This window comes from Phaseolus vulgaris, chromosome 8, assembly GCF_051622355.1.
Source record: "Phaseolus vulgaris cultivar YP4 chromosome 8, ASM5162235v1, whole genome shotgun sequence".
In the NCBI taxonomy this organism is placed as follows: domain Eukaryota; kingdom Viridiplantae; phylum Streptophyta; class Magnoliopsida; order Fabales; family Fabaceae; genus Phaseolus; species Phaseolus vulgaris.
In genome coordinates this window covers 56006318-56059517 of record NC_143505.1, presented here as the reverse complement: position 1 = coordinate 56059517, position 53200 = coordinate 56006318, and the positions used below count along the sequence as shown (strand labels likewise).

The window sequence follows — 53200 nt, the reverse complement described above, 5'->3', positions numbered from 1 at the left end:
ATTCTAACACAGCTCTAACATAATTTTAAACAAGATAAATACATTAATTTTTTAAAAACTCAAATTTATTGGATAAATTTTTATTATAATTATAAAAATAAAAAACAAATCTTTTTGAATTAACCATGAAAAATATTTTTCTAATTAAAAAAATATGAAACATACTTGTACACATAAATATTTATTGTGAATAATTCATAATTATATAATATATAGATGTGTGTCTGTTATCCTACGTTTTAAAGAATATACGTATCTTCATGTACATACGTTTTAAAGAATATACGTATGAGTCTCCATGTTGGATTAATTTTGGAGGAAATTTGAAAATACGAATTCAGTCTATTAAGATAAGATATGAATCATCAACTCCATCCCATTTCTATGATTCGGACCTAACCATAATAGATCAGAATTACACGTCATACCACTTAAATTGCACCATTTTTCTTCAGATATAATCATAGATAACACCAGCGACAAAATAATCATACATGGAAAATAAATTATTAAGAGTTTAATAATTGTTTATTGATTGCAGAAGAGAATCAAATATATTGTGCTATACAAATTACCAAAATTCTTTAAGGGGAAAAAGTGTTTGGCAACCTTCATAATCTCTTTTTTAAATAACGAGTTTTGTTTTTTTGGTGAATGATAAAAAAAGAGGGAAGAAAAGGGATAAAAGTGTCATGCTTGTGTCTCCACTCTTCTTCCAATCCACAACATTCATGATTTCCGAATGAAGATTCCATCTCACTCCAACATCACTGAAGGAGTCCAGCCTCTCCTGTCGCCGGAATGCGAGCACTCGGCGGAGGATCGGAGTGCGCCGAATGGGTCAATTAGCGGCGCGGTGTTCAACATATCGACGACCATGATCGGCGCCGGAATCATGTCGGTTCCGGCGACGATGAAGGTGCTTGGCATAGTTCCGGGGTTCGCGGTGATCGTGTTGGTGGCACTGATAACAGATGTGACCGTGGAGTTTATGCTGAGGTACACGAATTCCGGTAAATCCACTACTTACGCGGGCATGATGGGTGAATCGTTTGGGTCCATTGGATCCCTTGCCGTTAAGCTTTGCGTCCTCGTAACAAATTTCGGAATCCTTATCATCTATCTCATTATTCTAGGTAACTTCCTCTTCCTTCTTTTTGCAGTTCTTATCTATGCATATTTTTTTTATTTTTTTTACTGGACTATAAGAATTAAAATGAATATGTGTTAAAATTAGAGTAGATTTTTATAATTATTGGAACCAAATAATTGCTAAACCAGTAGAAAAAGATTAAAGATGAGGGAACTTGTGATTATTTTTAGTCTTTTCTTTTTACCTGCACTTTCAGTATTTTGGGTGAAATTATGGGAGTGGGTTAATAAAATTACAAGATACACAATAAATAATTATTAAAATTTCCATTACTATGATTACCATTTAAGTTTTTAACAATAATAGATATATTATTTTTTCGAAACAATTTTATTTAAATATTCTCATCTTTAATAAATATTTTACTTTTATTGAAACAGAATAATTAATTTAGGTATCAAAATTAATGTTTATTAAAAATATGACTTAGTTTGATTTTTTTAATAAGCTAAAACTATTGTTAGTGTGGGACGGATGAAATAGTTTTTAGTAAGATTAATGTGCATTTATATATTTTGTCAATCCGAGTGTTAACAATACACTTTTCAATACAATTTTTTTTCTTATATACATTTTACTATTGATTAAACTTTATTTAAGTGAATAAAATTATCAGAGAATTAAAAAAATATTTATAATATATTTTAGCTAACAATAAAACGTGTTTAGAAGAGGAACAGATATAATTAAGCTGTTCATACCATCACAACTAATCTCTACGTTATATGTATTGATGTTTTTAATATATGAAAAAAATAATACATGGATTACATATTATGTGAAAATTAAACCAAACTATGCGGTCCAGAATTTATTAATAACTTTTCATATTTTGTTCTTTAATAACTTGATTTCAAAAGTACATTTGGGTAGTTTAAAATTTTAATTTTGGTGAGAAAGCCTTGTTCATGACGCTCAAATTATTGAAGTCTCACCAACCATCTTCTTTAGTTTGCACAGCGTTGCTCCATTGTACTTCAGTAATTGGCTATGGTTGCAACTTTAATTACGTAACCATTAACTAGAAAGAATACTTGTCTTTCATTACTAACTACATCGTGGTTAGTGTCTTTCATAGTAAAAATTTGAACTATGATTCACCATTATTAGACCCACTCTTGTTTACTGTTTAGAATTTAGTATTTAGAAGAACATTATTTAAATTACAAACAATAGAATGAAAGAAAACAAAACTAGGAATAGGAATGGAAGTTCCTAGAAGTTATAAGTTGTGTTTTATTATAAGTTCTTCTTACCATTGGACTAAAAACAAAGTGAAATATGAATAGGACTTGATTACATTTCAAAACTGTTATATGTCTGCTATACATATAAATTTGACTATGTTCATTGGCTTGGTTTATGAAGGAGACGTGCTGTGTGGAAGTCAGTCCAACGGAACTACACACTTAGGTGTTCTACAAGAATGGTTTGGAATGAATTGGTGGACCTCTCGTGCTTTTACTCTTCTTATTGTTGCTCTGTTCATAATGCTTCCACTCGTTATGTTACGTCGTGTTGGTAAGTACTGTTACTACCCAAATGCACAAGCAATTAATTGCCGATGCCGCCCTTTATCTTAACAATTGGCTAATTAAGCATTGCCTGTGTCTTGTTTTCGATGTTTATTGTAAACAGATTCACTAAGGTATAGTTCTGCAATATCAATCCTACTAGCATTGGTCTTTATTGCAATATGCTCATCAATGGCGTTTAGTGCATTGTTGTCCGGCAAAACTCAATCACTGAGGATGGTGCCTGATTTCTCTCAAGTCACTGTTCTTGATCTTTTCACCACTGTCCCAATCTTTGTCACTGGTTTCGGATTCCATGTCAATGGTTAGTTTCATGATTTTTTAGTTTTCTACTGATTATATATCATCTTTTTCCTTTTAATTTTGAAGAAAAGGTTCTGTTTATTTATGTGTTAATATAAAGTCTTAAGAGTATTTTGAAGAAATTATAAATAAAATTTGTTGTGAATGAGATTGTTTACTTTTCTTTTATTCGATGTATTATAATAAACAAACAGATGAAGGATTATTTAAAATATCAATTAATTAACTTTCTAATAATTATTATTTTCCTCTCATAAAAACATTGTGGAAAAATTATTATTTATTCATTAATTTTTATTCTTTCTCAATCAATCTCTCTCTCTATATATATTAATCACTAAATTATATATAGTTGAGGTAAAATTAAAAATGATAGATCTTGCTAATTTTACTTAATTTACTTATATATTTCGTATCATTAACATAGCTTTTAACTGTGATTATGAATAGTTCACTTTAATCCAATTTTTTTAGTGAAATTTATTGTAAAATAATGTTTATAAGATAAGCTAAGAAAATGTGAAACTGTGAGAGTTCAAGAATAAAGTATCTGTTCTGGTTCAATGTTCAAATTGCCTTAAACCAAAGTATTCAAGTGTGTTGGTAGCATAAAAGTCGTTATGTATTTAGAGGGAGAATCTGTTAGGTGAACGCGTAAGTACTAGAAAACATATACCCAATTCTTCTTATATTCTGTCGAGTTCAAATGAACAAAAAGTGATCAGGATTCGAACAAACATGAGAATTAAACCGATTCCTCTACTAGTTTTCTGTCAATAACCACCTTGCAGGGATTCAAGGTCTAGGTATAGGGCCTAGTCCCTTCGAAACCATTCTGAAAGTATTAGCGATCTCGTCTTTTAGCGACTCTTCAATTGTTCTCCAGGTCTTTTCCTTCTCGATCCAGCTTAAGTTTAACTTCTCTGGCTCATTAGTTTTTCCTTTGAGGCGTTTCCTTCTCCTTCACCCATTCCTCTGTCTTCCGACGAAGGAGTTCTACTTCAGCAGCATCAGACTTAAGCTGGTCAACCTCTTGTTGGGTCTCAAGAAGTTGTTTAGACCTTTTTTCTTCAACCAATGCAGCTTCTTGAGTTCGGTTCCCTGCCAGGTAAGCTATAGCTGTTACTTTGTTAAGCAGCCCTTAGATACCTTCGAAGAGAGAAGCCAAGTTTTAGATAACTTCTGTTGGTATTCCGACCACTAACGAAGCTCGAATCTTCTCATGGTGCAAATCCTTACACGAACAACCCAACAAGACTAGGATTTTCCGATGCGATTCTGCAACTAGTCCTTCAAAACTTAACTTGAGAGAGCAGAACTGGGCTTATAGCTGCTTCCAACCGTGTTTAGCTGTGGATCCACGAAGAGTAGGGAATTGAATATGATGAGGCAAGCAGCAGCTACTATTGTGGATCATGAAGTGGACATCAATGGAGTTTAGGGAAGAGTCTGATGTAGTGGGTACCCAGCAGTTTAACGTTTACGGAGAATCTGATAAGGTGTACACTTCGAAAAATTATAGTTTGACACCCATAAGACAAAATACTCTCATTTTACAACATATTCTGACAATATAATAATATGAAACTTGGAACACCAATTTGGCTTATGGGTTGTCCATTTTTGATGCCATGCGAACAGAGAACCGTACATTGCTGCTGGCTGTGTCCTTTCTATCCTGAAGAGGACACGGATAAACTTGGGTCCAATCATAGATGAGGTCTGATCTGAGAAGGGTATCAGGCTTACAACAGTGAACGTACCGTCAGAAGCTGATGATTTCTTTGTGGACGTAAAGAATTGTAAGAAATGCAAGAGGACTGAGATAATGATATATCATGGTTACTTTTTCCTTCTACTCTTCAAGAATGTATCTAGCAACAACTACAATGCGTTCTTTTCCAGGCGCATAACAGCTATGATGAAGGCTTTAGCAGGTTACCCAGAGGACATGGAGATCTTGCCTGTCTTTAAGCTGAAAATGGTGAAGGCTGTGAAGACCCTCTTAGGTTCAAATATAGAACTGTGCAAGCAAATCATAGAGAGTCTCCAGGAGGAAAGAAAGGGGAAAAGAGAAAGGGAAATTGGCAAACTATATCCTAGACATTATTGCCTGGACTGACATGAGTGCATACAAATGGATCTATGAGTGTGTAATGCTCACATCATCCCCAGTATTCATGCATGAAGTTGTGCGTGCTGAAATTGGCCCCTTAGTTGAAACATTTGAGAAGATCATCAGATGCAAATACCCACAGCAGTTCTTTGACTATTACTGGAGCTTAGAGGAGGTTGGGAAGCTGAAAAGATCGAGATTTTCATTGTTGTTGTCAATTGCACGGATTGTGAAAGAGAAAACCAGCTCTCCTACTTCCTTTCAATTCATAATACCAGTGACTGGGGATCAACTAATGATTGCAACCGAGCTAGCTCAGTATCATATCAAGATAGTAAAGACAAGGCCTTTAGAAAGTGAGATGCCAGCTGTAGTCAAGCTAGTGACAGGTAAGTACCCTCCAGGCTATCTGCGGAGACAAACTTAGAGCGACACAGTGGATGAGGAGAACCACCTTGAACGTGATGCAAATGGAGGTGTTCAGCGGGACAAGATAATTAGAAAAGTAGGACCTTTGCAGGGTTTTCACGAGAGCCATTTTTGATCACTTCCTTGAATGCTCTGATTTGAGGTATTTTGAATTTTGAACCAGAACTCTATGCAATAATTTACAATAAAGATATGCAAACACACCTCAATTAATACTTTTTCTTATACAGAAACTACCTCAGTATTCTTATCAAGTCATCTGCATCTCTCTCCCTCTTATGAAATCCAACCCTCTGATAGTGTGAGTGGGCATTAGATTTTAGCAAATAGAAGTGTAAAGAGCACAATGCCAAAGTTTTTCTTATGATTAACTTAATTACACATGATTTAGTGCAGTTCATCCAATTAGAGCAGAGCTTGGAAAAGCTACACACATGCGAATGGCTGTGCGGATTTCCCTACTAATATGCATGGCTGTTTACTTTGCCATTGGCTTCTTTGCGTACCTATTATTTGGGGATTCCATCATGCCCGATGTGCTAGTAAACTTTGACCAAAACTCCAATACCCATGTTGGTCGATTGCTGAATGATATTGTTAGACTAAGCTATGCACTCCATCTTGCCCTGGTGTTCCCCATCATGAACTTTTCCTTGAGGGTCAACATAGATGAACTTATTTTCTCAAACAAAAATAAGCCTCCCTTGACTTCGGACACCCCAAGATTTGTGTCACTCACTTTGTCTTTGCTAGCTCTCACATACTTGGTGGCTGTGGCCATCCCAAACATTTGGTATTTCTTCCAGTTCTTGGGATCCACAACCGTTGTTTGCACCTCATTCATCTTTCCTGCTGCTATTGTTCTAAGGTATGCTACTATCAATTTTTCCCTCTCTTTATATATCTATAACTATGCTTAATTTATATATATAGATTGATGTTTTCTGTTTGTACCTAGAGATGGCAAAATAGAGCTGTTTGTACCTCATTCATCTCCTCTTTTGAGTGCAGGGACATGCATGGCATATCAAAGACAAAAGATCGAGTGATTGCAATATCGGTAATTGTTTTTGCTGTAGGGACAAGCGGAATTGCTATATGGACCAACTTGAATCCAGGGGATGGTTAATGATTAGAATTAACCATGTTCATATATGAAGGGTTGATGCATCTGATGATTCCAAAATAAATTAAAGTTCAAAATCTTGAGTCTCGTCAGGTTATCTAAATTAATTAGTTTAAAATTCCATTAAATCCAAATTGAACAAATGATGTTAAATATTGTGGATGATTTTATTATTTATTTGCAAGCTATTTTTTTATAGAATATCCTTTACATCATGTATTACTTTTGTAATTTTTCTATTATTTAGTTAGTAGTCTAAAACACTCTTAAATAATTATGTATTGCTTTTTTAGAGGGTTATGTGGTTTTCTTATTCTTTCAAAATATATCATTTGTGTAATTGAATAATAGGAAATTCATTCAATCTTATTTAAACTATTTTATTTTTTATTTAGTTGCTTTGATTCATCCTGTAAACAATCCTAGTTATTCTCTGCACAGTTTTTTTATTTCAGGGAAGCTTAATAATAAATTTAGGGTTTTTCAGGGAAATTTTTCTGTAAGTATTTTTGATAGAAAATTAAAATTAATTTTTTATATTTAATTTGTAAAATTTATTTTCATGTAATTTATATAAAATCTATTTTTTATTTTAGTTTATAAATAAATTTAGCTATTTATTTTTCTCTCCAAAAAAGAACAAGGTTTATGAAAATAATACTTCCAAAGATGTAACTTCATCAACCTATCCTTTGATGGTGTTTTAATTTGTCAAAACATTGAGTTATATTTCTTTTTACTTTTATTAGAAATAGTTAATTTTATTAGAAACGTAACTTTTTTAGTTAATCAACCATAAACAATTTTGTGTTTTGAGAAACTCATTTAGAGTTTGATTATATTTATCAAAATTACAACAAATTTATATTATAATTTTTAATTAAAAAATTATGTTATTTAACTTATAAATATGAGAGTTAAAAAAATATGAAAATGATTATATATAGGCACACTAATAATAGATTTTTTTTACAAAACTTTCATTACAAGACATTTAACAATTTTATAATGGAAAAACTCATAAAATTCAATTCAAGTCAAACCACTAAATTTAATTTAATTTAAGTTTATATTAAACAAAAAACAAATTAAATCAAACCACATATTTTTTATGTTTAATAAAATTTATAATAAAAAAACCACAACTGCTTCTAATAGTTAATATTGGATTATAACTACAAACTGAGAAAATAAATCCATTTAAAAAAAATTAAATAATTCTATGTTGAAATATATATTTTTGGTGCGTGAGTAAAAATATATCTATTCTAAATTTCAATATCTTAGTATAATTAACAATGTATCTTAAACTCAATATTTATTTCCTTTTCAATATAATTTACTATAGTTTTTTCATTAAAATATATTATGTAAAGTTAGAAGAAATTTCGAAAACCCATCTTGTAATCTTAACTCTATTTGACCTGTCTAGATTGTCACTAAAGAAATTATTGAGATATTTAAACATTGATAATTTATTATCTGCTATGTTTTATACAATTCACACATATGAATATTATTTTGGAACATTATTTATTTTTTCTCTTTTCTATTTGAAGGTAGGTTTTATTTATTTCTTTCTTTAAATGTAGATTTACATTGTCTCTACATTTTTTTTTACCATTATCTTGATTTTCAAGTATACATTTCTTCCAATCACTAGTGCAAAAAGGCAAAACAACAACAATTATTTTCAATTTAAAATGACGGCTATATAGTTGTATTTGAAGTACACATAGTCTTAAATCAAAGAGATAAAAAGACAATTATTTAGCTGCATTCTTAAATTTAATTTATAAATGCGGTTATTTACCATAATCGCATTTATAAATCGCATTTACGAATGACGTTTAAGTTTCTTTTCTTTTTCGCTATTGTTTGTGTTTCTAATCAAAGTTTTATGAAGAACATGTCATTATTTTAACATTTATTTTGATCTCTTGGTGCATCCATTCATGTTCACATTCTTTTATTTCATCCCAATTTGAATATGAATCTGACATGTTCTGAATAACTAAAAAAAAACAATACAAATAATGGATTGATATTGGAAGGCCTGATAAGAGGAACATAAATAAAAGTCTAGAAAACGAAAATAAAAATTTCCTAATGAAATGCAAATACATGACAGAGCAAGGCGACAACCGCGACCATGAAGGCACATTAGAAAGCAAATAAAAAACTTCTCAATGAAATAATGACCTTAACAATGACATAAGACAAAACATAAGACAAACAGAAAACATATAAAAATCAATGGTCAAGAAGAAGAGAGGAAGACAATGTTTACCAATGACATGAAGACAATGCAAAGAAGAAATGGAGAAAAGAGGAAGCACACTTAATGGAGGTAGCAAAGACAAACAAAGCGCAAGAGAGAGAAGAGTATGAAAACGTAAGTGACACGCTTTTGAGTTAAAAAAAAGTTTTAAGAAAACGAATTTGTAATATTTATTTTATTCTTTTATAAATTAATAAATATTTTTTTGTATATTTAATAAAATAATTAACTATGAAAAATCAAGATTAATTTAAGAACCTACCTTAATATTTGTTCTTACAACAAGGACCAAGAACACTTGAAACGGGTTAATCAAGACTAATCCTTCAATCTTGGGCTGAATATTGTCTTGGGCCGGGTACTTCTCTCCTTGATAGTGCTCTCGGCTTCTCCTCTCGGCTGGTGCTTTCGGCTGGCGCTCTCGGCTGGTGCTCTCGGCTTCTCCTCTCGGCTTCTCCTCACAACAGGTGGGGGGTACCTGCAAGTCGCTCCGATGCCAAAGTCAGAAAAGGTTTAACGTTCATCAGATAAAATCACTCTTACCTCTTTCTATCTCTGAACTCCTATTTATAGAGTTTCTTTAATGGGCTTTCCCTTTACTCTTGGGCTTTCTTTCTGCACCTTTTTTATTATTTGTGCACCCCTCTTGTAAGTTTTTATCTAATTGGGCTTTTACAACTTTTATATTTGTTTTATTCTTGTCTTTATTACTTTCGGTCAAAACCTCTCGGTTTTAACTTAATCATCTTAATTGTTATGCTATGTAGTTCTCGGCATGAACCTCTCGGTTTTACTACACTAGCCCCCCAAGACAGAAATATTTTAAGGTCTTGTAAAATATTCATGTCTTAATAAATTATAGTATATTTGACATTTGATTTGATTTGATATTGAATGCCTCGGTTTTTGGGCCTTGCTGAGTTAAGTTGATTTGACGTGAACTTGTTGCAACCGTTAGATTATACCTTTTTGAACGGTTTCAGATTGCTTGCAACGTTTCAAATTCTAGGGTGTAACTTTGGGTTATAAATAGGGTCTTCTTCCAAATTTTTACGAATGTGTTTCGTTGTGTATTGAGAAAAACAGCTTTCTTTCAATCTGTAACCAGTTCGTGCAAAGGTAATGTCTCTTTCAAGTTTTTCTGCTTCTGATGATTTTTCAAGCGCGGGTGGTGAATCAACTGGGCGAGTGGTGCGAGAAGAGGATCGCCAAGACTCGAAGTCTTCATCTGCTACCCCTTCTTGTATGAATGATTCAAATGGAGCACCGGCTGTTGATGCTCCTCAAGAATTCGGCATTGTATTGCCTCAGAGAAATCTTCGTCCAGGTTACCAATGGGTTAATCCTAAAGTCCGAGAGTATTTGTCCAAATATCGTTCTGCTATCGAACTTCGTAGTTTCCTTTCCCATTCCCAGATTTATTATTCTGACATTGAAAATGATATTATTTCTTTTCGGCGTGTTGGAGATGCCGACAATGTTTGTCATGGTCGAGAGGGTGACAGTCATGAGTTTTTTTATTTTTATGCTTGCTTTTTTAGAGATCTTCATATTCGGTTGCCTTTGAACAATTTTCAAATAGGTGTCCTTAAGTTCCTTAATGTCGCACCTACTCAGCTTCATCCGAATGGTTGGGCTGCGATGCAAGCATTTAGTATTTTGTGTAAATTATTATCGCTTTCTCCTAGTCCTGCTTCCTTCTTGTATTATTATAGCTCTCGGCCTGGGAAGCGGCCAGGGTGGTTATCCCTTATTAGTAAATCCAATGTTTGTTTTCTTAAACCTTTTACATCATCATATAAAGATTTTAAGGGCAGTTTTTTTAACATTCTAATAGAGCCTGTAGGAAGAGAGTATTTTTTTTATGGAGATTCTCCAAGGTTCCCCCTGTATTGGACGAAAGATCCTGTGAAGTTTAATTCTATTTCGTTTCATTCAATGGGTGTTGCCGATCGTCATGTTATTGAGGTTTTTTGTCGGCTCTCGTACCAGGTTCCCACTCGCGCCCTGCTACAACTGTATACTTCACCAAATCCTCGAGAAAATCTGATTGGTACGTGGTTATTCCACATTTTTGCTCTTTTTAGGATAAAACTTTTAACTTAGCTAAATGTTTTATTGATTTTCAGCTTTGATGGCGAGCACTAATCCGAAAGCTCACTCGTATTTTTCGAAATTGCTGAATAAGGTGGGTGATGTAACTCCCCGTCGTGAAAATGTGGTGAACCCTGTGGTGGAAGAAGTCGTGGAACCTATTGTGAATGTGGAAGCGGTTGATCCGGTAAGCCATGTTGAGGCTGCTGGTCCTTCAAAGAAATCAAAAAAGCGTGATAGGAATAGCAAGAGGTCGCATTCGTCTTCTTGGCGCCATCGTCAGAGTGAACATGTTTCTTCCGAACCTCTCTCGGAAATGATATTTAGTGCTACAACGAAGTATGCGAAGTTTGTTCAGACATCTTTTGGTGAATCGTCTTATAACATGCTGAAGACTATGGATGCTGCTGCTTTGGCAGATTCTGTTATTGAATTGTCAAGCAGAAATCTTTTGATTGGAAAGATGTTGAAGGAGAAGAATGGGAACTGTGTGGCGTTATCTGAGTTTGACAAATTGAAGAATGATTTTGCTGAGTATAAAGAAAAAATGAGCTCTTTATCGGTGCAGTTAGAAGAGATTAAAAAGCAGAAAATGGAACGAGAAGTTGAAATAGAAGGTCTTGAGAAGAAAATTTCTGATTTAGAAAACGAGAACTTTAAATCTGTTGAAGAAAATGTTCGACTGTGTAAAGAAAATCAAGGTTTGAATGATAAGGTATCGGCTTTATCTTCTGCAAATGATTCCGACAAAAACACCATCAAAGCTATGGACGAGGAGATACATCAGCTGAGAACCAATGTTTTTGAAGCCGAAAGCTTTATCTTTGAACAACATAAGCTGGGCTTCGAAAAGGCTCTTCAACAAGCAAAATATTTCTATAAGATTCCTATTGATGAAGGGAATTTTGATGTTAAAAAGGATTTTTATAATGGTGAACTAATTCCTGTGAATGAAATTCCGGATAATGATGGCGAAGATATCAATATCGAAAACTAGGCAGATGTAGATGTTAATGTTTTGTTTATAGTGCCTTAGTTTATATGAGGAGGCTGTTTTGATGTTGAAATGTCGAACGTATATGTGGAAGTTTTGAATCCTTTTTGTAATGTCTCCATGGAATGTTATCAGAAACTAACGAATATTATTCCTTAAAGTTATGTTATTTACTTAGTATTATTTGTTGATTCCTACGTTCGGCTTTGTGCTAAATGTTTAGAACTTACTGGTTTGGTCTTCTCGGTTGTATGATAAACCTTTTGGTCGAACGATGAGGACTGTACTTTGAATTATTTTAGTTAAACGCTGTTAAATGTTTAACTTAGAAACGTGACGAGTATTATTTGGTTTTTATTAACCATTAAGGTTTATTTTTCGGTTTTGTATTGCCTTGGTATTGTTGTTAGTTTTCGGTTTGTATTACTTTTAAAGTAACCAAAAACGTAGACGTGAGTGGATAAATGTAACTTTTGTCTTTAGTTGCCAACGTTTGAGTGAAAACGCCATGAACCTCTCGGTTTTATATCTATTGCTTGGAGATGTCTTGTGAACCAATTGAAGAAAGAATCGAAGACCACCTTTTTCGGGAGGGATTTCACCTGGAGTGAAAGCATCCAAGACCGAAAAGAATTATGTCTAATTTTGTTGGGAGGGATTTCACCTGAAGTGAAATCATCCAAGCCCAAAAAGAATGGTGTAAAATTTTTTCGGGAGGGATTTCACCTGAAGTGAAAAGCGTCCAAGACCGAAAAGAAAAGCATGACTCTAATAAGATGATGTTACTGGATAATTCTTCTTGATTAGATAATCGATATGTATACAAGTTTCTGGCTTACATCTGTTTCAACTAAAATAGAACTTTAAATGACTCGCATTCCATGTATTCGGTATCACTTTTTTGTCTAGAGTTTCTAATCTATAAGCTCCGTTATGTAAGTTTTCCATTATCCTGAATGGTCCTTCCCAGTTGGCTGCCAACTTTCCATGTCGTGGATCTTTTCGAGCATCAGTACGCATTCTCCAGACCAAATCTCCTTCCTTAAAATCCCTGAACTTTACTTTCGCATTAAACCTTTTCATTGCTCTTCTTTTTACTGCTGCTTCCTTTATTTTTGCTCGTTCTCTGAGTTCTTCAATAAGATCAAGATCAGTTCTTAAGCATTCATTATTGATATTCCAATCTTCCATTTGCCTTCGTAATGTTGGTTCGGTAACTTCTACTGGTAACATTGCATCTGTTCCGTATGTAAGGTTGAATGGTGTTTCTCCTGTTGATGTTTGTGGTGTGCATCTGTATGCCCATAATATTTCTGGCAACTTCTCAGCCCATAGTCCTTTAGCACTTCCTAACCTCTTCTTTAACTGTCCGAGAATAACTTTGTTCGCGGCTTCAGCTTGTCCATTTGTTTGTGGGTGCTCAACTGACGTGCTTGTTGCTTTGATCCCCAAATCTGCATAAAATTCCATAAGTTTTTTGTCAATGAATTGTCTGCCATTGTCAGTTATAATGGTGTGCGGGATTCCGAATCGACATATTATATTTTTCCATACAAACGATTGGACCTGTTGAGCTGTTATCTTAGTTAACGCTTCTGCTTCTATCCACTTTGTAAAGTAGTCGACAGCTACTATCATGAACTTAGTTTGTCCTCGTCCAAGTGGGAATGGTCCAAGTATATCCATTCCCCATTTCGCAAATGGCCATGGGGAAACGATTTCGTGCAACTCTTGTGCTGGTATGTGATTTAGACTTCCAAATTCTTGACATTTTTTGCATGCCTTGACATAAAATTCACAATCTTCTCGGATTGTTGGCCAATAGTAACCGGCTCTACAAACCTTTGTTGCCATTGTTCGAGCTCCGCAATGTAGCCCACAAATTCCTTCATGAAGCTCTTTAATTACATATTCGGCTTGTTCATTTGAAAGACATTTTAACAAAGGCACAGAGTATCCTCTTTTGTATAATTCTTCACCAATCAACACAAAACTAGCTACTTTCTTTGCCATTCTTGCATCCGGTTCAACACCTTGTTCTTGGCTCTTTATTACTTCTATGTAAGTCTTCATCCATTCATCTTTTGAGGTTGCAATGTTCAAGCATTCTTCCACACTCACTGTTGGCTGACTAAGAGTTTGTTGTATGATGGAGTTGTGTTGGCCCTGTCGTTGTTGACTTGCTAACTTGGATAATGAGTCTGCTTTCATGTTTAGTTCTCTTGGGATATATTTCATTTCGGCTTTATTAAAACATTGCATAATATTTAACACTTTATGACAATATTTCATTAGTAATGGATCTTTTACCTGATACTGTCCCTGCACCTGTCCCACCGAAAGTTGAGAGTCACTTTTGCAAATGACGTTTTCAACTCCCATGTCTCTGGCTAATAGTAACCCTGCAACAAGAGCTTCATATTCGGCTTGGTTGTTGGATGTTCTGAACTCAAATCTTAGCGCCATCTCCACCTGGAAGTTATCTGGTCCTTCAAGCACTATTCCTGCTCCGCTGCCTCTTTTGCTTGATGCTCCATCTACATACAATGTCCAGTGCTCCTGCTGTGTTGCTGTCGGCATTTGAATAATGAAATCTGCAAGGGATTGAGCTTTGATAGGTCCTCTTGGCTCGTACTTGATTCCATATTCTGATAGCTCCATCGTCCACGTTACCATCCTACCTGCAAGTTCGGGTTTTCTCAAAATTTTGGATATTGGGTAATCTGTTCTCACAATTATCTGATGATTATGAAAATATGGCCGAAGACGTCTCGCAGCATACACCAGGGTTAAGGCTACTTTTTCAATTTTGGGATATCTGGTTTCGGCACTCTGTAGGGATCTACTCACAAAATATATTGGTTTTTGCTCTGGGGTTTCTTGAATCAAGGCTGCTCCTATGGCTTCAGTCGAGGTGGCTAGGTAGACTATGATAGGTTGGGTTGACACTGGTTTAACCAAGATTGGTGGTTCGGCCACTATAGTTTTGATTTGAGAAAAGGCTTGCTCACACCGCTCATCCCACTCAAAGGTTTCGGATTTTTTTAACAAGTTTACTATTGGTTTGGTTTTTTCGGCAAGGATTGGTAGAAATCTTGATAATGAGTTGAGTTTTCCCACTAGTCTTTGTACCTCCTTCAAATTCTTTGGGCTTCCCATCTTCATTATTGCTTCGCACTTGTCGGGGTTTGCTTCAATGCCTCTGTTTGTCAACATAAAACCTAGAAATTTTCCACCTCTTACCCCAAAAACGCATTTTTCTGGATTAAGCCGAATTTCGTATTTTCTTATCTGTGCAAACACCTCCTCAAGGTCTTCCAAGTGTTTCTCTATCTCTCCTGATTTCACAACCATATCATCAACATACACCTCCATATTTTTTCCAATCTGATCCTTAAACACCTTGTCCATCAACCTTTGATATGTTGCTCCAGCATTCTTCAAACCAAAAGGCATGACTTTATAACAATAATTCGCAGTGTCTGTGGTGAAAGACGTTTTTGGAACATCTGGCTCATACATTTGTATTTGATTATACCCTGAATAGGCATCAAGAAAGCTCATCATCTCTTGTCCAGACGCCCCATCCACTAGCCGGTCTATGTTGGGTAGTGGGTATGTATCTTTCGGGCAAGCTTTGTTTAAGTCTGTATAGTCTGTGCACATTCTCCACTTTCCATTTGGTTTTTTGACAAGCACTACATTGGATAACCATGTTGTGTATTGAGCCTCTTTTATGAAACCAGCTTGCATTAACTTCTCGGTTTCTTCTATTGCCGCTTTTCGTCTTTCTTCTCCTAACTTTCTTCTTTTTTGAGAGACCGGTCTTGCTTCTTGACATACAGACAATTTATGACAAACTACTTTCGGATCAATCCCAGGTATATCAGATGGTTTCCAAGCAAACAAATCCTTGTTGTTACGTAACACTGTGATGAATTTACTTAACAACTCTTTTGGCAAACTTCCACTTACATAAGTGCATTGCTTCTCGTCTTGACCCAATACCACAGCTGTGGTCTCTTCTTTTGGCTCTATCCTTTCGTCATTTATTCTTGGGTCCAAGTCGGCCATTGCCACCATTCTTTCAGTATCATGGTTTGCTCTTAAATTCATCTTTAAGCCTGCTGCATAACATTCCTGAGCATCCTTTTGATTGACATAAACCGTTGCTATCTCACCTTTTTCTGTTGGGAACTTCATAGCCAAATGCGGTGTTGAAACTATTGTTCCCAGTTTATTCAAAGAGGATCGTCCTAATAACACATTATATGATGTAGTAGCATCCACCACCAAATATCTGATTTTGATTTTTTTAGTTTTATTGTCTCTTCCAAACGTGGTCATCAAATCAATGTACCCCTTAGTGTTAACTCTTTCTCCCGAAAAACCAATGATCTGCTCTCGGAAAGGTACTATATCTTCTTCTCTTAAGTGTAATCTTTTGAAAGTATCCCAAAACAAGATATCAACTGAACTCCCCTGATCAACCAAGGTTTTCATAACAGCATATTCAGCTATTTTTACCGTTATCACCATAGGGTCATCGTGATCGGGATCAATCTCTTGAAAATCTTCATCTGTGAAAAGCATTGGTGGCAGGGTTCTTCTTTTGAAAATATGATTAATTGTTCTGATGCTTCTCCAATGTTGTTTTCTTGCTGATGAGGATTCCTTTCCTGAAAAACCTCCTGAAATCGTGTTTATAAATCCTCTGACCGGTCTACCCAGACTTCGTTCCCTACTCCGCCTTACTGACTGAGTGTTTTGATGATCCCTATCACCTCTTCTTTCTAGCCTTCCATCTCTTCTATCACTTCTTTTTTCAACTCTTTTTTCATCTCTTCTTTCAAATCTTTCAACTCTTCTCTGGCCCATTTCTTCCCCTCTCGATCCTCTCTCAGGACTTAACCTTATTCTCACATTTCCTCCTTGGACGAAGCGTTTCAACTGTCCAGCTTGAATTAATTCTTCTATTCTATCCTTTAACCCGATGCATTCTTCTGTATGATGGCCATGATTTTTATGATACTCGCAATGCTTGGTATGATCTGCTCTTTCTGGTGTTCGTGCTTTTCGCAGTGGTGGTATTATTTCTGTTGCCATAGCTTCTTGTAAAACTCTAGCTCTGTTTGCATTCAAAGGTGTGTATTGTTGGAATTTTCGGCTTCTGAATTCTTCTCGGGCTCTTCTTGCAACAGGCGGGTGTTCTTTTTCTGTCACCCTCTTCTCACCTCCATCAAACCTTACTTGATTTCGAAACTCCCTTAATTCCTCCATTTGCATAAATTTTGATGCCCGTTGCCTTAGTTCATCCAGATTGATCGCAGGTTTCTTGCACAGACTATCGGCAAATGGTCCCGGTTTTAATGCCGTTATCATATGATGCATGGTGACCTCTGGACTAAGATTTCGGATTCCCAAAGCAACCTTCCCAAAACGTTCCATGAACATTCTTAAAGACTCTCCTTTCTCTTGTCTTATGTTCACTAAGGCGATTGACGTTAAATGATGGGGACGACTAGTTGCAAATTGAGCACCGAACTTTTCTATCAACGTATCAAAACAATCTATACTCAACGGTGGGAGGCGTGTAAACCAGCTCAATGCTGCCCCTTTCAGAGTTGTAGGAAATACTCTGCACATAACAGCATCATTCCATGTATACAAGCTGATTTGAGTAGTATATATTGCAATATGCTCATCAGGATCCGTACTTCCATCATATTTGTCAATGGTTAAGTTCTTCCAGTTGTCAGGCAACGGAGTATCGACTATAACATCATAAAACGGATGTTTTCTGGAAGATGTTCCTGCACAAACCCCAGAATTTTCAAGCCATCTTCTTCTGGTTTGAGAATTTTCATTATATATCCTCTCGTTCACTTGTACCCCCGGTTGGACAGTTTCGAAAGATGAATTCAAAACCGTTTCCTCTTGTAACTTTCTCCTCATGTGTGCGTTTTCGGCCCTTAACATACTTAATTCTTCTTCATTATTCTTTTTTAACATCTCGAATTCTTTTTGTAATTAGACCAACATTGCCATTGGCATATTAACATTGTCTTCCCGATCTCCACCTTGTTCTCCTCCTTGACTCATCTTGTCTTTAACCCTTCTCAATTGACCCTCGGCCCCATGGTGGGCGCCAAAATGTTCTTACAACAAGGACCAAGAACACTTGAAACGGGTTAATCAAGACTAATCCTTCAATCTTGGGCTGAATACTGTCTTGGGCCGGGTACTTCTCTCCTTGATAGTGCTCTCGGCTTCTCCTCTCGGCTGGTGCTATCGGCTGGTGCTTTCGGCTGGCGCTCTCGGCTGGTGCTCTCGGCTTCTCCTCACAACAGGTGGGGGGTACCTGCAAGTCGCTCCGATGCCAAAGTCAGAAAAGGTTTAACGTTCATCAGATAAAATCACTCTTACCTCTTTCTATCTCTGAACTCCTATTTATAGAGTTTCTTTAATGGGCTTTCCCTTTACTCTTGGGCTTTCTTTCTGCACCTTTTTTATTATTTGTGCACCCCTCTTGTAAGTTTTTATCTAATTGGGCTTTTACAACTTTTATATTTGTTTTATTCTTGTCTTTATTACTTTCGGTCAAAATCTCTCGGTTTTAACTTAATCATCTTAATTGTTATGCTATGTAGTTCTCGGCATGAACCTCTCGGTTTTACCCTATCAGTACAATATTAATTGAGTGTTAGAAATTCATCATAATTTTATAAATAAACACACTTATCAAAATAAATATACATATTAAAATAATATATATTACATTCAACTACGTTAAAGGAAACACTAATAGAAGACAACAAGTAAAATTCTTTTGAAAAACTTAAGAGAGGACTCACACTTCTCTGACTTTTTAGAAGTACAATAAATATATAAATGTATCAGGAATATGAGACAGAATGAAACATTAATTTTACTTTTGTTACCCAATATTAAAGGTAATAAATATCTAAATGTTTTATCAAGATATATTATTATGCTGTAAGCAAATTCTTAATATTTTAATACTTTAGTTTAAACTTTTAAACTTAAATGCACCAATATTTGATTGGGTTGAAAGGATAAACAATTGACCAATAAGGGAAAAAGAGCAACACCACTTTTCCTTACTTTCCTGTCCAAGTTCATTCTGCTGCTGTCCACATTCACCACGTTTTACTCCCATCTGTGATCGACGATTCCGAATCCTCGCATTCCTACATTTACAATCTTACCCTTCTATCTTATTCTCTTTCATGTCAATTCACCAATGGCATTATGTAATCTCTCAACCTTAATAATTGGAAATTTAACTATAAATCCAACAATCATGTACATTACTCACTACCCTACAAATAATCATCTCTTCCACCACTGCCAGGATGTCGCCGGTGGCCGGAGCTCGCGTTCCTCTCCTCCCGGGCTCCAAGGGTGGTGTTCCTCCGGCGACGGTTTCTGGCGCGGTGTTCAATGTCGCCAACAGCATAATCGGTGCCGGCATAATGTCTCTTCCCGCGACCTTGAAGGTTCTGGGTGTGATTCCGGCGTTGGTGTTGATTCTGGTAATTGCGTTTCTGGCAGAACTTTCGGTGGAGTTCCTGATGAGGTTCACACGCGCCGGAGAAACTACAACTTATGCTGGTGTTATGAGAGAGGCCTTTGGACCGGTGGGAGCTGTAGCAGCTCAGATCGCTGTTGTAGTTACTAATATGGGGTGTTTAATTATGTACCTTATTATTGCTGGTAAGCAAATATTTAACCTACTTTTTAAGTTGTTTAATTTGATCATGCACAAAATTGTTTGATAGCAGCTTTATGAAAAGACTTATAATGACAATTTTCCCCTGAAGAAAATTAATTTACTTATAGATAAACTCATTTACTTGTTTTTTTGACTTTTTTACAAAAGTGCATGGGAAAGTTATTTTTGTTGAAGTTTTATAAATTTTAATTTTTTACTTTATCCATGAACAAATTTTAGTTTATAAAGAAAGTCATTGCACTTCTTTCTATTTTTGTTCTTTTACAAGTCTTTATGAAAATCCCTCTGAAAAAATTTGTTCCAAGATGAATTATGAACTTAACTTGAGTTACTTAGATTAATTATGAACTTGTAGTAATTATTTGAAGTGTTATTTTGATGCAATGAACAGCGGATGTGTTTTCTGGGAATAAACGCGAAGGGGAAGTGCACTTTGGTGTTTTGCAACAGTGGTTTGGAGTTCACTGGTGGAATTCAAGGGAATTTGCTTTGTTAGTTATCTTGTTTTTGATTTTGCTTCCATTGGTCTTGTACCGTCGTGTAGGTAAGTTCTCATTGCATTTCTGTTTGATTCTTGGTATTTAATTAGGTGAAAATGTCTACACTGTAGTTTGATAGTCAAATTTGTATTAGAAAATGAAGTAGAACTTTTGTTTCTTTTGTTATTGATATGAGATGTGCATGAATGTGCATAGTCAGGACTAACATTTTATTTTGTGTCCTACCATTTGTGTATTGGTTGCAGAGTCTTTGAAGTTCAGTTCTGCAATATCAACTTTTCTTGCTGTGGCTTTTGTTACAACATGTACTGTGTTAGCCGTGATTGCTATTATAGAAGGAAGAACAGAGTCTCCTAAATTGATTCCTCGTTTAGACGAACAAACCTCTTTCTTTGACCTGTTTACTGCAGTTCCAGTGATTGTCACAGCTTACACATTTCATTTTAATGGTACTTATCATTACTGGTGGTTTTGCCACCTTTCCTTTTTTTTTTAGAAGATTTGGTTGCTGATAATTGATTTTAATTGCATTGCAGTACATCCAATTGGGTTTGAACTTGCCAATGCGTCAGATATGACAACAGCAGTTCGATTAGCATTACTGCTTTGTGCAGCCATTTACTTTTCTATTGGACTATTTGGTTACCTCTTGTTTGGAGATTCCACACAATCTGATATTCTCGTCAATTTTGACCAGAATACTGGATCTGCCATTGGTTCCTTGCTCAATGTTTTAGTTCGATTAAGTTATGGATTTCATGTTATACTCACTTTTCCTCTTCTGAACTTCTCCTTGAGAACCAACATAGATGAATTCTTCTTCTCCAAGAAGCCTCTATTAGCAACCGACACTAAGAGATTTGTGAGCCTCACTCTAGTGTTACTAGTCTTGAGCTACATTGCTGCTGTAGCAGTTCCAGATATTTGGTACATCTTTCAGTTTGTGGGATCAACATCTACTGTGTGCCTTTCCTTTGTCTTCCCTGGTGCTATTGTTCTAAGGTAATCGACTACTCCTTTCTCTCATAATCTTATTCATTTATCTTCCATTTAAGACTTGTAATTTCCAAATAAATAAACAAAACCCCATTCTAAGTTGTTTTTCTTTCAAAAAATGACAGGGATTCTAACGGTATAGCAACTAGAAGGGACAAAATCATTGCACTAGTTATGATCATACTAGCTGCAATAACTAGTGTAATTGCTATCTCCACCAACATATACAAAGCTTTTCAGTAGAAGCTCATCATTTGTGTTTTCTACTTTTTTCTATTTCTTAGCATTTATAAAAGTTTTGATCCGTGGAGAGAGCAAGAGGAAGACAATAGGACATTCATTCGATGCACCCATGTGTTTGTAATTTTTAGGATGGTATTGGATCTCATTATTATTTGTTTGTTGTAAAATTGGCATATGTAGCTATGTAAAATAAAAGTACGCAAACAAACTAAGATCGTCTAAATTGTTTGAGTCTTTAATTTTTTTTTAAATAAAAGCTTTTAGGTATTATGCAATTTGACATCTAAGTTATATTGACATTTCAAGTAACAACAATCCTTTCATGAAAAAAGTATTATTAAAAAAATATTTAAAAAAATATAAAAATATGGAAGGACTAAACCAAAACTCATGTTAACAAAAACGATACATAGGTAGATTATACCTACTCATAAAGAATTCTAAGAACAATCTAGATGGTATCCTATTATACCAATGAAAAGATTTTCTATGAATAAATCTTAAATTAGTCAACTTATCAGCACACACATTCCCATCACAAAAAATATGAGTAACTCTAAACCTGATTTTCCCACGGTAATTAAGACAAGTATTTCATCGATTACGAAACATCCAAAGGTCCTAATAGTAAACACAACACAAACCAAGATAGAATCACATTCCAGCCAGACATTAGTAAGTCTCATCTTTTGAGCTTCCTCCATAGCATGTATAATCCCATAAAACTCAACAACCAGAGCAGTTTGAGCTTCAAGAAACGCAAAGAAAGCTCCAATAAATTCTTCCATACTCCCATGGAAAATACCTCTACAAGTAACAAAATCAGGATATTCCTAACAGCCCCATCAGTGTTAATTTTAACCCAACTTAGTGAAGGAAACTCCCAGCTAACAGGAAGAGGACGAAGAACTTTACCAGTACGAGTATTAATACAAAAAAAACTTGATCACATTTGAAATCCAACATATCATTCTTCATTGAAGTTTTAGACGAATTACCCACTAGACGAGTTAAATCTTTAATAACCGAAATAGTCCTAGAAACATCAATCTTATCCTGAAAATGAGCATAATTCCTCATATGCCATATCATCCAAATAGAAAAGGTTATCACAACAAGCTTAATCAATTTAACCAAAGGACTACCGTCACTTTTAATAAAAGAGAGAAATCATCCTTATTAGAGAAATGAGAAATAGAAAAAATCTGGCGAACCCAACTCCAAATACGCAAAACATTAGAGCATTAAAAAAAATGCTGAATAGATTCCTCGTGCTTTTCACAAAGCATACACATAGAACAAATATGCAAACCTTTATTTTGAATATGTTGATTTATAGGATGTCACCCGCAAAGAACTTTCAAATGACAATAGTTTTCGAAAAGTGAAAGATATAAAAATTAAATAAATTTACCTCAATCAGAGGGATCTTCTGGATCCAATAACTAAGTTTTTAATTATGTTCACTGAAAATTATTTTTTAATTATGTTTACTCTATATTACTTTCTATTTTCTAAACTTGAACAAGCCCAATGCTCAATAGATTACTACATAAACAACACTTTTTTTACCATATGTAAAATCCATTTTAGTCATTTATAAGATCTCTATCCTCCAAATACAAAAAACTAGTCTCATTACTTAAAATAAAAAATTTAATGTTGAAAGGTGACACATTCTGGCCATATCCCAATTGCAAATACAATGCTTGTTAACTTCTTGGTGGTATGTGGTATCTGTCCATTGGTTTGAACAAATCTTGGTCAACTTCACTGTTCATATATTTAATAAATTATTCACTGTTTGTCTTGCTGTTTTGTCCATCAATTCTTTAACAATTTGTTTTCTGTCATATGGGTGGAGGAGGCACAGCTCAGCTGGTAGTACAGGCAGAAGACAAATGGCTTAAAATAAGCAATTTCCTTAGTTATCTATATATTACTTATTTTTTTAATATAAGCATATTTTAAAAATATTATCCAAAAATTAAATGCACACTGAAAACAAAATTTCCTTAATGCCTTATCTAGATTAGATGAAAAAAGTGTTCTCATAATTTGCATGCAAATATGGATTGAATAAACTGTTTAAAGAAAAATCCCTTTATTGCATTTCACTGTAACGAATATCTTTCTTCTAATAAATTTAAAAGAATTTAAAGAATGAGAATTTTATTGCATTTCATTAGAGCATATTAAAAAAATGGATGCAATGAAATTAACAATTTTATTCCACATTTATACGTAATCATTCACAGTGAGTATTACAAGTAAGGCAACAATGAAAGCGTAGTCCACGCCTGCATTTATTTTGACTCTAAAGCTTTCTGTCCAATTGCTGAAATTGTTCCTTGGATATACATCAATTACCTGCAAACATGTTGTAATTTATCAGTCATTTCTTTTAAAATTATTTCATAATTTACTCAGTGAGAAAAAAAAATTAATCTCAACTAATTGAAAAGTTAAATGACAGAGTTTTATGAAAATAGATACATAAATTAATTTAATTTATAAAAGAAGTTTGAGTTACTTCATTTCTTTAATTTAATTCTATAAATACTATTGGAATGTTTATTTAATTTGAACATTTTTCTAGATTTAAAGAGTTAAAACAAAAAGGATACTCCTAATACACCCACCATAGACTACTGGACATGTTCATGATTTAAAATTTATTAAAGTCAACTCAATACAGAGGTGTCTTATTTTTTAGATTCAATGTACCTAACCAGCTAAAAAAATTCAAATTTCTTTAGTTAAATTAAATAAATTTAGGTGATCATTTTGGTGGAAGAATTTTATAAGATATTTATTTTATAAAGATTGAAATATTTTATGACAAATTTTAAAAAAATTCTAAACATATATAAAAAAAATGATTATTATTTCAAATTTTATTTAACAAAAAGGTAAAAATTCAAAAAAAATTCTCACTTTTATTTTGTATTTTGTCTTCAACAAGATCTTGGTTAGAATATAAGCTAAAGAACACTTTAGAGAATGTCCACATACTTTTAGTTGAACAAGTTATGCAAAGCTGAAGATTAAAATCTGCAGAATAATTGTGAAAGCAGGTACGCACCTCTGCAATGATGGTGTCTCCTTTGTAAACTTTGCAGGAGTTGTCGATGTGGCTTCCAACAAGTTGAAAGCTGCTCATACCTTTCTTCATATTGGTGGCCATGAACACATCAAGCCGTGGCTTAATGTCAAGAGGGTGCGATCTTTGAACCCCAAATATCAGATCTTTCTCCTCAGAGCTTCTTCCTTTATGAACCATCCACCGATGCCTCAGTGATATCAGATTAATCTTCAACATGTCATAACAGACTCAATATCTTATTCATATCACACCAATATTTCAAACTATCACTCATCAATATGAGACACTATGTTAAAGTAATCATATTATGGTATCAAATAGTTGTATAGTTGTATATGATATTGTTGAATTATGGGTCTTGGGCCGACCTTTGGTCATTTAGGTTAGAGGTCGATGTAAATGAATAATGTAAAGAAAATAAGGACGATGATTTGGATTAATTAGCATTAATCAGACAGTAAAGAAAGAATCATAACGGCGGCAGACACGAAATTAAGACTGACTTTATATATATCAGGTAAAACGTCACATATAGACATATAATAAATTTAGGTTAAGAGCACACGTGTTCTTTACTACCTTAAATGTTCTGGGTTTAGGTCGTTATTGACTTGTCTGAATAAGATATAATTATTAAGAAATGAATTTTAAGTCTAATTTAACTTTACAAACCCGATTCATGAGATTTTTTATTTCTAATCCTCTCACTTCAACATATACTATCAAATCTTATCTTTATCAAGATTCTCTAACTCTTACGAGACTATATATTTATGGATGATCCGATAAATCTAACAAACTACTAGATAAACCATAGATACGATATTCATGCATGAAGAAGAGAAATATTTACCTTCTCACGCATTATAAGTATAGGGGAACCAGCAGCATCACGCATGATTCTCTTCTTGCGAAACTCTAGGCTTGAGCCATCAACTTGAAACAAGAGATTGCCGTTAACATCTAATACTTTGTATCTTTGGTTTAAGAAGACTCCGCAGTATTTCTTTTTGACAGTTATTTCTGTTGGGGAAGTTACACAGAAACTATCGTCCACAACACTCATCATGGGGAACCCTTCTACTGCTTCCAATGGCAATTCAGGAGCACTGCCCTCCATAAGAGCTTACAGAAACAAGCTTTTGCTTAGATTTTGTTGCTTTATAGGGCAGAAAGCAAACACTATATATTTTTTGAGAGCTGAACTGCTTCTCTTCTCTCATGTTTGGTGTTCTTGATATATCAGAACAAACACGGTGGAAAAGTGAGATAAGGAATCATTATTTTAGTTAATTAATTTTGTTAACACGAGCTTGTTGTCTATTACCAATCAGAAATTCAAAATGACTTTTCATAGTCAGCTCCGAGACCTGAAGATAGATCACGACTTTGATCGCCTTAATTTTTTGACGGTTCTCTTCTGTAAATCTGTTATTTACTAAAAATAATTTAGACACAATTAATATATACCCGTTCTTAATAATTACATTTAACTTTTTAAAACAGTTAAATTTTTAGTTTGTGATTATAGTTTTAACTTATATAGAAAAACTTATTTCATTATTCTTTTCTTATTTTCTCAAAGGATATTTTTTGTTTAAATCTTGATTCAAAAAGGTTGGCTGAAAACTTTTGTAGAATATCTCTCTCGAAGTTCAAACTGAGGAATATTTGAAATTTAGGGGGAAAAACACTTGACCCTGCACCTTTTAGAGACAATGTATCAAGTTGAAATTGATATTTAATGTATGTGAAAACATTTAGAAGAACCAAGTCAACATTAAATGTGTACTTCATATTTTACAAGTAATCGAATGAAGGACGTGATTTGGTTCGAGTCTTTAATATGTATTTGGGTAAAAATATACTATCATCTCTAAAGTAAGAACTTGGTTAATGATAAATTATGCTTTAAACCTAAAAAATTATAAAAATGATGATTTTTGAACCTTTTCAACATATTCCTTCAAGTGATTTGTTATGGAAAGATAGCGTCAAAGATGGATGCTCTCTGGGTAGACTAAATCTACCTTAAAAGCAACACAAAATATTTTAAATAAATAAAAATATTTATATTGATTTAATCAACAGTTTCTATTTATAATTTTTAGTTTGTAATATATACAAACTTTAACTTGGCTTAACCTATGGTATTCAAGGATTGGATTAGGCAGGATTTGAGACAAAGTCATAATTATCTAATCCATTAGGAAAATATCGAATTTGATTTGGTTGAGTTACTGCATTTTTTTAATCCAACTCAACCTATTGAATATGTTAATTGGTTAGATCAATTGGGTTAAAATTTTGAATTTTTTCTAAATTTTACAATCAATCTAATTAAAAATAATATAATTTTGTAAAAGTTAATTCAACACTTCAAATAAGTTAGGTCGTCAGATAACCGGATTTAATAAACATTCATAACTTAATCAACGTTAAATGTGTGAAATTATTTTAAAATTAAAAATTAAATTAGTTTAGCTATCTCTAAATATATTTTGCAACTCTATTAAAGATATTTATTAAGTTAATATACTCTGTTTGGTTATACAACGACGCTCAAAATTGAGATAATTTTTCAAATAGAAAGTTTACTTATATTATATTATTTTTTTATGAAGAAAATGTGTTAAGGTGTGAGTTAGTAAAAGTTATATAAATGTTTTATGTTTTTATAAAATAAGGGGAAGTTAGACAACATATCAAAGAGAAGAACCCTAACTTCTTTCCCTAGTTACACCTAAATCCCAAATCCTCTAATCTCTAATCTCTGCTCAATTGAAAATCCCTTAATCAACCTAATATCAGGCTTACTATCCATGAATTAAGGTTGGTCTTCATAGCTTCTGTATCCTCCTTATCTATAGTCTTCTGTAATATATCCTGCCATAATTGTGCTACTTGCTGACACAAACCATTCCATCTTCTAAGTCAATTTCTATTCTCATTCATTCTTGTTCTAGCTTCCACATTCTGCTAATGACATCCTTTTTTTTTGTTGAGTTAACATCCATGTATCTCATACACGATACGGAGATATGGTATCCTTTGTTTCTTAATTTTATAATCATAATAAAAATTTATACAATAAATTTGAGTTTTTAAAAAAAATATTGTATTTAGATTTTTAAAATTGTGTTAAAACCATGTTAAAATTGTTAGAAATTTAATAAATATTTTTTTGAATGTGTCTTACGAGTATCGACGTCATCGATAATCCGATACGACACGCCATTTAAAAAAAGTGTTTAGAGTTATAATTTAACATATCCTAGGATACTTTATATGTAAAAAGGTATCTCTCACTAGTTATCATCCCAAAACTTAATTTTAGTTTTCTTTCCTATTTTTCACTTAATATTATTATCAAACCATCTCCTTTGGGAACGCAAACCCCTCTTAAATCTCTCCACCAATAAGATTTGTTTTTCATCATTATATTCTCATTAAGGTTTCTCCATGTTCTGTATTTTGATTGAACAATGTCTCTCAATAAACCGAGGTCCTCTGCCACAATCTCCACTTTCATTTAGAGTATTTGTTTAACAGCTCTATATCTTTGACTCCCAATCCCTGTGATATTTGTTTTTACATAGATTTTCCCACTTTACACTATAGGAGAGTTTAAACACTTTACACTACACTAAAGAAATTCTTCAGTAACATAATCATGTAAACTCTGAGTGAGTTCTAATACGCATAAACATTTTGCTTTCTAACAAAATTGTAGCTAACAATTTAAACAAGACTACTGATGCTTTAACAACAACTAAACTGTGTGAAAATCCTAGGAAGGGACAAAGTCATCCTCTAGGTCTTTCATCCAACACTGTCTTCTTAAGACACATCACCTGTAGAATTTATTTAGTGACCCGGTGCCAACACGGAACACTCTAATTCCTGTACAATACATGCACAAAATATGAACATAACATTGCATTCATAATGTCCCACAAAACATACTATGTTATGGAAGGAAAATCGTAAGTTGATTCTGTTTAAAATATACATCATCACAATGAAGTCCAAATGCAAGAAAGTACTAGCCTGGAGTATGAAAATATGGTAGTTATTGTGTTTCTGAAGAAGAAAGTACTGATTGCAGTATATGATCCACATTTATCCAAAGGGAAAATATAAAGTCATAAGCCAAATCTGTATGATCATAAAATAACAGAGAAGTTTGAACTAACTTCATAGTAGATACTACTCCAAATTTTTTAAACCTCTAGTAAGAGCCCTGTTTTTCGTCATGTGAGCAGATTATTGCTTGAAAAGAAAAAAATGACTCCAAAAGAAGTAGGAAATTTGGTTTATGTTCATTCAAACATTCGATTTTTGTCTAAAAAATATAGTAAAGCAAAGGCAAAGTTAAGGATATTAGTGGAGATGCACGTGATACCCAAGATTCTGGCGCAGGATTTCTTGAACACAAACCATGAGTAAAAGCTGACGGGAGTGAGGAGGATACAGTCAGTCAAACAGTAATTAAAAAACATCTGTGTAGGGCTAACACTTTATGAATGTTATTTAATGTTGATCACAGAAAGAGGATATTCTGTTATGGTTGGACTAAGAATCTCTTGATCACAAGATTTATTTTTCAAGTTGTGATCATAATCATCACAAAAACAAGACTTCTTCATATTGATCGTGCTGATTTTTCCTCTATCCTTCCTGTCTATTTCCAGGTGTTCATCAAAACAGAGAATTTAAACTATTTCTCCAAGAGAACATCACAAATGCTACCCCAAAATACTATTTTGCCTTTTGCTAAAGGTTGAAGTTCCAATTATCATTTTGCTGCATAGGAGTGCTAAATTCCACTGGTTTGGCTATAGAATTCATTTTTATATTTTTTTGTTAGAGTATCTATTCCATATCCTATCTTAAGTTTTTGAAAACATCTTTAGAGTATCTTACCCACGTATCATACTTAAGTATTTATTTGGGCTCACAGCTTTTATCAGCAGTTGTCATACTATCAAATAACATTAAAACTGCAACAAAGACCAAACGAAATATAAAATGCAAAATTTCTGAAGTGTACCTTTTACCACTTCTTGTCCCCATCTGGTTGATCGTATCAAAGAATGCTGCATTTAGCATCCCATTAACACAAGAAGTAACCCAATACTTTGGATCAATAAACACACAAGGTAGGTACGTAAATTTATATCGACATATAAATCAAGCATAGCCAAATCATTCCGACAAATCGTTATTGAGAAGAGAAGTTAATAAAGAAAAATTGAGGTATAATGGTTTGGATGAAAAGATAAAAAAGAAGTGACTAACCCCAGTGGTCCAAATATGATTGCATGATAGTATTCAAACATGTGCAACTCCTACTCCTACTGCTTCATCCTTTCTGCAACAATGTACAACTTCCTGACCTTATGACCATCCTGATTTGCCTCTTTCGTAGTAGAGACCAGGCTAGAGTTTCTAGAGCCCTTGTTCACAGTGGAACACTTTTTCGCTGTGCTTTTTAATGCTTATCTTCACCTAGCCATTTCAAATTAGATAGGTTCAATCACAGACCAATATAGGCAAGGATCAATAAGAAGAAAGAAGGCAAAGTTTGTTATAAAATTTAAGGTTATAGAGCATTTTTCTAAACCAAAACACCAAGCAGGAACATTAGAAAAATGACGTTACCCTTTTGCTTTCTTCACCATTCTCCCACCTGCAATGACCATGGTTCAGATCAACTGTATCTCGAATTCAAAGACAACGGTTTTCAGCAACAACGGTAGTACGAGGTACGTTGTGCAGGAGGAAAACCATGTTGTCGTGCTCTACTTACATTGGTCTCGGAACAAGCCCAGAATTAAAAAAGTTTTGGGCCTTCGCCTTCCACAGAACATGTTATCATAATGCACACGTTATGAGTCAATTAATTAAAATGAAAAGAACTAACTTTAATTTTACATTTATATTATCCTCATGCATGTGAAAACTATATTAAGTTTTAATACAAAGGACCAAATTAATCATATATATACCTTGTTTAAAAGAATATAGGTTAAACTGTATTTTTGAAATATCCTTGGGTGACCCACCAGATATTATTGATATAATATATTGTATTGGTAATGCTGGTGTGTATTATTACTATAGTATAGGATATAGTATATAGTACATAGTATAGCTAGCACGTAGTATAGGTAGTGAATCTGGTGAGGCTCACAGTGTGATCTGACACTCCCTAGAGTGGTGGTTTTCAAATTTGGAGTGATGTCGTTATCAATTTTTGTACCCTTTTGTTCAAATGTTGTTTGTGAGTGTTGTTGGATACATGAAATGAACCTTGTTCCTGACTGCATCAATCACTGCCAAATCACAGATAGATAAATGTGAAATGCCATAATTTCTAAATTAACAAATACACACAAACTGTTGAAAATGAAAAAAATAATAATAAACCTGCTGAGATATGTCTCTCTTAGAAAAGACCTGATCATAACATAACCATGCACAACTGTTTCTCGCTCTCTGCCATTTTGAGCCTTTTCATTGTTTCCTCTGATGGCTTTTGCAGCCTTCTCAACAACAACCTGTGAACACTCTATGCCTTGCTTCATCATTCATGTCTTTTCCTCTATTTTATTCTTAATATTTTTATCAGACCATTTTCCTTTGCAATTCAGATCACATTCTTTCTACATGTCCACATCTCAGACGTACCCTTACACTTCAAATAGATTATCTGTCATATTACAAAAAAGTAAATAACGTGAAGTTAATTATTACTTTTTATTATTCTTTTGCAATGGATGTTGATGTACACCAACCTTTGCTGATAAAAAGAACCAGATCAGATTGATGTTTTAAAATTATTATTTAGATCTACTTGTTAGTTTGAATTGAATTTTTAAAAACTAGATTTATACCAAATCTATTCAATAAAATCAACATGAATTCGACTTGATCATTTTTTATTTAAATTTGTTAATTTTAAAAGGTGAGAGTTATTCATTGACTAACAACATGAGAATTTTATTTTTCTTTTATGTGTTAATTTTTTTCATTGCTTCACCATTTTCACTTATAAAAGTTTTTCTTATTTTTTATATTGGGGCAACATGAGTGAGTGGTGAGTGGGGTTCAGTGTACAAACTAGATTTCATATATATATAATTGAAATAAATAATGTTTTGTAACCCATTCCAATTCAAGTCCGTGAACTTAATCCAACCTATTTTTATGGCTTTAGTTCTTCTGTCAAATTTATAATATTTAATTTCAATTCAACTCATTTATCTAACCTCAATCTATGATTAAACAAAGGAATTTAAAGGACAATACTTAAAAGGTAGCTTTTTCCTATGTTATTGGAGAAGCGACCAAATTTAATTATATATCCAAAAGTTAGTGCAGTAAGTTGGAAATAAGGAAAAGCTTTTGACTGGCCTTAATTATAACATCAATGTGAAATTATATATGTATTAGAATTTAGAGATAAAAAAGAAAGGAAGGTTGTGATTTAATATATATATATATATATATATATATATATATATATATATATATAGAGAGAGAGAGAGAGAGAGAGAGAGAGTGTGAGTGAGTATGTACTAAGAGAAAATATGAGGATATTTTAACTCATTTTTTTTTTGAAATAATAGATTTTAGATCTTTTCTTTTTATGTAATACTATTTTTATCCATTTGTATTTAATATAAAACTTCAACTCACACCAATTAAGGAGTTGTTGATCGTTGGTAGGTGATAGTTCATTTTGGTTGGATGTTTATTTTTCTAAGAATTATTTTGGAATTATAATTTTTTTTAATAAATTTCGAACATCTTCAAAATATTTTATATTTATTCATTCCTTTCCCAAATAATAAAAAAAAAGTAAAATTTCAACTTGCTCTTAACTCTTGAAAGAGACTAGAGGTTCAAGTTGAGAGCAATCTTTGTTATTTGTGCAGGGTGTCAGAGGAGTCACAAGTCATCTGTTGTTCTTCAGATGCAGAGTCGCTTGGTTAGTTACGTTTGGTAAGAAGTGAGTTCGGTAATTTTTCTCTCTCCTAGATCACATTTCAAGCAGTTTAAAATTCATAATGCGACCACTTCAATTAATCTTATTTTTTGGTAATGTTTGAATTGCGTTGGGAAGTGAGATTTCGAGACATAGAAATAAAAATTTATTCAACGGATGAGAGATGGACTATTCTTTTCCTTAGCACAGATTAATGTTTGGTCTTGGATCTTGTCAAAGGTACCATCAACGAGTTTCTCATTCTCTTAGTGGTATATCTGGTATGTATGTATTCAATTAAAAGTTACTGATAGGACGACGGGGTTGATATTTGAAATTTAAGTCCTTTTTAACGAGTTGAGGTTATTTTTAAGTTTTATGTTTCTTTTTGTTCTGTATGAGAGTTGAATCCATCTTTAAATGGATCACATTTATTTTATTTTTTTTCCTGATAAGGAAAAACTCTTGAAATAATAGATTTGATCTAATTGAGAAATTGTTGTGTCCCGAATGGAACACAGTGACAAGAGAATAGGATATGTGGGGGTGTGTCTAGCTACCTATAAACTATATGCTTACAAACCCTACAATCACCTTTTTATTCTTCTTTTGATTAAAACCCTATTTTCGCTTATTGGCTTTGGAATCGGGAGAAAACTAAAATGCAAACACAATAATAGAGATGCGTGAAAACAGATTTCTTCGATTCACTGCTCCCAACAATTCAATAGTTTCGACACACATTTTAAAAGTTGTCAACTAAATTAAATTAGATAATATCCTGTTCAGTCCCTTTGTTTCTCAGTAAGTTTAAATCGATTAATAGGTTTTTGATTCAATAAAATAAATTATTGTTTTAAATTCTTTATATTTTAGTCTCTCTAAAAATTTGAAATTATAATTTTTTAAGATATAAAATAACATTTATTTTAAAAATATTATATGTTGACCATATATTATATAACTCTAATGTACTACTTGGAAATAATTTAACATTGTGTTAAACATAAATATTTAATGAGTGTGACATTATAAAAATAAAACAACTTGATATATAAAAACAAAAGAAAGTTTTTATGGAAATCAAAAACTTTAATTTTATAGAAATTAAAAACATATTGAATAAAGCTTTGTGTTATATTTTATTTTACTTTTAACACTATTTGTAACTAATCATTGATAGTTTTACAGAAATTTAAATACTGATTTTTTTTATATTACAAAGTCAAACATAAACTATTTAATTTATTTTTTTTTAAATGTAGGTGTGTTTATCTTTGGTAGTACACATTATTTACAAGAGTGAAAATATGGAAAGTACTTCAGACTGAACTCAAGGTCCAATCCATGTAATGGATAACCTATCTAAATAAAAGCAAGTACTAAATTGAGGACAATACTATTTAGTAGATAGATTCTTAAAATATATACTTTTTGTGTGCAAAAGAGTTACTTATAATTATAATACTAGAAATAATAGGGTGATGTTTTAATTACACAAAATTGGAGATCCTTATGTTTCTAGTGTTTAAAATAAAATAAAATAAAAATTTCAAATGTATAATTTTTTAAAATTTGAAAGTCCTCAATTTTTGGAAATTATATATAAGATTTGTTTGCACGTGTTGTTCTTCATACCTACATAACATTAACATTACTAATTTTTTTATATGGATCATGTTAGAGAACAATACTAATGTCAGGCATCTCAAAATTTAATTCCAATATTTTGATCGACATAATCCAAAGTTCGATAGGTTTATTAATCTCATCTTATATACTCCAAGTTATATATATATATATATTATATTTCATCAAAACGTTATTTTATTGATACATTTTACTATGTCAATAATGAATATTTTTTTCTCAACATTTTTTTTTGAATTAAATGAAATAGATATAGAAGACTAAATCCTATATAAAAAAAAGCAAAACAAGGATTATTTGACTCCATCTTTAGGATGCAGTGCTGATATTTTCCTTGTATATTGAATGGTATGTTGAACATATCTTAAATCTATATATATGTTCAGATGTATATCTTGTAGGGATTTTAGAGGGATGTTAGATTTTTTTATGATTTTTTTTAAGATTCATTTGGATTTGCTAATATTTTATATACGAATTAGAACATCTTTCAAATTCTCTAATATTTATTTATTTATTTTTATCGATAAAAAAATCCATTAAACACATCATTATTATAATAAACCTTCATCCAAAATACTTCCAGATCCACAAAACTTTTTCAGATACCAAAATTCAGACAACAACAAATATAATTATACAACCAATAGAGGATACAATGAAAATATATATAGATATATTACATGGTCAATAATGAATATATTGTTAAATATTTTAAGTCTATTATTTGTTAGAGAATAAATTTATTATGTCCCTTTCTTCTTCTTTTTATCAGCTATTACGTCCCTACAAGTCTCATTCATTGTAACAAACATATTCTTTTATATGGAAATAGACTTAAAAATATAAACTAAAATATACCATAAGCAAATCATAGATCACTGAATTTGAAAAGGTTGAACAGGGTTGAATTGTAACCAAAACCTAAACTATAGTGTGATTACCCAAAACTGTAAACAGTGTATATATATACCTTCACTCATGTTTGTAGACATATATGCGTATATATACAATGAAATGTTTGGCCTTTTTGTTTATATTATCTTGATAGATTCTTGCATTGTGGCCAATGCTACACGATTCTCTTGCCTGTTCATCAACAACAAAAGCCCTTGTCACTCAACTTTATACTTTTAATAAATTTTGTTTCCATTGTCACACATTGGCATGTGAATGTACTTTTCCAAAGTGCAACTCACGTGACATACCACACTAATGTACGATATTACAAAAACCAACACCATTTAGTTTGGGATAAGAAAACTGAACAAAGTAAAACAGCTTACTCATAATTAAACTTATAAACATTATTATGGTACGTCCAAACATCATGTAGAAGCTAATAAAAGTTTTATTACTAATGTGTTTTTAGATAAATAACAGTTAGATAAAATGGGGGCTCTGTGAAATGTGTGAATCTGCTAAGGGTTTCACTTTCGTATATGGAGACAAACATTAGAGATTGATTCAAAAATAATTTGGAATGTCACGAGAAACTTTTCTGAAATGAGCAAAAGAATTCTCTGCATAATTGGACCCTAAAAAACGTTTCTGTTTCTGGTTTCATTCTGCTCACATTTGGTCACGTGATATTATATTATGCTAATGGACACAAAAACGCGTACAGATCATCAATACATATAATATTATTCATATCTATCACTCATCATATCATTTACTAAATTAAAATCATTTGGAAAATAATAGCATATGAGATTAAGCAGCATGATATAGCAATCATCCACCATAGTATATATATATATATATATATATATAGATGCATGACTCCAATCATACAAAAAAGAACTGTACCGTACATATCATACTCATGGATCATGGAACATGCGCAAGTAAAAACATTCAAAATCCAAAACAGAATCTTCTCAGTCTCCAACTTTATTGCAACTAACAACTCTTCCAAACCTCCAAGGACATTCCAGCTATGAAGGACTTAGGTTACACTATTAACAATACTTATTTATGAACTAAGACCTACCACCATCGATCACCTATAACACAACCAACTATATCACCATCTTCTTCCTTTCATTCTTAAAAAAGACTGCAAATTCAGTAAGATTCCATGAGTGATATTCCATCTCATTAAATTAGGTTTAAAATTCCAAAACTTACAAATGAGAACTTCTAATAACATCATTTTTGGCTTATGAAACAAAGCTGCTTAATATGATTTTGGTTGAAATGATAATAACCTTTTTTATAAAAAAAAATGAATGAATTAATAGGAGCGTTTAGAAATGCTTCAACACTATTAAAAAAAAGATAGTTTGTACCAACTACTACTAAACACATTCCAATGACAGAGCATTAGAGCTCATAACATTCAACATGACTAAACACTGTGCAGCAAAAAAAATACAGCAATTGGGACAAGAACGATGACGACAACTGAAGTTGCCTACTATAAGCATAATTGGTATTCCTCAACATTTTATTTATCAGCAATAAATAATAAATAAATATGGATCACTTCAAAGGTCATCTAACCCTTAATAATTTTTTTATATTTTAGAATTTTGTGGAGATATAAGAGGGTGTTATAGATACAAAGTAATCAAAATATATAATATATCTAGGGATGACAATGTGGGTCGTCCATCTCGCATAGGCTCGTCCGTCGGATTGATTTTATTGACCTACCTTGAATGCGGGCTGACCCAAAAAATTTGCATAAGAAATATTTTTAAAAATTAATGAGAAATAATTTTTTAAATACTTTTTTGAATAAATTTGTTTTTTCTTTATTAAGTTGATTTTTTTCTTATTTAGATGAATTAGGTAAATTGTCTCACATTGTTATTCTCACGACACACAAGCGTAATAAAATATGGGTAGAAAATATTATATTGATATTTTGATTTTTAATCAAATTTGAATTTGAATTTGAATTTTACTAATAAATTGACTAATAAAATATTTCATTAAATATATACATTATTACTATTCTAATTTGAAAAAATAATATATATATATATATAATACTATATTTAAATTTTATTATAAAAAAGACTAAGATCTTACTATGACATTGATTATTTGATGAGTATTGAAACCTAAACAACCTATGCATTTCAAAAAAAAAAAAAATTACTATTAAATATTAAAAAACCATTATCGAAATTCGTGAAGATGTTATCACATCCATGAAATACTCAAATTACTCTTTAACATTTTTTATTAAATGTTTTTTCTTTAATTTCGGAATATAGAATTCAGAGACTTCCCAGATTATAGAATCTGAAACTTAAAATTTGTTACTCAAAAAAATCATTAAATAAAAATGAATTTTAGAGACCAAAATAACTAGTTATTGTTTGACTAAATTAGAGACCATTTTATAAACTAAAAAATTATTGGTATCTAAAGTAGTTTTTATTATTAATAAAAATTTATAATATAGTTTCTAAATTGGTATGTAACCATTAAGTATCAAGGTTTTAGCTACTAATACTTTATTTTCTGAATTAGTCTCTCTTAATCTTTTAGAGACTAATTTAGAATATAAAATATTAGTAGTTAAAACCTTGGTAGCTAATTTAGATACTGATGTAGAAATCATTTTATAAATTTTTATTAATAATAAAATTCACTTTAGATACTAATAACTTTTTTGTCTCTAAAATAGTATCTAATTTAGTCAATATAGTGATTAATTATTTTTTGTCTCTAACTTTGGAGCAAAACAATAATATCAATAATCAATCAAGAACAAAATATTATGTTCAAATATCACCTCAATACATAAGAGTTTGAATAAATTGTTCTCAATCTCAAATGATAGAATTAGTCACTCATGGTGACTATTACACGCAAGGAAACCATGAAAAGAAAATTCATAATGTTTCTCCTTGACGACTGCCTCCTCTAATGTTTCTCACACCTCATATTTTCCAATTGGATTACAAGTCACTCAATGATGTTTTCCACTCAATCTTGCACACCTAGCATTGTGCCTCAAACCTCTTATTTAACCTAATTTGCTTGGGCTTAAATGACTTCTCACTTAGGCTAGTAAAACGTAAAAAAGCCTAACGTTCCTGGCACTATCTCGCTCAAGCGAGATTGAACTCGCGTAATCGAGATCCATTGACGGCATCTTGACTTTTTCTGAGTTTGGGCAGCTTTGGTGAGTGTTGATGCATTCCAACTTTCTCTTTTTTAACTTTGTATATTTTTCTTTTGCCCAATTATCTCCATTCTTCCCTAAAAACTGAAATTAACACAAATTTGGAAATAAAGCATTCTTATTTAAATTAAAATCATAAAATATGTAAAAAGGTATAATTTCATAAATTAGGGATTATTTTATACTTATTTATTCCATTAATACTCATAAGTGTCTATATTTTAATATGAAATATTACTGAAATTTGGCACTTATCACCTACCATGAAGAAAAATATACATATTCAATATTGTTTTTTTTTATCAATAAAAAAGAATGAAATAAATAAAAGCATAAATGGGTGCCTCCACCTGTGTACAAAAATAATATCCAATTTTAGGGTGATTAATACATAAGTTTGTTCTCCCCTACTTAACCCTTTCTCATCCTAAAATAAATTATACAAACATATGTAGAGGAAACCAAACTATAACAGGTAGAGAGGAACATGGATTCATTGATAAGGAAGTATCTTGTTATATGATCGCAACCATATTCAGTTCCAAATGTTGTCACTCTTCTCACAGTTAATATGGTATTAACACTCGTACTAGTAAAGTTCTACGTCCTCTTCATGTTAAATGGGAGTTTCCTTCACCAGGCTAGGTTAAAATTAACATTGATGGGGCTGTTAGGGGATATTCTGGTCTTGCTACTTGTGGAGGTATTTTTCATGGGAGTATGGGGAAATTTATTGGAGTTTTTTCTGCGTTTCTTGAAGTTCAGACTGCTCTGGTTGCTGAGTTTTATGGGGTTATACATGCTATGGAGGAAGCTCAAAAGATGGGGTTTACTAATGTCTGGCTGGAATGTGATTCTGCTTTGGTTTGTGTTGCATTTACTGGTAGGAAAAATGTTCCTTGGATGCTTCGTAATCGAGAATGTTTGTCTTAATTATTGTGGGAAAATTAGGTTTATGGTTACTCATATTTTTCGTGAAGGGAATGTGTGTGCTGATAAGTTGGCTAATTTAGGATTTATTCATAAAGAATCTTTGCATTGGTATAATAGGTTTCCATCTTGTCTGTTCTTAGAATTCTTTATGAATAGGTATAGTTTACCTATGTATCGTTTTAGTTAACATATGAGTTTTGGTCTAGTCCCCCCGTATTTTTGTATTTTTTTTTTTTAATAATATTTTTTTCATGTGATGGCAAATGATTGTTGTTACTTGAGGTGTCAACCTAGCTGAGATCTTAAGTTGTATAGTGATGCCTAACATGAAAGCTTTTATTTAAAATAATATGGTATCAAAGCCTAGTTAAATCATGTCTATTTGCACTGCCTATCTTGTATTTTCTCTCTTAATCTTATTTCATCATTGAATCCTCAACTACAAAGATGCAATCACCCATGGATAATCTTTTAAACCCTTCTAGTCCATATTACATGCATCACGAGGAGAATTTGAAATGGTTCTTGTCCTTCCTCAACTTAATGGAACCAACTATCACTCTTGGAGTAGAAGCATGAGACATGTCATTCAATTCAAGAATAAACAAATTCATTGATGGAAGCATAAAAAATTTTGACCGCAATGATCCTATATTAAAGTCTAGGAGAGATGTAATGTCATGGTTTTTTCTCGGGTCATTTGCACATTGTCCACTCAAATTTGTCAAAGCACCATCTACATTGGAATTACTAAGAATATTTGGAAAGATTCAAAAGAAAGATTTTCCAAAGGTGATCATTTTAGATTTACTTCAAGAAATTCACTCTATTAAATAAATATAAATTAATGTAATTAAGTTATATACTCATCTTATGATCCTTTGGGAAGAACTTAAGTCACTAAGACCTATATCAGATTTTGTTTGCATTGCAACATGGAATTGTGCTCCATCCAATTTTTTTTTGCAAAATATAGATTTAGAGCACATGATGTATTTCTTAAAGGATTTTTTATGAGATTTACAGTACCATCAAGACACAAATTTTCCTAATGGATCCGCTACACAGTATTAATCATGTGTTTTCCATGGTTCTCAAACAAGAAAGACAACTTACAAGCAGAGATTAAAACTTTGGTGAATGTTGCAGAAGGATAAAATAATTGGAAGCCACAAGGAAGAGGAACCAAGTGGAAGAGTCAAGGTAGAGAGAGTGGATGTAATCCTAATCAAGAAAAACAGTGTGCATTGATCGTTATTGTTCCACAGTCAAATTAAAAATAGTTTCAGTATAAACCGTTTCACATAAAAAGGAAGATCGAATAGATAGGGTCATTTGATCTCAATTCATCTCCCAATGAATCATGTTTCTAATCCAGTCAAACAGTGTTGTCATCTTATTTACAAGCAATTAAAAGTTGAAAATGACATTAAAGTTAAAGGAAGGTTGAGATTGTTGTGCAAAAAAATAAAGTATATGATAGAAAATACTTAAGAACGAGTTGAGTGTCAAGTTCAATCAACAATGAGTTCTTCATCAGTTTATATATATATATATATATATATATATATATATATATATATATATATAAATCATTCAATCTCTAAATAGGATTGAATTGACTAAACATGTGTCAGCCAAATCAATGAAAGATTAATGAAACATATGTCCACTAATACATTCAGTACGTACCTTACTCGTCTCTACGTGTCTACTCATAAAGTTTTTAGTTTTTTACCTATTGAATCATGTGTCCAAGAGATTGTTTAGAATAATGCAAACTAAACAAGAATTCCAATTAAAAATCAAAATTGAATTATCAAAATACGTTCAAAAACAATTTTCAAAACAAAAAATAGAACTCAAAAAGACCAAACCATGTAAGGCAACTTGTAGATAATACCTAGGATTTGTTGTACAATTGTTGACGTTTTGGTTGCCTCCTCGTTCCTTTCTTCAAGTCTCCTCCTTTGATTGCTAGCGCTCGATCGGGGTTGACCTGAAAAAGGTACTCTGATGATCAAGTAAGTACTCTACGTAAAAAGTGTATATTTATAAAACTAATTAAAGTGTACCTTACACTTCTGTAAAGAGTTTATTTATAATGTTCAGTCATATACCCTTGTTGTGATAGGATGAATATCAATTGTTCACAACGTGATCCCTGATTTATAGGGAGGTATATTGGTATATGGGTATGTTGGTATATTTGAAGGTATCTTTAATTAATATCTTTCAGTTAATCAATATTTTGCTAATTTCTCAGAGATGTTATCCACATAATCCGAGACATGAATATGACTCATAAAGAACTCTCGTAAGTGTCGTTGTTGTCATTTATTAAGTGTTTTGAAGTATGTTTTGACACGATCGGTCAGTCACTAAGGCCAATATTAGCTTGTCCAGTACCGACCGGTACAGTCGCAAATTTTGTTTCTTCTTATTTTTCTAGATGATTTATTTCCAATTCTATTTTTAGATTTGTAGACTTTATTCTCTAATTATTTCACTCATATTTTGTTTTTCATTTTGATCTAGATAAACAAGACCTTCACTCATTAATTATTACTTTTCTGTATTTATATATATATATATATATATAATCTTCTTTTGTATGTAAACAAAGAGTATTACAACATGTTTCTTTTGTGTTCTTTTTTTTTTCTCTTTTAATAGTTTTTTTCTACAACGAGATAAAAAGGAATATCTTTTAGTTATATTGATTTTGATTAAAAATGTTATTATTTCAAACCATCTCCGTTAGAACTTAAATCGAGAATCTTAGAACGTGCATAAAATAAAAGATATTTTAGAAACGATATCATGTTTAAAATCAGCTAGATGAGAATTTTTTTTTTCTACAAAAGATAAAAGTTTGGTGGAATAAAGTTAATTATATATAACAGGGCACTGTTTATGAAGACAAAAGTTGGCTGTATAATTTTGTATTTTGTGGCACATATTTAAGATACATTTAAATCAAATAGATGATAATGACATAGCTAGTCTTGATCCCACATCCAACCAAATCTTGTTCTTTATTGTCAATTTTTCAATGATGTGCCAGTCAGTACATATTTATCTTTGTTTTTAACTTCAACTTTAATGTTTGGAATTGACTACCATAACCTTTTGTTACCATATGTTTTTATGTACTCCTTCAAATTGACTACCATATGTTTGCTATATGAACTCCTTCAGTTAATCTCTAAACATAATGCATTTTATATTTTGATTATGCATGCATAATAAATATTATTCATTCATTAATTCATCATAAAGACTTTCAATGACAATATGATTTTTTTTCTAAATAATGATAATTTATTTTATTAAAGTAATTCTTTTATTATATGCTCTGGTTTATGTAAAAAAAAATACAATATCATTTTAATAATAATTAATGAGGAAACATAAAAGCACCCATAAAAGATCTACTTTTTGTTTTGATCAATTATTTTATTTTAATCCAACCGTTAAATATACATTATTTATTAAAAATAAATATATAAGTGATAAAAATAACCCTCTTCAAATTATTACCTGTACTCATTATAAATTCCTTAAAATCATAAGTTTTCCATTTTTAGATGAAATAATTGATTATTTGGTGTCTTCCTTTATAGGAAATTTAGACACTCCATGGATAAAGGGAAAATAATTAGATAACCTATCTTTTAATTTTTTTTTATAAAAATTTTCTTGTTAAGCATGATTAATCATGTAATTTTTGGAGACTATTTATGTAGACATGTTTTTTTTATCCGACTCCTATGTGAAAAAAAACCTTATGTATAGTAAAAATGGAATTAATTCCTAAGTAGATTAGGGATGTTAGTGACATTTAAAAAATTGAAAAACTATAATAATTTCCGTGATAGAAAACTACCCTCGTGATGATGATCTTGCTATTTTACATCTTTAAGTTGAGGTTTATCATAAAAGTGTTGTTAGCAGATGAAAATGTTATGTAAGGGTTAAAATTACTTTGTAACAGTAATCAAACTATAGATACATTGTGAGTTTATAGTACTAACATATTTGAACTATGAATAGGATATGAAGTTTGTATAGCAGTAGAACAGTGTCTGGTTGTATTAATTTAAAGCGATGATGAGTTTGTATTAAAGAAAGACTAAGTAATAAAGAAAAGGGTATATTAGATTAATGAAAGAGAAGGAATCGAAATAGAGAGAGAGATGGAAATATGAATTATAAATGCAATAATAGGATGTGGAAGGAGCATGGTCCATATAAGGGTCCAAGAAAGAAAGCAATATATTGTGGTGGAGGGAGAATTGGGGGTCACAGGGGAAGAGTAGCTGAGCACTAATGGAATCTAAAAGAGTGTAGGAGAGTTCAGAGGAAGAAATGCTTTTATGGAAGGCAAGAGACAAGGTAGGAGCAGGATATGTGTATGGAGGATATTGTTTTGTTGTGATGATTAATGGGCACGCATGTGAATAGAGGTGGGTACGTGATTTGTCCTTGTGGAATCGTGACAATACTGCAATGCGGATCCAAATACACACTCATATTCATTCATTCATTCATTCATATATATAATCACTTCTTACAATTATGCAGTTAAACGTGTTTCTAGGTTATGGGGGAAACAACATGCTAATTTTTTGGTGTAAATCTTTTTCTTTTGCTTCGATGTCTCTTACCTTTCTTATGTGAGACTAATCCCATATGAATCAATTCTGAATTTTCTTCTTCTAGCAATGTCTTTCTGTCTACTTGAATTATTGTCAAATAACAGCTTGACTTGGCACAGCCAGATAGCAAAGTAGCATGTGACTCACAAATATTATTTTTTCACAAATACATTTCACAATTATTACATTACCAGATCTGATTAATTAATTCAAGAACATGCTCATGGGTTTATGTTTATCTATGTTTTTTTATTCGTATAATGAGTTTATTTATAGAGAGAGTATTTGTTACTTCAACCATATAAGAAAAAGCCTTCGCAAAAATAAAAAAAACACAAGCAATTTTTATGCCCCAATCAAGAATAAAAGTGTTCTACCTTGTGACCAAAACCATGAGTGAATCTTTGGTCTATGTAAAAGTTAACTTATACATATTTTTCAAATTAGTGTGTTAATTTATTTATATTAGAAAAGAAAATTTATTGAAAGAAGTAAAATAAAATATTTCAATAGAAACCAAAAATTATTCACATTCTATAGTACTTAAATAAGCTTCCCATATATGACAAAGGGTGAAAGAACCAATCTCACAACAGATGCACCTTCTTTGGAAATAATTTAAGACAAATAATAAACACAAATTTAATAAAGATTCTCAATCCCTCATATTAATGTCAACCATTCCCAGCCTAAAAGAAATTTCATTACGTGTAATCAATTTTTTTTATAAAGCATTAATCAAATTAACAAAAGATCCTGCAAATTAAGGCACCATCCAAATTTTCTTCAAATTCTTCGTTCTAATCAAACTCCCATACTGAATAAAGTGAGAACTAAATCCAAGGGTAATTAAACACTACAGATAAATTAAACCAAGCACGAAAACTATTCACATCCAATAAAAACTTGTTCTTTAAAATACCATTCATACTCTTTAATTTTTCTCACTTATGAAATAAAACTTGACTAGTAGGTGTTCAAATTACAAGACTTGAACTGAGATGTTATTATATGTTTACAAAATGAAGAAATGAAAGATGCATTTTTCGATGAAGTAAAGAAATGAATAATATAATATTATGATCTGCTGAGCGTTTCTTAGTTGGACAAGCTAATAATTGCAACTAGGAAAAAGTGGATGCAGTAATTTCAGTATCCGTGATATGAATACCACAGTTTGAGTTACATACAGAAATCCATATATCATCATGTGAACATCCATGCCAAGTTTATGTGTAGTTTTGGATACATATGGAAACGAAACAAGAGATAATTATGCATGATAATTATCTGTGTTATTGGAAGTGCATGTGTATAAGTGTAGATGTTAGGGGTAAGATGAAGGAAAGAAAAGCATAGAAATGATGGCATTTTAATTTGAGTTTGAAGCGGGAATGGGAAAATGAAAATGGTGTGTGTGATATGTGATAAGAAGAGTATGATGGCACGTGTGGAGAGAGAAGAAGAAAGAAGACAAAAGTTTGATTGGAGGTGTGAGAAAGGATGGAGAGTGGAGGAGAGGCTAAAAAGCCCCCGTGAGGAGTGTTTGGAGCCATTCCAAAATCACAACTAAACATCCTTTTGTTGCTTCTCCTTCACTTCTTTCGATGGCCTATTTTCACTATCACGAGTTCATGATTCCCCTTCTCCCATTCTCTTCCAACTCTAAACTTATCAAACATATTCCCTTTTCCTTGCATACCCTTCTTCCTCTTCATACCCTTATTACTTTAAAACTCTAATCATAATCATAACTTTCTTCTATTTTTCTGCCATACACCACCATGTATACAACTTAATTACAATTACCTACTCTAAACCAAACTAATTTAGATGTTCGCATATAACTTTACTTTGATAAGTGGTTCACACATACTTAACCACACATTATGTAATAATCAACTTTTTAAGATTTAACTTTCAGAAGTTGACAGAAAAGTATTATTTTTTGAAACCAAAGATTAACTAACTGAATGATCAAGAACAAGTATTAGATATGTATTATATATTAACGAAACTTATAATCTTCTAGCTGCCACATCCTTAATATTCGGGAAGGAGAAAGAAGAGAATTTCAAAATAGAACAAAATGTGGAAAGAGGCCAAAATATAACAGAAGGGTAGTTTTGTAAGTTCAAGAAAAAATATGTAGTATTTCTTTATGAATAAACTGAGTGAGTCATGTGGGGAGAAAACACATGAGATCATATGGATTTGAGAGCTCATCCCTTCTTTTAAATGACCACAGAACTCTGCAGAGTTGATAGCAAAAGAAAAGAAGCAGAGTGAAAAAGCCAGAAGGATCATAAGCCCAGAGAGAGAAAAAGAGAACACGCAAAATGGTTTCCAAAGAGCAAAAGAGAGCAGCACTGCATGAGCAGCTGCAACATCTTCGATCTCTTACTAACTCTCATGCTGTAATTCCCTGCATTATCTCCTCTGATTTCTTCCTTTCCATTGGATTTCAGCCAATTCCCTAAAGAATGTTCAGTTAGACAGTAGAATTGTTATACCCTTATAAACTTCCCTCTGCTCTTTCTCTTCCAATTTGATTTCATTTTTGTTAAAGGAAACAGGTCTTCTTTATGTTATTGTTCTTATTAATCAAATCTTACAAAGCTACAATTTCCTTTGACCAAATCCATATTCATTCTTTCTGTATCTTCGATTATCTTTCTGTGTTTCTGGGTGGAAAAAATAATTAAGATAGTTATTAATTAATTATTGTATATAATATTGAAAATAGTGATTGATAGCTCTCTTAATTTAATACTATATATTTATCTTGTAAACTAATTCATATATTGCACAGTTGTTTCCATCAATTATATGCAGTTTATTGAAATAGTATTATCTAATATGGTTGTATATGCATGGCAGCTAAACAAAAGCTCGATCATCATCGATGCATCAAAGTACATTGAGAAATTAAAGCAAAAGGTAGAAAGACTGAATCAAGAGATAGCATCTGCAGAAACTTCAAGTGCGCACGACCCTTTGCCTACGGTATTTTCCTAACTAAGAAATGTTAACAGCAGCCTTTATATTTCAACAATTTAAATATAATTATTTTATAAATTTCTTGCAGTAAAAACATTGATTGGAGTGACATTTTTAGTGAATGGATTTCTGCAGGTTACAGTAGAAACCTTAGAAAAGGGATTTCTTATAAATGTTTACTCAGCAAAAGGGTGTTCAGGTCTGCTTGTTTCCATATTGGAAGTCTTTGAAGAGATGAGACTCACTGTGCTGGAAGCTAGGGTTTCTTGTACAGACACTTTTCGATTTCAAGCTGTTGGAGAAGTAAGATATACACAGATATAGCAAAGAACTACTATTCAAATTCCTTATTTATTTTCAACATGCATTTCATTTATCTCTATATCCCTTCTGTTATCAATACTTTTGGATGTCACATGTCTTGTCCTTTTATAACAAGTTCCTCATTGGGACACTTGAGTAAAAGGACTAAATCTTAACCTAAGTTAATTGTCCATCATCTTCAGTAACTAATATGTAATTTTTCATATATATTCTTGTATAAGAATGATGGTAAAATATTAAAGTAATAACTTTTGTAGAATGAAGAAGAAGGAGACACAGTTGATGAACATACTGTCAAACAAGCTGTAGGACAAGCAATAAAGAACTGGAGCAAAGGTGGCGATCAAGAATAAATCAGTAATTTGTATTTTTTTTTCTTTCATGTTGGCTAAATGGCAATTGTTCCTTATGGAATTGTTATAGCTTCCAATTTTTAATGAAAATATATGTCAAATGAAAAAGAGTAGTTGATGATTGAGCAAGTTTTGTGTTTATGGAGTCAGCATGTTTAAGATATATATGCCCATATATGCATAAGGCATTTTCATTGTTTTCATCCATCTTATATATGAGGAGCCAAAAATTATAATTAGTTAATTAGGAAAACCTATATAGAATAAGGTTGATTTTCATAAAATCGTACCAAGTTTTCATAAAAATCTATTATTAAGGTTAAAAGTAAAATAAGAATAAGTGTAAAGTGTCTAGAGATACGTAAAACTTCTAAGAGCACAATCCTAATACTAAAGGAGCCTAGCACATGTGAGTTAAAAAAATTAACCTACTGAGACAGACAGCAGATATAGTGGAACTTGACACGTGTTATCGTGTAATAGACTTGTGTATGAATGTTTTCAAACTCAGATTTTAGGTGTGATTAATCATAAATTGAAGTCAGATAACTTTACAGTTTGCTATGGTGACTTTTTCTCAGTCAAGAACAGTCTTTGCATGTAAACAATATATAAAACATAGAACATGTTAAACTAAGTTGTATATTGGGCCTTTATTCGTTTCAACAGGCACATATATTCTACTACACTGTGCGTGTGGGACATTTGAACAATGATTGATAGATGACATTTAAAAAAACATACTGCATGAGTTTTATGTACCAAAATAACTATAAAAAAGTGATATTGAGTTCTGATCCTGACACAAAAAATATTATTAGAAACATCTATATCTATATCCTCATGTATTCAAAGTAATGGCATTATCTAAAATTATTTATTTCTTTCAAAACTAATTAATAGAATTGTTCTGTTAATGTGGTGATAATCCATGTTTTACAACCTTGTTAATAATCCTAAACCTATTATTAGTTTCTTTTATATAAGATTTAGGTATGTTCTGTTTGGGTCTAAGTCAATAGATTGTAAGAACCAGGTCTAAGTCTATAGATTGTAAGGACCTATTCCTTTTTAATAGGGGTTGGAATAATTTTTTTTATTGATAAGAAAATGTATTATCATATAATTTAATTTGAATGCATTATTAAATAGATTTTTTTTAATAATTTACATAAGAGATAAGATATAAAATAAGAATTGAAAAATATTTTTTATCTAAATTAATACCAACCAACTCTTTCTTAAAAAAATAACTTTTTTTAATTTATCTTTAAGTAATGAAAGATAATATAAAATAAATTTTGCAATTATTGAATAAAAGTGTATCATGACTATATGGCTAAAAGAGAAAACCAAATCTGAAAGTCTATCAGTGTGGGACTACTTTTCTTAGGGAAGTGACTATTTATTCCAGTATAAAACTAAATGTGTAATTAATATGTCCGAAAGAAACTGAAATATGCTACATTTTTAAAAGAAAATTATATATATATATATATATATATTTACATAGCATATAATAATTAATAAATAATAAGAATTTTTAAAAATTAAAATTAAATTAATAACTAATTATATTTTCAGTAAATAACTTTTAAATTTATGCATTTTGTCCCTGTATTTTAATTAAGTATTTTTTATGCATATAAATATCAAACATTGTAATAAAAATCAGTGATTTTTTTAATATGATATACCCTGCTTTTGTTAAGTCAAATGTGATTACTTTTAAAATTTAATAATTTATCACCTTTTAATTTGTTAACACTATACATCTATTTGTTTAATTCCACCTATAATTCATTGCATTCCTTCTCAGAGACGGTTATAGCTACAATTTTGGACCTCAAGGTGTACGGATTAGCGAATATGGCTCAATGAAACCCAATTTTTCGTTGATCGTGGTTTTTGTGTGATTATTGCTTAATGATATGTAATCCTATGTTGAATTCATGTAGCTCTTTCTAATTTTTTATATGTTGTGGTTTGATGGATGCATTGTGTGGGTTAAATGGATGAAGAAAACTAAATGAAGATGACTTTGGTTAGTGAATATAGAGACTTAGAAGAGGCGAGGCAAACTCCTATGTAATTATAAGCTAGACACAAAACTAGTGATAACAAAGAGTGAACAAAGAAAACAAATTGTGCACAAACTTAGGCAATATTTCTTTATCAATTCTAAACTCCTTTATAAGAGGGCTAACACTTGTATTTATAGTGCTAAGAGGTGCCAAAATTCTGAAAAGTTTAACCTAAAAACCCTTCACTCATAGATTGACAAGTGTCCTCCTCTAATTTGAGAGAATCTTCTTAATTCGCATGATGCTAATATGTTTTCTCTCATCATTGGAGCAAATCCTCTTAAATTAGAGGTTGACAAGTGACCCTTTTTAATTGATGGAAATCTTCTCCATTAAGGAGATGACATGTGGATCTTCATACATTCCTTACCATTCCATGGTTTCTATTTGCACTCTAGTCATTTATTTACAATTACTTCAAATTTTGTAAATATTTACAATTACTTCAATTGTACTTGTTTAAACTTAACTAAGATTAATTGTTCAACCTATGAAATAATAAAGTATTTCTACTTGAAACATAACTTATCCAAAACTAAATATTTATAACCTCAATTTAATTCCTTTCTCGTATTCTCATTAATTTATACTTAAATCAACCTTCTAACAAATCCAATCATAGATCAATCACCAACAAATAAATCCACATGTGTTTATCCTAGGATTTGATGTCATCAAACTTCCATTTTCATATAGTCAATTTCTTTTAAAAAATAAGTCAATTTCTTTTCAAAATAATTGAATGAAGTTAACTTCTCTTATCATAATTATAATACTCCTAAGCAAATATTTTAAAATTAGAAAAAATAAGGAAACCCTATTTTGCTCTTAAAAAACTTTATTAAAAAAACTAAAAGCACATCCCTACTAACCTACACTCGTAAAAAATTATCTTTTCGACTCGTTAATATAGAATAAAAGACATCACAAGTATACAAAACAAATTTAAAATAATTGAAAACACAAAAGAATCAGAATCAAAGAAAATAAGTATATACTATTTAAAGAATGATGTTGAAATTTCTTTAACTCGATATTTACTTATCATTATGCGCTTTTTGTCAAGGATCTTTCAAGTTAAAATTTGTATGGCAATTCCAATCTTTTAAACTTTTTTTATTTATTTTATAGATTAATTATAAATTAAAATAATCTTATGATAGTTCATCCATAAGTTTAGTGTCTATTTTTTCAATTTTAATTTTAAGATTATATACTATTTCATTATTTCAATATCTAACATTATGTGTTTAAAAAAAATATTTGTTTGGTGAATGAAATATTCACCTTTTAAGTAACTTATATTAATTTTTATATTCTATACTGTGATTATTTTTTTTAAAAAAATGAGAGTCATTACTTTTTAATTATATTTTAAGCTAACTACGTATTAGATATGGTATGTCCATGTACATATATTTGGTAGGTATGCTGGGCCTAAACAAAGTGATTAGAGGTAGGCGATTTCTTCCTACACCTCCATGCTTTTTCTTTCATTTTCATAAAAGAAAGTGAAATATTAACTTTGCTTTTTTCATTGACACCCATTTTTCTCATTTTTTGGATTTTAAAATTTCAAACTCTGGAATTTGAAATACATCTGTATTATGAATTCTATAGTTTTCAAAAATACCTTTCAAACTCTACAATTCAGAAAAAGAAAAATTGTATTTAAAATTTAGAATTTGAAAATAAATTATTAATTCTAGAATTTTGGAATACAATTCTATATTTCGAATTTTAGAATGTAGAAGATTTAGAAATTATATAATTAAAAAAAAAGCTCTGCATTTTCTGTCAAAAAGAATAATTTTGGAATTAAAAAATTTATGGAGGTGTCAAAAAGAAATAGGAAAGTGAAGGAAGAAATCCACTTAACAGGTAGCGTTGATTTATAAACAACCCTTCATACATCCAAAATGAATTAAAAGCAAAGTAAAGTCTTTCTCATAACTCTTTTACATGGGCTTTACACAATTCAATCACCAAACACTTCTTTCTGGAGTATGATAATATTATATTAATCAGAAAAACTACAGGAAGTTAATAATTGATAATATTATCTAAAACTGAATTTTTCTTATTATTTATAATATTGAGTTTCAGAAAGGAGTTAGAAGCTCCCATTCAGCTAGCTGGGCCACAGTGGGAGAAGGAACGTGGGCCTGTGGTTTTGGGCCGAATGCACGAATCTCGTAGTATCTATAAGCAGCGGCACCAGACAACACTGCCAGGGTTAAAGCTTGGGCATGCAATCTACAAATCCAAACAGCAACAAAAACAAAAGGAACACTATTATGTAGGTGATGAATGTGCATGTATATATATGTATGTATGGGTGACATGTTATGTACCTGGCATGGATGAGCCTAAGACTGGGCTTCATTGGAGACCCTGTACGTGAATTAGCCACAAGTGATGCCCCAATCCCAGAGGCCCACAGTCCCCCTACAACCAAACACCAATTAATTATAATTTCCTTATAATTAAATTTATGGAAAAAATGGCCTACCATGCCATAAGAAATATAAAATTAGTTGAAATCTTCATAATATATAATATATTTAATAAAATATAAATTATTAAAGTAAAACTTGAAATGAGTTTTGTTCTTAAGTTTTTGGTTAAAAGAAAAATGCAATATCTTAAATTGATCTTACCAAGTGTTCCTAGCTTGTGATTTGAAACCCATGATTGAATTGCCTCCATGTTGAATCTTTATGTTGCTTTCTCTTGTACTTTGGAAGTTAGAAGTATTTATAGATGAGGGGAAGGGTAAGTTTGTAATTTGTGTGCCCCTTGGTTTGTTTACATGGGTTCCTGTGTGTTCTGTTGGAACACTGGAAAGGTTAAACAGGAGGAGTCTTACCCTGGTTTTGTTTTCAAGGACGGTATTGTTTTTTTTCTATTAAATCAGCAATAAAGTTATTTGTTAGATTAAATATGTTTTTTTATTATAAGATGAAATTGGTCTTTTTATAATTTAAACTTTAAATTTATAAAATACTAGTACGTAAATTTACAACATTTTATATATAAATATTAATATTACAATTAAAAAATATTTTCTTTTACATATAAAAATTATATACTAGACATTGAGTATAAGTTTAGATATTTTTGCATATTAAATAATTTAACTTAACTTATCATATATTTACAATGTTAATAGTCCACAGATTAATCATGACTAAAAAGAAATGAATATTTTTTTCCATATACAAATACATATAGAAAACAATAATTTGAACAAATTTATTTTAATTCAACTACTCTTTTAATACATAATTCAATGTTTGAATATTTTAACTAATAATAATTGTATATCCAAATAATGTTTATATGCAATGTATTGTTATATGAAACAAACATAACATACACAAAAACAAATTTGAAGTCAAATCACTTTATTTAGGAAACATT

At 31.6% G+C, this 53200-nt stretch overlaps 5 protein-coding genes and 1 long non-coding RNA gene across 7 annotated transcripts; 3 read left to right on the top strand and 3 right to left on the bottom strand.

Moving 5' to 3' along the window:
- Positions 1–333: 333 nt before the first annotated feature.
- On the top strand, positions 334–6962 carry LOC137823955 (amino acid transporter AVT6C). Of its 2 annotated transcripts, none has more exons than XM_068629339.2 (5): positions 334–1136; positions 2522–2674; positions 2792–2992; positions 5933–6404; positions 6548–6962. In XM_068629339.2, the coding sequence occupies exons 1-5, from the start codon at positions 743–745 to the stop codon at positions 6663–6665; spliced, it is 1338 nt and encodes a 445-aa protein (XP_068485440.2). In that variant the 5' UTR covers positions 334–742; the 3' UTR covers positions 6666–6962. The 2 variants fall into 2 exon arrangements, 1 of the variants encoding a protein (XP_068485440.2); XR_016514828.1 differs by having other exon boundaries at positions 434–1136; positions 5928–6404.
- Positions 6963–19358: 12396 nt separating this feature from the next.
- On the top strand, positions 19359–21749 carry LOC137826170 (amino acid transporter AVT6C). The gene is made up of 5 exons (XM_068632042.1): positions 19359–19768; positions 20179–20331; positions 20533–20736; positions 20824–21289; positions 21409–21749. The coding sequence occupies exons 1-5, from the start codon at positions 19408–19410 to the stop codon at positions 21524–21526; spliced, it is 1302 nt and encodes a 433-aa protein (XP_068488143.1). The 5' UTR covers positions 19359–19407; the 3' UTR covers positions 21527–21749.
- Positions 21750–23721: 1972 nt separating this feature from the next.
- LOC137825798 (protein LURP-one-related 14) lies at positions 23722–25832 on the bottom strand. Its single transcript, XM_068631588.2, has 3 exons — positions 25486–25832; positions 24612–24839; positions 23722–23896 (listed from the first exon to the last, which is right to left on the bottom strand). The coding sequence occupies exons 1-3, from the start codon at positions 25750–25752 to the stop codon at positions 23765–23767; spliced, it is 627 nt and encodes a 208-aa protein (XP_068487689.1). The 5' UTR covers positions 25753–25832; the 3' UTR covers positions 23722–23764.
- A 2374-nt stretch (positions 25833–28206) lies between these two features.
- On the bottom strand, positions 28207–30502 carry LOC137825839 (uncharacterized). Its single transcript, XR_011083367.2, has 4 exons — positions 30297–30502; positions 29934–30143; positions 29686–29731; positions 28207–28535 (listed from the first exon to the last, which is right to left on the bottom strand). It is a non-coding gene; the product is annotated as an uncharacterized LOC137825839 (long non-coding RNA).
- A 15068-nt stretch (positions 30503–45570) lies between these two features.
- On the top strand, positions 45571–47822 carry LOC137826850 (uncharacterized). Its single transcript, XM_068632998.1, has 4 exons — positions 45571–46433; positions 46897–47022; positions 47152–47319; positions 47598–47822. Exons 1-4 carry the CDS (start codon positions 46356–46358, stop codon positions 47691–47693), a joined length of 468 nt encoding a protein of 155 aa, XP_068489099.1. The 5' UTR covers positions 45571–46355; the 3' UTR covers positions 47694–47822.
- A 3824-nt stretch (positions 47823–51646) lies between these two features.
- LOC137825682 (uncharacterized) lies at positions 51647–52519 on the bottom strand. Its single transcript, XM_068631416.2, has 3 exons — positions 52438–52519; positions 52132–52225; positions 51647–52033 (listed from the first exon to the last, which is right to left on the bottom strand). The coding sequence occupies exons 1-3, from the start codon at positions 52484–52486 to the stop codon at positions 51880–51882; spliced, it is 297 nt and encodes a 98-aa protein (XP_068487517.1). The 5' UTR covers positions 52487–52519; the 3' UTR covers positions 51647–51879.
- Between the last annotated feature and the right edge of the window lie 681 nt (positions 52520–53200).

Coding starts and splice junctions, on each gene's coding strand:
- LOC137823955 (XM_068629339.2), top strand. CDS start 743: ATGAAGATTCCATCTCACTCCAACATCACTGAAGGAGTCCAGCCTCTC. Junction 1,137..2,521: donor CATCTATCTCATTATTCTAG/GTAACTTCCTCT, acceptor TGGTTTATGAAG/GAGACGTGCTGTGTGGAAGT. Junction 2,993..5,932: donor TTTCGGATTCCATGTCAATG/GTTAGTTTCATG, acceptor GATTTAGTGCAG/TTCATCCAATTAGAGCAGAG.
- LOC137826170 (XM_068632042.1), top strand. CDS start 19,408: ATGTCGCCGGTGGCCGGAGCTCGCGTTCCTCTCCTCCCGGGCTCCAAG. Junction 19,769..20,178: donor TATGTACCTTATTATTGCTG/GTAAGCAAATAT, acceptor TGCAATGAACAG/CGGATGTGTTTTCTGGGAAT. Junction 21,290..21,408: donor CCTGGTGCTATTGTTCTAAG/GTAATCGACTAC, acceptor AAAAAATGACAG/GGATTCTAACGGTATAGCAA.
- LOC137825798 (XM_068631588.2), bottom strand. CDS start 25,752: ATGGAGGGCAGTGCTCCTGAATTGCCATTGGAAGCAGTAGAAGGGTTC. Junction 24,840..25,485: donor TACTTATAATGCGTGAGAAG/GTAAATATTTCT, acceptor GACATGTTGAAG/ATTAATCTGATATCACTGAG. Junction 23,897..24,611: donor GAGACACCATCATTGCAGAG/GTGCGTACCTGC, acceptor ACATGTTTGCAG/GTAATTGATGTATATCCAAG.
- LOC137826850 (XM_068632998.1), top strand. CDS start 46,356: ATGGTTTCCAAAGAGCAAAAGAGAGCAGCACTGCATGAGCAGCTGCAA. Junction 46,434..46,896: donor CTCTTACTAACTCTCATGCT/GTAATTCCCTGC, acceptor TATGCATGGCAG/CTAAACAAAAGCTCGATCAT. Junction 47,320..47,597: donor GATTTCAAGCTGTTGGAGAA/GTAAGATATACA, acceptor TAACTTTTGTAG/AATGAAGAAGAAGGAGACAC.
- LOC137825682 (XM_068631416.2), bottom strand. CDS start 52,486: ATGGAGGCAATTCAATCATGGGTTTCAAATCACAAGCTAGGAACACTT. Junction 52,226..52,437: donor TCACAAGCTAGGAACACTTG/GTAAGATCAATT, acceptor GTTTGGTTGTAG/GGGGACTGTGGGCCTCTGGG. Junction 52,034..52,131: donor CTTAGGCTCATCCATGCCAG/GTACATAACATG, acceptor TTGGATTTGTAG/ATTGCATGCCCAAGCTTTAA.